The following is a 60,948-nucleotide window of genomic DNA, read 5'->3' as shown; positions in this document are numbered from 1 at the left end:
GGAATGAATTGTCAAACTCAACTATCGATAATAAACTGTATATTAATTGTTTCAGGATCAACAGTTATTTCTCTACATAATGAAGTAGAGCAGATTTTGATAGAAATGGGGATGTTCAATCTTTATATAGATTAAGATCTGTATAACTAAACAGTTAATTTCTTTTTCTTGTAATTTAAGTTTTAATATTATTTTATTGGACACATGAACATTTCTCTGCTCTATCATTTCAGTGATTTTTGTAATGTATTTAGTTAGGAGTTCATGTGGTTATGCATATTTTTTTTGAAGGATTTGACCCTTATTCAATGATAAATGCCTAGTACGTTGACAGACAGCAGATTACTTGCCATAGACTCTCTTCTCCAGACGTGCTTTAGGGTTTGAGCATGCCTAGTCCAAGTTTCCAAATAAACATTATTTCAACGAGGCGCCAGCCGAGTTGCAATATAACCTTTCATCATTTACCAAATGCAATTATTTGTACCATTACACAAATATAAAACATTCATTATTTGTTTCATATAACATCTAAATAGATTCCTGTCATTTGAATCAAATGGGTATGTCTACATTAGATTCACATTGATTAAAACAGTAACATTTGGTTTTTAATAATTAAATATTATTATTTATATGGATTTTATAAACGCACCTACTGTAGTGTTAATTATGTCAAAAAATGACCAACCAATCCTAGGCCTAACAAGGCTAAAACGCCTAGGCCTAATACTGTACTAACACTGCAACAGGGGGTGTCACGAAACCTAAGACCACGAAAGCTAAGACCCCCTAAGACCTAAGATCACGAAAGCTAAGACCCAGACCTAAGATTACAAATATTTATCTTTCGCACCTGCCTTGTATTTTAACTCCAAACATTTATTCTGAATACCACACCTTAGAATTGGCACTTTCATGAAAAAGAATCACATAAAAAGTAACAAATACATTTTTAAATTGATGATTTTACAGACGTTTTTCTCGCACACAAAATGACTAGCCTACAGTACAGTAGGCCTACCCCATGTTCAATGTTTTTGTTTCTATGGAACGTCAAAAGAGCAAAAATTATATAGAGGGCTGAAAACTCTGTGGAGTCCATCTACAGTGTGGATGGAACAATGTAAAATTAAAATTGTAATGATAATAGTATAATCATGAAAGTACGAAGAAATAAATACTGGCAAATAAATTTTAATTTAAAAATCATGATAAGTTTTTTTGTTTCGTTTTCTTTCTGTTTTTATACTTGTACTATTATTGTTGCTCTTTTGGCGCTCCATAGAAACAAAAACATTGAGCATGGGGAGCTCGAGGAGTTACATTACAGTATACAAAGAAACACATCTGTAAAATCATCAATTTAAAGGATTTATTTATTTGTTATGATGTGTTTCTCCTTCTGAAAGTACTTATAAGTCCTAATTTTAAAGTGTGGTGTTCAGGATAAAGTTAGTCAACAAATTTGGAGTCAAAATACAAGAAAGGCAGGTGCGTAAGAAAAACATCCTCTGAACCAACACAATGGAGTAAATATATACCAACAAACAACCCGTCAAGTTTGTTTGTTGTAAAGAAAAAATATACATTTACTCAACGGGCGAAAATAATGTGAGTTTATCTATGTTTTGCGGTAGTATTAAATTATATTTATGGTAATAAATTAAACCTACTGTGTTTAAAATTATGTATGGATAAACAAGTATTGTTTTTAAGCTGTAGTATATCTTAGTATTTGTAATCTTAGGTGTTGGGTCTTAGCTTTCGTGATCTTAGGTCTTAGGGGGTTTTAGCTTTCGTGGTCTTAGGTTTTGTGACACCCCTGCAACAGGCCAAGGCCCAGCCCAGGCTGCAGCAATACGAATCTTCGACAGGCAACTGGAACTCATATATAGGCTAAATATATATGTACATTGGATGATAATTATGTATTTTCCAACGATTCCACGTCATGTTCAATCAAAATCCTAAAAACGATCTACAGCTAATTTAAATGCCTTTTTGAATGAAATTAGTAGGCCTACATATTATATATCTCCAAATCGTACACACAAAATCTGCTGCTGCTGCATATCTTGGTGGCGTTTACAAACAAAACAGAGGACAACATGTGGTGCTGTTGTATTTCACAGTAATTTGTACACTAGATTTTTTTTAATGTTTTAATGTTTAAATAAACAATAAGTTACCGCACGGAAACTATTGATTCCGTTCTCTTGAATATAACAGCCTAAAGGAGCGGCGGGAAAAGCCACCAGACTTGATGTTAGGTGCTGTGTCCATCAGCACGGAAAGAGGCAAGTTCTGATGCTCCTCATTTCCACAGTTATATTGTTTGATTATTTATTTTTTAAAATGTTCAGTGAAAATGAATCACAGTTTAACCAGATAATCATCTTTTTAAAATGAATTAATGTTAAAACATTTACTTTTGATGACCATGACGTTAACAATCATGATTTCAAGCACATTAACAAAATAAATGTAAACAATTAGATCTCAGTTTGTTGTAGTTATGCTGCGGAAACAATGAAACATACTTTGATCTTGTTTTGATTTAATAGATATGCAATATTTAATCACTTGCATTACTGCAAATTTCGGTTCTTGTAAAGCTCTGTCTACCAAACAAGTTTGACAAAAACGTGTAATGTGCCCAAATATGGTAGTGATGTGATCAAATATGGTAGTGGTACGACCTAATCGTGTCCGGCTTCCATATATTTGTCACATTTTTTTGTCACATAAAGTTTGATAGTGTAGACAGACTTAACATATATACATAAGAACAATTTTGAGACAAGACTATTTTTTATAATCAATGCTGAATAATGCTTTTTTAAAGCAGTTATGTATATTTTTACAAGCAATATGGTTGATAACAAGAACAGTTTAAAGATAACATTTTACATTCATACATTGTAATGTATTATTTCGGTAAATTTCACACAGAACCTTGTATTTGTATCCATATACACAGAATTCTTAATTTACAAATATAATTTAGTAAATTAAAAGCAAGCAATTATATACTGTATGTACACAACATAAATATTCCTCCGAATTTATATACACATTTAAAAAGTCTTTATTTTTATGGATTGTCATTCTCAGCCCCATTTATGATATAAATCGTTTTCCTCTTTTTTCTTCCTTCGCATCTAAAAGCAAGCAACTCACCAATTACACGATGGATAAACTATTTCATAATTTATCGTGCTTATAAACTAAGTCTTATTTTAAACTGATTTTAAATTGATCTCGATTGTTAAATACCAGGTTTTCGTAGAGCAATTTTAATTGTAACACAATCTTTATATAAAACTAAGGTTGAAGAAAGCAGTTCTTTGTGATTTTTCATTAAAAACAGACCTGAAGTGCGGTATAAATCGTTTGTATTTGTTGATTGATTGAGAGATTGACTGACAAGACACTCAATTTTTTAACTCATAAAAATATTCTATCAATTAAGTTAGGCTGGGGATGTTGGGGCAGTAATGGGTGCACACACTGAGGCAGAGGATTTCATACTGACAAGTTAGGCTGGGGATGATGGGGCAGTAATAGGTGCACACACCGAGGCAGAGGATTTCATACTTTATACTTCTATGAACTTTCATTTCTTCCTGATGAGTGTTCATCTTTTACACTATTTCCATATATAGACATCAGATCCTCTTGACTTGAGTAGGAAATTGTAGAAGAATTTATAGCTTCTAAATTAGGATTATATTCACATATACTATACTGGTTCGGTTGAATTTCTAGATTCATATTTTCATAAGGCTCTCTAATGGAATGCACATACAATTGTTCTGTTGTTGAATAAGTAGCATCATTTACATCCTGGTCACCACAGTGTTCAATCACACCAGGGCTTGATGACACCAACAACTCACTACCGTTTGGCATGTATTGTATACCTGATCCATGCATCTCATCCTGAGATAAATAAGCATTTTGCTCAAAAGAGTTTCTATTTGACCTTTGACCTAATCCTGAGGTAACCGGACGTAAAAGTTCAGCCATGCAGCTTTTTAAATCTTCTAGTTTAATTTTTGATGAGTCTAAATGAAGTGACGGATACTCGCTAATTTCACCAAAAGACTCTGCCATTAAATTATGCCCACTCTTGAATTCACTGCCAACTTGAGGGTGTTTTATATTCCGTTGATTGGAAGAGTTTTGTATACGTAATGTGTTATCTAATCTTACTGCCAATGAATCTTCACATTCATAATCTGACACAGATTCCTTGAACTGACATTCTACTGAATCACTGTAGAAGGAGAATAAGAACTCATTATTTACGATACGATATACAATTATAGTATTTATTGTCATTTAAACAACATAGAAAAAATGAAATTTGATTGGTTGAATTTAACTTGCAATTAGACATATATATATATATATATATATATATAGAATACTGTACAATAATATAAAGCGTTGTAACAAGCGATTCTAAAGTGATCTTAAAAACTTGCTATTAAATACATGAATTGAATGATTGTCGTGAGGTAATTTCCCGATTGATCGTAATCAAAACGGTACTGGGTATGGTCTACTAGCTTTTCTGCTCCCAACCAGTACATCCATTCATAGAAGCCTTGAATATCGAAACGTGGCATACTTTCTAGGATTTTTATCAGATAATCTATATTGTTTTGACAACATTGCTGATTTTGTCATTTTTCCTCTAACTGTCGAGTGTCAGTCTAAGCTTAAATAATTTATTTAGAGGATTATCTGGTTCCTCCTAAACACCAAGCTAAACTACCAGTATAAAGTGTAAATTATACCAAATATGACAGAGCTAGAGTTCTAATTGCGTGTTCAAAAATAAAACCTCAATTTTGGCATGATATAGACATTAAAAAACGTTAAACAATCTATGAACTTTGTGTTATGAAAGGAACTGAGTTAATGCATATCTGATATATACATTGCTGTTTTTCTAATATGTAAGAACAGATGCAAAATAATCAAAATTCTTATCTGATAAATACATACCTTTGATAAATATAATCACTTTCAATACCAGAATCACGCCTGTGTCTCTGACTGCTAAACTTATAACCATCATCTTCCTTTGTCTTAAAGAAAGATGAGGCGTACGAACAAAAGGAAGAGTGTAGAAGTAGGTAGGGATTTGGGCTTGGTGTGTCACTCATGTCAACTCTATACACAGAAGCAGAGTAATAACCACTCCCAGCATCCTAGCAAACACAAGAGAAATTATGTTTTGAAAAATACATACTGTATCAATGGCTCTGTACACCTTGTACTTAATTATAGCATTAAGGCACACTAGGATGATACAATAGACGATAAATAGATATATTTTTCTTACATAAAACTAAAACTTTTCATTCTAGAACTATATTATAACCATTATTTATGCTGTCTTAATATTACAATAATATTTGTTAAAATCCAATCAAATGATGTCATCATCAACAATAAATAAGTTATATCATCACAATATTATTGCTCTTGTCGTCATTTGATTGGACATGTGTGTGAATTTTATTTTTATAAAAGACAGAATATATAGCTATCCTATAGTTCTAAAATTAGTAGTAGATTTTTCCATAGTTTCTAAGCAAACTTGAGCAAACTCCATGTTTGGCAAGAAAAATTTGTAACGTTTGCTAGTATAGACAGTTAACAACTTCTTTGCACCTTCTTAAAGGTTTGTGAACTCAGCAAATCAAGTCAGTCATTGCAGTCATGTGATCGGATGAAAATTGACAGCCTCCAATACCTAGTGTCAGACAGACACCACACACTTCTCCACATAGGACAAAGTTTGATCAAGTTGCTAGTGTAGTATAGGCTTACAGTTGACATTAAACCTTAATTAACTAATTCTTTATTTTACTAGTTCAGTACCTGATCTTTTCCATTTCTACTCATCCTTTTTATCTTTTCTTCCTGTTGCCTAGCAAACATTCCTCGTTCTCCAACATTGGCAACATCTGGTACTCTTCCTCCATTTTCCCCTGATGGACGTACTGGTCCAGACACAACACGAATCTCTCCGTTCCGATGCTTTTCTCGACTTGGAGATGCTTGTGTGTATGGAGGAGGAGGACCATTGTTTTGTTGTCTGGGTTTGTGGGTTGGAGAACTGTACGGTGGTTCATAGCCTGAGTTATGTCTAGCTTGTTGTACGGGTGTAGGTTGTTGGATTGATAATGTTATGAACTTGTCCCTAAATAGATAATAAGAAAAAAAATAATTCAATTCAATTAAAATATATTTGACAATTAAAATAGAAAAGTGCTTGTGCTGAAGAAAAAGTAAAGCTCTAATTTAATTAATTATTTTTTATTATAATATACTGTAATTTAGAATCTAAATTCATAAATAATTCTATAAATTTCTTTCTGGCTGGCTGTTTTAATTTATCATTTTGATTAAGCTTTTTGCTTATTTTATTTGTATCTCGATTGAGATCAGCCACTGATAACGTCACATAAAATAAATAAAAATTAATAATACTAATAATTAATTACTAATTAATATAAATATTAACAAAAAAAATTATCATGCAGTATAACAAAACAACATACTCATCCTCTTCATATTGTTTGTCGCCCTCAATGCTTGACTGACTAAGCCTCTTTCTGTCTCTGCTTCTGCTTCTCTTCCTAGGCTGTAAGGGTGATTTGCTCACTCTAACTGCAACTCCAGTAGTTCTACAAAAAATGGATAACATAATTTATGAACATGAATATTTGTTAGGGTTAGAATGCCTAAACAATATTAAAAAAACAAATAACTCACACAATGTTTTTATAAGGAATGTCATATGGATCTCCGTCCTGCTCAGTGTCAACAAGTTCATACTCAATATGTTTCTTCAATTCCTTGCTGGCTCGCCTGTCTCCAGAATGCCTTAAAAGGAAATACGGACATTTTTTATATATGTTTTACTTCCAGGTTCAATAAACAATTCACACCAAACACGACAATGTAATCACCAGATTGTGCTAACTTATAAATTATTGGAAATCCATGATTTATTTGGAGTTTCATGACAAGACCAGAATCATTAGATTTCTGTGTATATTAGGTGATGTCATATTATTCATTTCATTTTTAATTTTGTAGTAGTAGATGGTTAATGCTAAAACTTTCTTCTATTAACCTGTATTTTAAAGAGGAATAACTTTAATCCTAAACTAGTAATCCAGGACTAACCTTTAGTCCTGAATTAGTAATCCAGGACTAACCTTTAGTCCTGAACTAGTAATCCATGACTAACCTTTAGTCCTGAATTAGTAATCCAGGACTAACCTTTAGTCCTGAACTAGTAATCCAGGACTAACCTTTAGTCCTGAATTAGTAATCCAGGACTAACCTTTAGTCCTGAACTAGTAATCCAGGACTAACCTTTAGTCCTGAACTAGTAATCCATGACTAACCTTTAGTCCTGAACTTATAATCAAGGATTAAGTTTTAGTCCGGAACTAGTAATCCAGGACTACCTTTAGTCCTGGATTAGTTTTAGTCAAGGATTAAAATAGTCTTGAACCAGCTTTGTTTCGGTATTCTTGAAACCATGTATATTTATCAGTTAGGTGACCCATTACATATTATTCTTCTATAAGCTAGCAAAGACTAAATTTAGTCTAAGACTAAAGTTAGTCCAGCATTAATCCTCTTTCAAGAGTATGGGGATAGTTCAGATCTACATAACATTTAATACTTTTACTAATTCACATAAAGCTGACAAAAAGGTTATTTTTAAAGGAATAAAAGCAACAAAAGCATCAAAATTAATCATTTAAAAATTGAATACAAAACAAATGATAGTCAACTGATGATAGAATTGTGTTTGCATAGTACAAACTACAGTAAAAGTATACATTTATAGTTACAAAACATGAATTATCAATCAAGATTTTCTATTTTCTTATCATTTATTGTATTTTGTTGGCAAATAGCACTATAGAAAAATAGCAGATTATAAACAAGTAAACAGAAGGAAAAATATTGAAAGTTGTTCAAAGCATAAAAACATAATTAGTAAAGCATGCAGAAAAGAAAAAAAAAACCCAAAACCACAAATAAATAAAACATCTACAGCATGAAAAATAAAAAAGGATAAATCAAATATTAACAGTGACAACAAAAGCCAGATGTCAATGAAAACCTACGATCGAGCACGGCGCCACATTCGTTGTTCCGGTGTTGGAGTAATAGGAAGATTCCTGTATGTAGAGAACAAGTGGATTAATAGTATTAAACATGCACATTTGGAGGGTTTAAATCAGGGTTTGGAGAGGATGAAGGAAGAGGGTAGATGGAGGAAGAGGATAGATGGAGGAAGAGGATAGATGGAGGAAGAGGGTAGATGGAGGAAGAGGATAGATGAAGGAAGAGGATAGATGAAGGAAGAGGATAGATGGAGGAAGGGGATAGAAGAAGGAAGGGGATAGATGGAAGAAGAGGATAGATGAAGGAAGAGGATAGATGGAGGAAGAGGGTAGATGGAAGAAGTGGGTAGATGAAGGAAGAGGATAGATGGAGGAAGAGGGTAGATGGAAGAAGTGGGTAGATGAAGGAAGGAGATAGATGGAGGAAGAGGGTAGATGGAGGAAGAGGATAGATGAAGGAAGAGGATAGATGGAGGAAGAGGGTAGATGAAGGAAGAGGATAGATGGAGGAAGAGGGTAGATGGAAGAAGTGGGTAGATGAAGGAAGAGGATAGATGGAGGAAGAGGGTAGATGGAAGAAGTGGGTAGATGAAGGAAGAGGATAGATGGAGGAAGAGGGTAGATGGAAGAAGTGGGTAGATGAAGGAAGGGGATAGATGGAGGAAGAGGATAGGATAGATGAAGGTAGGGTAGATGGAGGTAGGGGATAGATGGAGGTACTGTAGGGGTAGATTTAGGGGGATTGATGGAAGAAGGGGTAGAAGGAGGAAGTGGATAGATGAAGGAAGGGACAGATGGAGGAAGTAGGTAGATGAAAGGGAGTAGATGGAGGAAGGGAGTAGATTAAGGAAGGGGATAGATGGAGGTAGTGTTAGATGGAGGGGGATGGATAGAAGAAGGGGTAGATGAAGAAAGTGGGTAGATTGGAGGAAAGGGAGGTTACTGTTTGTGACTCGCATCACACACAGACTATGTTGTACATTTCTATATTGTGAAATAATATCACTCTAAACATGACATTAAAGTGCAATTTCTATGTCCCTAAACTTGACATAAAAATTTGACACTTGTTACGATTACTTGTACTACTGTGCAGTAACTAATCTACTTTTATGTGTGAATTATATAAATATAGGTCGCATTCAGATTATTATTATTATGCATATCAAATTTACAGAGGCTTAGTAAATGTTATACTTATAATATCAATATCAAATTTGTAAAACACAAAATATATGGATTTAATCCATTATGAAAATGTAATTACTTTATACAATTATTAAATTTAATATTATTATAAAACAGAATGATTGTGTCTCATAAGTCATGCCATATTAAGGTTCTATCTGAAAGGGTCACTATGTTAACCAGAAACCTGGTATGTATTAAAGCGTATATACGCTGCAACATTATTAATGCTACAAGTTTTACAGACAATGTCAACATTATTCTACTGAATTTACTGCAGTAGCTACATTTTTTTACTTCAATACCATGTGATTTATGTTTGCTTCAATGTAGAATTGTATAAGGAAATAAATAAAAGGTAGTTACTTCAATAACTGCAGTAGAATAATAGTGACATGGCTTGTAACTCGTAGAAGGCCTGCACCTTGTAGAATGTCTATGTTACAGGAATATTCCTTTACTACAGGTTTTCATATACCTAGTCCCTTTCATGTCATCTCTAAATATTGTGGCTTTCATAATTCCTTGATCTCATTTATTATTCTGTCAAAATTCAATAACAACAAATTTAATTACCCGTTTCTAAGATTACGTATCACGACATCATCTGCTGTTCTCACTTCACCTCGGTTCTGATGCGCTTGTTGAATGTACTCCCACTGTGCTTGTGAATCGACCATGCGATCTGATGATCTATATAAAATAATAATAATTATGCTATGTATTCGTATTTCTTTTTCCAGAAAAGAAAGGTTTAGCCAACTTTTGCTAAACTAGAATGAGAAGATCTTTCCTAGTTTTTAGAATATTATTCTTAAAAAAAAAATGTCGGATTTATATATTTCTGTGAGGGAACGAATTTTACATTATTTTATTTTATTATTTTTTCAATTACTGTACTTATAAAAGTTATAATGCTTAAAAAAATGTTTGTTTTTTAACTTGATTGTCTGATCTAAACCATCACCTAAAATATTAAGATACCAATTAACCAAACATATAATATTGTCAGTAAAAATGATAAATTAGTAGTACTATTTTCCATGCACATTACCAGGCACTACACATTACTTAAGTTTTAGTATGTTTAATTTGTTAGTAAACGGTGTACCTCCTGCGTCGTCTGCTCTGATGTTTTTTGTGGCGATGTTCGGACTCACTTCCGCTACTATCGCCCCCTCTAGAAGCTGACCTGAAGTTAGGAAATTAAATTTGTTTTGATATTAGTTGGATGCATTACTGACCAATGAAAGTGCATTAATTAACTATTTAATTATATGTATTAATTAATAACTAATGCTTATTAGGTACGACATGTTATGTTTCTATTTTTGTCGTCAAACAGAATCTTGAGGTACAATCCTTGTTTTAAAGAATACCTCAGTGGAGGTTGCATACTATAAGAGCAGATCATATATTCCCATACAATAGTACCCCTCATGTGACCCCTCTTGTGACACTCACGAAAATAACAATGAACAAATTGTTTTACTTCCGCCTTTATGCCAGCCCATATTTAAGAGACACTTTGTTGAGTTTTTAAGGTGTCCCCTTAATAGAGGCTCTAGATTTAGTAAAAACTAAACTATAGCTCCATGATACAAGCTATTTTAGGTTGATGATATTCGGTTGTTTGAAACAATTTTGATAAGCATATTAAGATGACATGATACATAACTAAGAAAAGGAGAGATCAGGATGAAATAGTATGGACGTGGGATGGGGGTGATGAAACCCAGTGGTGGTTATAAAGTCCCCACAGTAAAGCAATCAAGACATGCTTATCTATGCAATGTAGACATATTTGTGGTACAATTAGTCAATATATAGTATATATACTTCTCTCAGCAGAGTAATGTGAATTAGGTTGAAGTTCAACAATTAAATAAGCATAATTATATAACACCTATATAAATTCCTGTCATTTGATTGGACGAATGTTGGTCACATGGCGTGCAATAGTACGCACTATTCAACGATCGTTAAATAGTACTTTTTGAAACATTTTTGTGTACGAAAAAAAAACGTCTAGATGTTATATAAAACAAATAATGAATGTTTTGTATTCGTGTAATGGTACAAATAATGGCACTTGGTGAATGATGAAAGGTTATATCAACTCGGCTTTGCCTCGTTGATATAACCTTTTATCATTCACCTCGTGCCATTATTTGTACCATTGCACTCATAAACATTCATTATTTGTATAGTAATGAATAATGATTATTTAACAGTCTTAAGGTTGTCCACATGAATAAATTCAAGTAATGATGAAAGTTAATTGAGTTAATGATCAAATGATTACAATCAATAGTATCAATAATATGAGTCACATGCAATATATGAATAATTGTGAATAGTAACAGTACATTTATTATTTAAACAAAACTAAATAAAAACAGAAAAGGCTAAATTAAAGAAATGAGTAGTAGCAAAAGAGAAGAGTGAATGCCTGGTAGGAATAATCAAAATTTCAACCTTCTTATTCTTATGAGGTAACATGTTATATTGCCATTGCCATTCAATATTTAGTCTATTTAATCGCGATTAGCCATAAAATAAATATGTTCACTTTGCATATAAGTAACGTTTTTAGCATACAATATGCAGTATTACACTCATTGTAATACATCTATCTGTCCAGTATCATAGGTAAATTCTGTGGTACAGTACCACTTATTACACCTGATAGGCCAAGCCTAATCTAACATAACTCTAGCATCACACAGACATAATGTTTAATTGTCTGTGATACCAGACATAAAGGACATATGTGGAAATACAGTATAATAATCAGGGGCAGATTGGGTGCATGGCTTAGCAGATTGCAGAATTACATTGGATGGTCAGTGGTCTTATAAAAAATTGTAGTTTTTTGAATGGTTGAAGGTTCACCAAACTTCTTGACTTTCTTATTTACCTTCTTCTACGGTGTCTATGATGATGTTGATTGTCACCTTCTGATTCTGAACCAGACTTGTGTTTGTGCCTACGAAGCAATAAAGAAATATAAATAATGTTATTGATATAAAATTTGCAGTACACCACATATTTTCTGAAAAGAATTGTCGAGTTTCTCAACGTTTCGATCAATATGTTTTCGATTGTCATCAGAAGTGAGAATGCAAAGACGTTAGTAACTATGAAGCTACACTATCAAACCAGTTTGACAAAAACTGTGATGTGCCCAAATATGGTAGTGATATGACATCATCACGTCTATATATGGACATATGGACACATTACATTGTTTGTCGCATAAAGTTTGATAGTGTAGACAGAGCTTTAGTGAATTATACAACATAGATAAAATGCAAATGATTCTCTCATTACCTGCGTCGTCTGCTTGATTCGCTTTCATTTCCCGAGTAATCAGACTTGTCTGTATCTTGCCTACGATATGAATTTGCACCGGGGGAACGTGAGCGAGAGCGTCGTCTATGATTAGAATTAACACTTCGCACAGACACTGGTGACGCTCCTGCTGCTGTATATAACCCACTGAAAAATTATGTTCACATGTTACAATTTTAAAACATATTAGACCTTAAATACTTGGGACAAGTAGTGTGTAAACCTCGTAAAAAAAAATTAATCTAAATATGCAGAAATAACCTACGCATTGCAGCCTACTGTGCTGAATTGTGAACAGGTGTGGACAACATATACAACAACTTTCTTCTCTTGTGTCGTACAGCTGCCACTTAATGGCACTCATTTGGTGGCAATGGCAAGGACTGAGGTGCACCAGTACATCGGGGAAACCCCTTAATCTTCAGAATGATTAACTTGGAAATTTTAGTTTGTTTTTATTGAAAATTATTAAGTTTTAAAATGACTACTTCAATAAGCCTATTCCAAACAATTGGTGATCTTGGAGTCACTCAGGCAGGCTGAACGCATTTTTGGTTGCGCTAGCAACCACACAGCGCCACCTACCGTCGTGACGTCAGTACCGTGATACTCTATTTGATTGTGTTAATCCATGCAATTTTTGGCCAATCAGAATTTGGTATTAAATACTGTAATGAAACAATCAATAGGAAATACAAAACATTGATTGTACATGGGTCAAATTTATATTACTACTTACACTCTCTCGTTTCCTTCCCAAGGAGTGGTTGATCCATTTGGGTCTTGTACATTACGACGATGCTGGTGGGGCCTACAGAAAGCCAAAAAGATAATGAGAAATATTTTAAATAAGAAGATACACATGGGAGTATTAGTTAATACAGGTACCAACAGCCTAGCAGGAGGAGTGGTTGGGATGGCAGGTACCAACAGCCTAGCAGGAGGAGTGGTTGGGATGGCAGGTACCAACAGCCTAGCAGGAGGAGTGGTTGGGATGGCAGGTACCAACAGCCTAGCAGGAGGAGTGGTTGGGATGGCAGGTACCAACAGCCTAGCAGGAGGAGTGGTTGGGATGGCAGGTACCAACAGCCTAGCAGGAGGAGTGGTTGGGATGACAGGTACCAACAGCCTAGCAGGAGGAGTGGTTGGGATGGCAGGTACCAACAGCCTAGCAGGAGGAGTGGTTGGGATGGCAGGTACCAACAGCCTAGCAGGAGGAGTGGTTGGGATGGCAGGTACCAACAGCCTAGCAGGAGGAGTGGTTGGGATGGCAGGTACCAACAGCCTAGCAGGAGGAGTGGTTGGGATGGTTATCACTGTCAATCTGGCAAACTATCTGAACATTGTTGACATGCCAACAAAATGTCAAACTTTATGTTAGTGCCCATATATGGACATGATGATGCATGAGGCATATCACTACCATATTTGGACAAATCACACTCTTTTTTAGTTTGATAGATACACAGAGACTTAGAATGGTCAAGCTTGGACAATTGAGTGGATTATGGAAGTTGACCTTTAATCATAAAGCTTAAACCTTCATACCTCCACTAAATGTCTTTCAAATATTTATCCATTACAACATTTTTTTATTAATATTTATCAATTCTGCATACAAATCAGAATACAAAAATAACACAATTATTATTATTTTAATTCATCTATGGTCCAGTCTGAATTCATCTCTAACAATGTACAAATGGTAAGTTATTCTAACTTACGTTCGTGTTGGCTCAGGGGCTTTTGACACTGTTGTACCACCAATGGTTTGACCTTTTCTACTTTCGCTGTTAGTCTCTCCGTCTGGTGGGCTACGGCTTTTTGTGTTCTGTTCTGCCGATCGAGGAGCATACCTTCTACTGCGAGCACGGTAGACTTTTGGTGGTGCTCGATTAATTTCTTGTGAAATTTCAAGTGCTTCTTTTTGTGTTCTTGCACTTAGAAGGGAACAATAAACGTATTAGAGCTATATCTTCATTCACTGTCCTTTACAGAACAAGCATCCTCAAGATGCTCTACACAAGGTCTTAGGTCTTCATGAGAAAATACAGAGTTTTAACCCCCAAAAAAGGTTTAATTTTCATTAAATTTCAGATTTAGAAGTTAGTAGTTATAGAACGTTTTCAAATGTCAATACTCACTTTTGCCTGTATTTAGGACTTCTTGCTGTCCCTGTCTGCCTCTGAATATCTGCCTGGTTGTCCATCATTTGAGGAAGTCTAAAGAAGCTATGCTGCTCCACACAGCACTTCCACAAATGCTTACATGCAGCTTTACCCTCCACCTCAAAGATGTATTCATTCTCAAGACTCTGGTGGCAAAGAAATTTTAAAATTTGTTTTCCCATTCACTGAATTGCAAATCAATTTGTTTTTCTTTTTCCCTCAATCTAATTTAATTCTATAAAACATACTCACTCAATATTTTACAAATAAAGAACATTTTATAAGTTTAAAGGTCAAAATAATATCCTGAGATGATAAGAATGACATGCTGACAGTATATTGGCCAAGAATAAGCTAAATGAACACTTCAGGTTTTTACAAAACTGAGCTGTTACAATCTGTACACATAGCTAAGCAAAACAATTTTGAATTTATTTGAATAACACTGTTCCCAGCTTATTTTTTCTATTCATTTCTTTTGATCACTTACCTCCTTGTTTTTAGTTGTAATAACAAACTCTCTTTCCCGATAGTGAACTCGAACCACTCTTTGCCTAAAGAAAAAATACAAAACTTAATTTGGTAATTATAACATTGTTGTGATAACGCCTTGTTGTGATAACGCCCTTTGGTGTTTACGTGTATCGTATGGTAATAATATGTAACAAAGCTGTTTATGCTTGTCTATAGGCGACAATGGGCCAACAAACAAACAAAGTATTATTATTATTTTTACAAAAAGTGTTTAAAATAAACACACAGGATCATAAGTTCGTCTGTACTCTATTTAATTTTCCGTTTACATAGTAAGAAAATTATAGGTATAATATCAAGAAGCTTTGGGGAGAATATATGTTCCACTGAATGGGTATTGGTCATGCATGGATAGATTTCAAATTTAGAGAATAGTGGAGCAAACAATCATTACTTACAGAGACACACAACACTGATACCATTTTAATTCTTACCAGTAATAAACAGAGACTTTATTTTTGCCTTTATACACAACAACTCCGGTTGGTGTCAGGCCAAGATAATAATCCACCTGATCCTCTCCTCGCACAGGGTGTAAATCCACTCCATACATGTCCAACCATTTTGCTCTCTCTAGAAAATTCTTCTCTGCTATGGCTGGAGTTTGACCACTGTAATGGAAAAATAAAATGATGATTGAAATGTTGTATCTTTCAGAAAATCAGAGTCAACCAAATGAAGATTGAGCTGCTCCTCATAACATTGTCTGCGGTGTATAATAAATCATTTATAAACCCAGTCTTCACAATTATTTTTCTTTATTAGTTTCTTCTTTATCGAGTTAATTTGGATTTTTGGGTACCCCTTCTAGGATTGTTAGTTGGACCATAGAGAAGGTTTGTGGCAAGATTGATGTACAATCTTCCTAAAAATAAAACAATAATACTAATGAAACACGTTTGATTGACACATACTTGTTTATATTAGACTGAATGTCATGTTATTGTAGTGTACTGTACATGATGATGTTTGACAATTCTATACTACACAATTAACTATTATTAAAAGCTTTAAAGTTAATAGCCTTGTTTCAAAGTTCAAAATACCCAATCAAGGCAAATTTGCAATTTATAATTAAGCCAATAGGTAAGAAACAATTCTAAATAAGATTAATAATTAATAATTAACTCAGAAACATTTTAGGCTCACTCGCTCCATGGTTCTGGTGGTAGAACAAGTCTTCTCGGATAAGGACTATAAACCGTAGGTCCAGTGTATGCACATTGCTCGTGTGCACTTTAAAGAACCTAGTACATCTTTCAAGACGAATAGAGTGTTACCCCGGTGTACTAGTTCACACACACACACTGTCGTGGACAGACGTGATGGGGCTGTAGTTGGCTGCTGATGACACAATGTGACCCTTAGGGGAGAAGAATGTTGTTGAAAAGGTGTAACATATAAGTCCACAGCGCTCTGATCTTCATTTATAGAGCGCTATTTCATTACATTACATTTAATATATTCATATTAATTTTGTCATTTTGTTATTTATTATCCTTTTCATGATATATGTTTTTAGTACTGTACAAACTTTTTCAAATTTAATGTCCTCTGGGTGAACTTGTTAATGATTTATTAAATTTTACTAATCTATGGAGCAAGTCACTTGGTACTGATGTCATCTTTGATGAATTGAAGACAGTCATATTCACACACTACAAGCTATTTGCCAGGCTTAAGCCCCACAGGTCAAAATAAGAAACTGCTATTAAAATCTGACAAGGCATAAATCATCTCCAGGATAAAATAAATGTGTCTGAAAACACGAATGTGGTATTTAATTATCAGTTACAACATTTTTTGTTGTCTGGGAGTGGTGAAGTAGATGTGGTAAAATCATAAGAGTATTGTATGAGGTCATAAAAAAATGTTGGGATAGGCAGGATCAATAAAAGCAGCAGATAACATGTTGTGTACAAACTATTTGGTAATTCGCAATTTGTGGCAAAGGTACCATATGATGAGTATACTGGAGACTGGGGATGGAATTATTTTCAGATTAACAATATACCATAGTCTTGTGTCTGAATTTGATTTATATAGCACCACATCCGCAACAATAGCGCTCATAGCGCTGTGGACATACTGTTACACCAGCTTTCAACAAAATTCTTCTCCCTCATGTTGGTGGTGCCAACTACGGCAATGTCTGTATGAGCTAGTACTGTACACTGTGGTAACCCCAACTTGTCTCTCAAGATGTACTAGGTTTCTTCAAGTGCACATGAGCATTATTGTACACTGGACCTATGGTTTATAGTCCTTATTCAAGAAGACTCATTCTACCGCGAACCATGGAGCGAGTGAGTCTTGAACCTTTTCTATAAAGGCTAAAGATTACGGTTACACTGTCTTAACTGCATGGCCACTCACTCACATATCCTCAGTCCGAGATTATACTGAATCTTTTTTTAGTAAAATCTACATCAAATTTAATCAATTAATTATTCCACTTTAATCAATAATTAATTTCTGCGTAGAAAATCTAAGGGATTTTTGGTTGGACTTTTGGTTATAATTAAGTTACAGTATTATGTTAACAACTTTAAAGTACAGAGAATACTTCCAGACAAATTTGAAGTTCTCTTTTAACAGAAGCAGTGCAATTAACACTAATGAGTTCTATCTACTTTATCCTTATTAAATGAATCTGAGACAGTGTTGGTCAATAACCATAGCAACTGCTGGAGACTTCTAGACTAGACAATCCATATTATACCTGACACAGTTTCTTATATAAATATTCAACTCAATCAATTTGGAAATAAATTTAAATAATTCAATATAATTTTTTTCTTATTTGCACTATCTACTGATTAATAAAACACTCATAAAAATCACTTTCTTTATATATTTTTAATTTAATTCCTCATTGACGACAGGCTTGATTATTTTAGACTCCAACCACTGGATGAGAAGATCATGTGGCGTTTTAAAAGAGATTTTGCGAAGGTTTTGATGATATAAACCCACCACTATAGAAATTTAGTGTCTCAAACCCAAAGGAAATCGTATAATGCAGAATAACATTTTTCAAGCCACGTCTTTTTAGGCAGTTATAGTCCAGTGGACGGAATCATTACAAAACAGTATCAACACGGAAGCTATTACTTACGAAGGCTGAAAATGGGAATTTGTAAACTCGTACTGGGCATGCGCACACCCCAAGAACTTGAAGAAGAGAGAATATGAAAGCTGCTAATAATATTAGGCAAAACTCATGCATATTACACAAATAGAGTATCTCAGGCTATTTTACGCACAAATTACTTAATTTATTATAGAATAACAATAAAAGCATCATTTAATGAAGTCAGAATAAATAAAACTGTCAATGAGTCAAGTGGTATTTTTAAAGAAATATTTCTTGTTTACACAATTAAAGAATAATTCACTTGAATGCCCTGTGTGAGTTTATAAATCCCTCATAAATAAGTTAAATTTTTACAGTTATTTTTTCATTTTTTCAACAAAGATATTTTACTACTTTGAAATAAATTCAAACAAATCATTAATATATTAATAATAATAAATGTCAAAATAAAGATTATAAATAATGCATACTGCAGTAGGCACTGAGACGGATGTGTAAAACATAAATAGAAATGTTAATGTCATGAATGTGTGTAATAGTCTCACATTAACAATGAAAAATACCATAAATATTTTAGATAAACGACAATAAAATGAAAAATATGATTGGTTGATCAATTCATTCTTGATTGGGTTTATGAATGTTTTTCAATTTTCATTCATGATAATATACTGTATCTTATACTGAAAATAGTATAGGTATTAAGAAATTAAAATGTGCAGTATTAAAATATGTTGTAATGTATTTCCAATTAATAATCACAGGACTAAAGAATACATACTGTAAATTATGAAAAATTAATTTATTTTCTAATATTTCATATGACACTAAAAAATAAAAATGAATGAAAAGATTTTTGTTTATTCTAAAAACTGCCAATATTTGTAAATACAGTATTTCTCACTTTTTAAGATTTTACAATTTATTATTTATTTCCATTACAACTTTTGGTAAAAATGGGTCAAAAGACATATTTAAAAGTAATAGTTTCAATTTGGATGCTGTAATCAAAACTTGACCTAATGTACTTTATATTGTTTAAATAAAAACAATAACTTTCTTAGGGCCTGTTCACACCTACGGAGTTATGCTTTCGTATTGTACGCGGCTTACAACTCCATAGGTCTGAACCAGGAAAAGATTAGTGGAAGCCACCTCGTACGACACTGATCTTTCGTCCGTTACGACAGCTCAAGGTACAAGATTGGTGGACGCCGCTTACGATACGAAAGTCATGCATCAACGATTTTGACCTCTAACCAATCAAAATTACTCCTGTATACCACATGTTCGCCCAAATCGGTGACACTTCAGTTTGAAACGAAAGCGTTTGTTAGGCAAATCTGAACATTTTTCTCAGTGTTACAACGCTAATTATAATATGACATTGCTTGCGATACGAAAGCATAACTCCATAGATCTGAACATACCCTCAGTATGTTTTACAGTATCTTTGCTTCATGTTTTAGGAATGTTTATATAACATTGTTGAATGTCTATAGGCCTGTATATTTCAACATGAGATGCAGAGTATTTATAGAACAGAGATGAATTACATTCAAGTTTAAATAGAAGGAAATGTAACAACAATACTATTTGGGGATATATTTTCTTTTACCTTAAATTCAAAATCTGAACATCATTATTTATAATATTACTAGTACAAATACAATACAAATTGGTGGTCAGATTTAGAATTGCAGGAAAAGCATTTTATGGAGAGCAATTAAGCAATTTTGGTTATAAAGCTCTGTCTACATTAACAAACTTTATGTAACAACAAATATGTGATGTGCCCATATATGAACATGATGATGTCATATCACTACCATATTTGGGCATATCACTACCATATTTGGGCACATCACACTTTTTTTGTCAAACTAGTTTGATAGTGTAGTCAGAGCTTTAGAACAGTCAGTGAGGCAGAGAAGGTAGAAAAAAACCTTGTACCCTAACGGACGGACCCCAGAGGCTCGTAAGTTACGCCTAGTGAAACTGAGTATTAGGAAACACATTCAAACGGACAAACAAGATTTGCATGCCTGCCTATGTAACCTACATATGCATGAACTTCACATACTGTACAGACCATTCTCCTAGTCTTGCCTCATTTAAAATTTTGTACTGTACTAAAAATTAAATTTTCAAATTGAAAATAGTCCTGTGCTGTTTTTCTAGGGAAGACTGTTAGACTGCATACTAATCAAAATGACACTTGGATGTCATGTGATTCGCACTCAGCAACATATAGAAAGCAATCACCATAAGAAATACCAAAGTCACAAACAAAAAAACAAATTGATAGTATAAACAGAAAAAGAAAATACTATCTCAGAACATTTATATTTGCTTCAACAAATACAATCATTTGTCTATCAGCACTTCTTCCATATCAATCAATCAATCAATAATAATTTATTTTTCAAATAAAAACAAAATACAGTTAACATTTTCTAAAATAATAAATAAAAAATGAGAAAAAGGGTAAGAAACATGATAATGAACAAAAAAGGCATTTAATTTAAAGAATGCAGTTATAATTTAACTAAGACATATAAAAAGATAGAAACTGGTAAAATTCAGTTTCAGCGAAATAAACATTTATGTAAGTTTAAGTTGGAAAATGTTCAGTGATCTATTTTTTAGATGTTATACTCTCCGTAAAACTGTATGTTTTAAAGCTCTTTTGTAGTTAAATTGCAGTCTATTGGAGTTACATTACAGTTTACCTTGCAGTGCGTTCAAATGCAATCCTATTCTATTTATACCTCCATTGTAATCCGGTAAAAAGTTTATATAGCTATGGCTATATATCGATCTATACCAAATCTATCAGTGTTCAAGTTACCGTACATCAGGGTTATATCTATGATTAATGTACAGTATATTTATTTTTTTATGCATATTGTAAATTGTTTTGTATTTTTTTTTTTTTCTGTAATGTAACTTTTTATTATATGTACTACAATAATTTCATACTTGTTCTGCTTTTTGTAATGTTTTATATACCGGAATAAATAAATAAATAAATAAATATACGATACAGATCAGTTTAACTAGTGTTATGCACGTTTAACTGTAGTACGTGTATACACAATACACATCTCAACAAATAAAACATGTACTGTACAGTATATAATTTTAGTAAATAGAAAGTAATGAAAAAAATAAATAAATAATAAATGAATTGTTACATAATGAATAATGCGCATATCAACAAAGTAATTTAGACGCGAGTAATTAGATAAACAACTACCAAAAAATAAATCATTATTAAAAAATGAGAAGCTTTCCAAAAAGGTTATTTTTAATATAAATAGCTTAACAATGTCTTTATTGATGGATTATACAGATTAGTTCGATCTTAAAAATCCTTATAGAAGCTCTGTGATTGGTAGATTAACTTTCTGATGGCAATCAACATCGATTGCAACAACCTTGTACAGAGCGTACCCTGTAGCTGATATATTGATGCGGTAAATCACTGTTGTGCGATTACTAATGAGAATGCATCATCACCGAGCAAGTCACTAGAATATATTATTATATAATACATGGTTGTTCTATGCACTATATGTACACAGGACCAACAGCTTTACATCCTATCCGAAGACCGAGGCAATGAGAGTAAAGCATCTTGCCTATTGGATGCAATAAGTATGGTACAGATAGAGTCAAACCTATGCCTATCACATGCTAGTCCGATATTATCATTACACAGTCACTCTCTTGGATCAAAACGACCGCAATTGTACACAGAATGTTTAATATGAAAACAATATTCTGCCAGATAATGTTTAAATGTCCCACTTCTCCCCACTTGATGTTTGACCAAGAGAAAGTTGCAAAAAACGTCGCACTACAATTGTTCTAATCAAACTATAAATTAGTTTACCATAAATGTCTTATTTCAATCGTACAGTCCTAGAATTTATGATAAATCTTGGTTTTCACAGTTTGAATGCAAATCATTGACATTCATTAACAATGTCATTTTGATTTCTGTAATTTATAGATAGAATAGAGGACAAGGTATTCTATGACTTTAATAATTACAAATAAATGTAAAGGTGTATAAATATTTAAAAGAAAATGCATGTTGTAAATGTAATATGGGGTCACCTAAAGTTCAAATAATATGTAAGTAAATTGCTTGCAATATCAGATTATATATTAGGTACAAGGTATGGCGATCTTAGGAGATAATTTTGAAATGGTTTTTAAATACATACAATTAGTCCTAATGTAGAAGAAAAACATGTTGATTTTGATGTTTTTACATTTTCTTTGTACTTGGTGACTGTAGGACTGTTTTTTTTTTCGTTTGAAATATATTTTGTAGTTTAAAAAGTTATGCTGCAGATATCACCAATGCAAATGACATCAACCACACATATTTCTGAATTTTGCACTCAGGGCGGGAATCATAATTGCAAAAAACACCTACCAAATAGCATAATACACTTGCTATGTGTACAGTACTTGTTTTCTATAGCTTTTTCTGCATTAAAATGCAAAAATAGACCAGTTTAATCCAATATAATAATTACTATCTGAAATTTATCCGATTACTCTGAAACCTACACAGTTATTTTATATTATTAGAGATACAGTACTGTACATCAGACAACATCATGGTTTAACAACACACAGATGTGTTCATGCATTTTACCGTGGATGTGTAAACTTAAATGATTCAGAACATTTTACTGTATTTCTATTCTATGCTGTAGGCCTATGCTTATCTCTCTGGTGCATGTAAACACAACTTTTACTTACTTAATCTATTTTAATTTCATATAAATTTTTAAAAAGTGGAGAATGTTGATAAATAACAAGTTTAAAAGTATGTTATTGTGTGTTATTTAGTAAGTAATTGAAAAACTGATTATTAAACAAAGGTTCAATATCTGAATAATTTAAGATTTTTCACATATTATTAATATTAATAAAATTATAATTTATTTTCATTCTCTGAGTCTCTTACTGTAGAGTTTAGATAATATTTCTTTCCATTAGAAAATTGATATTTCAAAGTAACTCTTCACAGATATCATCTAGTGAATTCATAGTAAGATGATGATGCATAATTTAGTCTCTGTTGCGCCGCACAAGAGCAATCAAGAACTATGCTATTCTACTGTATCATGTTGAGGGAGTTAAAGAGTTGGTGACTAGTCAGCCTTGACCATATCATGAAAACATAGGTATTTTAATAGGTCCTGTTCTGCTGCAAAAAAATAACCTGTTAATAACCGTATGAATCAATTAACCCCAAATTCTTGGGAGCAGAAACAGGAAAAAACATGTTTTATTTTTTTTCCATCCAAAAAAAAAAAATGACAAATCTGCATTACTTCAACCTTTTATAAATGAATATTTTTCCATTGAACAGCTGGGTGTCACAACATGATATTTCTTGTGATTGATTGATGTTTTGTTAAGATAAAATTCCTGAAACATTGTATGATGTTCTAAGCACTGTCTACAAAGACAATTGGTACAAGGCTAGACCATTCTCATTCTGGTTTTCTCACTTTACAGTAAACCTAAATATGGTAGTGATATGCCCAAATGGTAGTGTTATGACATCCTCATGTCACAATACACTATCATACTGTACATAATTGTGTCAAAACATGCTTAAATTGATATTAGCAATGTCAGCAATTTACATGCTAACCTATTTATGAATATGCCTAAAGCAAAAGCCCCTTGCTCCTACCCAATACCTATGAGTACTGCTTCATTTTCTGCTTGATCTTCTAGCATTCCCACAGGAATAATAACACTGGTGTTTTACCAGCTTATAGGTGTTCTGAATCACCTAGAAGCATGCATCATGAAAACTGGGCTAATTTAATCAAAATTTTATTGCTGTGTTTAAAGGTGATAGTTAAGACATTGTGTTTCTATCAATAATTTGGCAGCAAATTTGATAAAAAGGTGTGAAATAAACTGGAACAGCTTTTTCTATTTTGTATAATTTATTAATGAATTGTATAATTTATTTTAAGGTCACTGGTGAATCTAAAAATTGAAATTGATTAAGTATAATTCTATGGGACCAAGCCGAAATATATCTGAATTTTTTTGGACAATAGTGCTTTTATTATATTATTAAATTATTATCAATTGTATGTGAATGAACAATTTTGTTTGATTTTTCAACCTAGGGGTAATTTGGGGTTCACTGACTAACCCAGAATAGCCTAGAGTGGATCATGGGAATACACTAAAATTAGCCAAAACAATTTGAAAATATCTTGCCATAGTGCAAATAAACATATTTTTTTAAAAAGCTTAGGTGTTATTTAAAGTTCATTGACTAAAACTTAAGGAATAATAGAGAGTGGAATGAATAATAGAGTGGAATGAATAATAGAGTGGATGATAGGACTAATTTGGGATCAAGTTATGGAACTTGAGTCTTAATGCTTTTGAAATCATTAGTTTTGATAGGTGATAAATTTTTACTCACTACATTTAATTTAAATTGCCTTACCGCAAAGATATGTGGAAATCCTTAATCTGTTGCTCCAGTTCATCTGTTTGGTTCGGAATAAAGCGAAATTCTGACACGTAACCATTGTGATGCTTTTGATGATCATAGTCACCAAGTTCAGCTGAATAACAGAAAAATAGACATACTGATAATTTAAATGAAAACAAGAAATATTTCTTACAAAAAAAAGCCGTTCAATTCATTGACAGTTTAATTACTGTTCTTCTTTTATTGATATTCTATTGAATAAATTAAGAAACAGTGATTTATTATCAATCAGTAAACATTTTGTGTACAAGGTAAAATAGCCTGAAATGCTCTATGTCATTAGTTTGTGTATGTGCTTGGGCCATTCAATGGAAAATCTTATGTGACTGAAGTTCCTAATATATGATACTGTTTGGTAATGATTCCATCCTCTGGACTATAACTGCCTAAAGGCGCGATGCGATACCATGATTCAATGTACTGTATTACATATGGTATTGAAAGTAGGTGAATATCAGATCAACTAAAATGATGCACCACTAAAACGTTTTATTATACAGGCATAAAGGCATGGAATAACCTACCTCATTCCATTCAACAAATAGAAAACAAATTTAATTTTAAGAAAAATGTTAAATCACATTTCTCTTCTACCAAATAACTTTATAAGTCAATCATAGTCTTAACTTGTTTTTTATATTATTGTTTTTGTAATATTTACATGTTTAATGCTATACTTTGTAATGTTTATATTTTTTATTTTAGATTGTAAAAGGATCCCAATGGAAATAAGCTGATAAGCTTTTTGGGCTATCCTGGAAAGTCTTTTATAAATGTATTATTTGTAATGTCCGTAATTTATGTTATCACTTTGTATGTATTATTTATGATGATTTTCCAAATAAATTCAAATCAAATCAAATCACTGGATCAATGCAATCCAGTAGAAGTGATTCCGGTCACACTGCGAATTCACCTGTGCATATACCCACATGACCATTGACTTAACATCCCTTTGAAGGACAAAGAAAAAGACAATATTTAAACTCACTATAAAGAGTAAAAAACGTTTTTTTTTTTAAGTTTTAAACTCATCATTCTCACAAACTAGCCAAATTCATTTCCATCAAAGATGTTTCTCAATTAAATTTTTCAATTATTATTTGTTAAAAAAACAATCTGATAGCACCTGTGTTTCAACTGTGATATTTAAAATTCTCTTAGATGATTCAAAGTTAAAGGTAAATCACATTTCTTAATGACTCATGAGATAAAATTCAATCAAGTTTCCATCAACGATAACATTCACGTATGGCCAGCGACTAAATATAATTGGTTAATGCAACGGTCACAAATCAAATGCTATACTGCATCTAATATATACCTTTTTGATAGATTTTACGAGGCAAAGTCAGTCCAATTTAATTTAGAAAACCAGGATGTATTGAGAATGGGCATTTATTAATGAAAATTAACAACTGAAATAAATTATTGATGATTCAAATATATTAGACATTCGTTTAATTGAATTGATGTACAGTAGATGAGACAAGAGAGAGGAATCAGTCTTAATGGCTTTCCTAATTTCCTTCTTCACGAAAAAATAACACTTGTTAATAAAATGTTACAGTACTGTACATCTATGAATAGCACTAACACGCAGTTTGAGCAGAAGTGTCTTTTGACAATGCCATTTTTTGGCGAAAATTTTTCAGACAAATTTTTCTGTGACAAATCACAATCAGGTCACATAGAGGTCATTACGAATTCACTAATTAAATGGTGACAATCTATTGGACAGGTAAATTGCTAGTTTTTAGAATATTAACCTAATTTCAAGTCTTTCTTTTCAAAAAATAGTTTTAAAAACATACAAAATTATTTATCATGTACTGTAGTGTACAGTATACTCGTTTGCATAGTAGAAAACACAAAATGTGGAGAGCAGTATTAGAGGAATCTGGAGAAATGGAGTCTGTTGTCAGTAAGCTCTGTCTACACTATCAAACTAGTTTGACAAAAAAAGTGTGATGTACCCACAAGTACATGATGATGTCATATCACTACTATATTTAAGCATATCACTACCATATTTGAGCATACATACTTCTTTATCAAAATAGTTTAGACAGAGCTTTCATTTCATAATACTTACATTGTAATATGTACCCACATAGCTCAGCAGCAACGCTAAAGTTACATGGCAATCTGCCTCGTAACATGTCCTGCTTCAACTGAAGAAAGAACTGATAACAGGTAAGTTCTTCCTTCAGTTGACATGGATCTTCAATGTAGAATTTAACACCAAAATATAATGTGTATGGAGGGCCATCTGAAATTATAAGTAAAATATTGATTATAGCAACAGTGACAAAAGTGACATTTTTTCTTTGAGAATCTTTCAAGTCTTTGGGAGTGGAGTTATAAATTGTCATTAGAAAAAATCCTGACACTGACAGGACTTGAACCCAAGACCTTTGGATTGAAAAGTATGGTTTATTGGAAATTCTTGTTTTTATATTTGACATGGTACAACAAATTTTGCAATTTCAGACCGCGAGAAACTTTTTTGAGTTTTTAGAGTTGCAGCGCATACTGTACAGTAGTACATGTTTTTTGACTAATGTCTGTTGTGAATGACAATGTCAATTAGTTTTACATTCATCTGAATGATGGACGAAACTACTGTAAAGCCAGGAATGTTTAAAGGGCTTCTCTTGTCCAGTGCCAACCTTGACCAGAGGAAAGGCTAATACATCTGAGGCAGATAAGAGTCATAAGAGTCACCAGTGCTGATATCAAATGCCTAATGGGACCACAGTTCCATATACAGCACCCGATATTCCCAGATGGTCTCCCATCCAAGCTCTAACCAGGCCCAATGTTGCTTAACTTTGGTGATTTGAAGAGAACCAGTCATTCAACATTGTATTGCCTATATTGGTAAACAGTATCTATAGGTCTACAGTAAGTATTAAACATGATGTATCAAAATGCCTTACTTGTAATTTGTCTCGTAATTGCCTTGCCAGGTTCAAGCCAATGCTGCAGAAAATAAAAATTGTACACATTTTTTAATATTTTCTCTACCTTGGAACAATGTGAACAGCACATCACAAAACATATATTAAGTGAGTTCAATTAATTTGATATATTATTAAAGTAATATGGAAGAATGTATTTTGTTGAGAATTTGTTATAGATCATCTCTTTAATAATTCTTCTTTTCTTTTATGTAGATATGGCAGAGAAATGTGTGACACACTCAGTGTTCCAATGAATATCAATTGTACAGTGTACAGGTATGTCCTAAAGATAGACGTAACCTTTCTTTCTGACCTCATTCTAAAGATCAATTGGAGAACAAATCAAACTTGCAGTTTTTGTATGCAATTTGGAGAGATCATTCCTGAGTGGATAGGACTCTTGATATAGGGAAAACATTTCTCTACATAGCACTCTCAAATATTTGATATGTGAGCGTACAAAATCAGTTTCCACACATAGTCTCTACGCACAATTCAATTTCTACACTAGTTGCACTAACCTATATGCAAATTCGATATCTCGAACAGTTGTTAGACACACTGTGCTATCTTATCTAGTGTCGTTTCTTATTAGTACTTTTATGCACCGGCCTATATATATTTGCACATAAAAATAGTATCGATAACTAGCGGTGTAACGCAGAGGCCTTTAGTGACCGTCCAACGATGGAGGCCTTGTGTGTTTTTAGCTTTTCCCCTACACATTTAAATGTTTAGCCAATGAGTCCTCCATAGCCTGTGATACCATATCTGTAGCACCTACAGTATAACTGTGGTCAGTTTGATAGCCAGTTGGTACATACAGTACCTTGTTTTTTGATTTTTTCTATACAGCTGCACTCAACTGAATTTTAAATATTCGATAAATGAGCAAATGTAAAATCAGTGAGTAAATGTATAAAAATTTATTGAAATATAGTTATAGAATCATCCCTGATTAGGCATTGCAAGCCATATAATATTTCATTCATCATTGTTACCATGGTAATTGACAGCGAGTAGCATCCTCTTAGAATTCCACTTTATCGTTTCCATCGTTAATGACTTTTAGTGAACAAAATAATGATTACACAAGAATCTATTTGTACACACGATTGTACGTGTAGAAAGCACGCTGACTCATCGCACAGGTAAATGACACTCATCATCACGCAGTCTTCATTTCATCAATATATTCCCTTGACCTAGATATGCCATTTACAATCAATACTAACAAATTTAAATCTTATATGTTGTTATTACATTCTCAACTACCACACTACTGCTCTAGGCTTAAGTGTTCTCATAGGAATAAAAATTCTCGCAGCATACTGTACGTCTGTAAACAGTGATCACATGAGTGAGGTAGAACTCAATTCATGCAACAATTAGCTACAATATTAAATAATCGATAATGCTAAATTATATACAGTAGTGTTACATTACTTCCAGATGGAGGATACATCAAGTGGTTTTCATCAAAATCATTAACCTTATTGCGTTTTAGTGTATTGGATAATAATTTAATTAAGTTTCTTTTAGGCATAATTTAACAACACAACTGTAGGATGAATTCCTTTCCCACAATATCAGGAGAAATTATGCATTAAAATTTGAATTAAATATTGCAGATCTGCAAATATGAATATAATTTGTGTAAATTATGCATTTTGGATCTAGCTTCCGAGAATGAAGTGCGACCCTTTCTTTTACTTTATTGAAGCTATGTGTTGTAGAGTTTATGAACTCGTGTTCAATTTGCATGTTGTGACATCAATGGCTATTTTTTTTAATGGATTGTCACATATCTATCTACAGTATATCCAATATATGTGTGTATGACGTCACAGTCAGGAGTTCCCAGCATGCTTTGGAATAAAGTTACACTCTCTCTCATTGATCTCATATAGTCGTCTGTCATTTTATTTCTTGTAACTAATAATTGCAATATATACGTTTAACAACGTCACATGGATATTCATATTTCGTCATAGAGAGCTCATCTCGGAGTGTATCTACAGTAACTGTGCAAATCTTGCACAAACCCCCAAAAACTCTGCATAAACTTCCAACCGTAACAATAAAAATGTCTCATTCAATTTATACTAGTTCAATTTCTATGATCACTTACAGTCTGGTTATTAGAGTCTAGATAACGAAGTCCAAAATAATCGACTTCCAGTAGATTAAGATGTCTGTAAACAAGGTCTAGCAAAACAGATCCTCTGGTTTCCCTCTGAAAAATAAAACCAATAATTTTATAGTTAAAAGGAGAAGTATTTATGTCATTATTTTTAAACCAATTCTATAAAAATATCAACCTTTTGTATGTCTCCTAAACAATTTAGGCAGATATACTCACACTTTTGCACTGAGATACCTTCAAATTTGGAACATGTGCTCATTCATGCCACAGGTACAGTACAGTATAATAATAATTAGTATGAGCAATTAACTTTAACTGCACCAAGAGCAATCTACAGAAGATGGAATTTCTCGAATAGAGATGTTGAAAATATCGTCGGTGCAACTCAACTAAAAGACTATACACTGTACATGTTCACTACCTGCCGAAAACCAAATTAACTCATTAACAAAACGAATGCTCTTTGCAAAAGCCCCAAACCATACTATCGTGACCCCTGTATTAAATTAAGCAATCTCCTTCAGTGCGATCCTAGTCAAGCTAAGAAGCTAACCCAGTCAAGGAAGCCCTTAAACAGTCGGAACCAGCATATATTTCGATGCTAGAGAAGACTGCCTCTTGGATGCGACTGGCATCAGTGGGAGGAACGAAACTGTACTGTTTTATAAGTTTCAGACAAATGATACTGTACAACAGAGATATGCCGTGTAATTTTTTACTTAAATGCAGAACAAGTAATAAATAGTGTTTCTGTAGACCAGAGCATGTAATTGTAGGTGTGTATGAATTTGTAACCTGCATCATACTACTAGGTGGGGTAGATCTCAAAATTAAATACTTTAAATAACACAAACAAGATTGTAATGTAATACTTTCTACCTACGCAGCACCCCCAATGCACCATAATCTAAATTAGTGGTTGCCTTTTCTGAGTAAACATTTATCCCCAAATCGCCAAACTTTTCCTTTGGGATACAGTAATTGTACTCAAAATAGTGTTCTTTACTCAAGTTTGTATTGATAATGCAAGACTACCATACATATTTAAAATGTTAGTCAATAATACAGGTTGAATTGTATACTGCTATTTTGCTGATCGTTTAGTATTGACCTTAAATGACCCCATATTTTTATTACATGTACATAAATACAACAAACAGCATTCTTTCACCTGTTCAAATACATCAATACCAACAGTGAAAGAACATTATCAACTCACAGAATATAGATCTGTGTAAATTCTATGCCCATTGTAAAACAGAATGTGGAAACGTACCTTATTAACATACAATTTCTTTAATATAACAGTACTGTGAACATTTGAATGTTTGGATTAATTATTATCTATAATTAGAAGTTACACCAAAGATAATAAAAGGAGAAGATACAACAGTTCCGTTGGCGGTGTAAACCACATCCGGGTTATTATTTGCCTACGCCTGAAGGTGGCGCATTTCTTTTTCGCTAGAAGAAGTGCGCCACCTTCAGGCGTGGGTAAGGTAAAACTTTTATTGTAAATATCTATAAAAATGAAAACGATGATTATTTATCAAAATGATTATCAAAATATTAATAATATCAAAATTAGTAGAGCACAGACGCGAGAACACATCAGATCATCACGATCCATCGAAACGTGGGATTAGACGGGAACCATATCTAGAGCCCGCCGTCGTTCGGCTGCTGGATTCTTACGCGTCCATGAATAAGCGTCCGCGTTTCCTATCCTTCTATGTATAACAGCGCGTACTGTTGATTCTTTACCTATTTATATTCTTTGGTTACACTTATACTGTTTAGTATACAATATGTAGAATTTTAGCATTCAACATTAAAAAATATGTTGAATACAATTGAACACAATTATTATTAATATTTAATGTGTAATTTCTAATTACAGTATTAATCCAACTCTTGTAAATTACTGTAGCCTTTTTTAAAAATATAATTGCCATTTGTGTTTTTATAAATGTTATAAATTTATTTAATGCAATTTTTAAATTTATGTTAAACAAAAATGCTACAGTTTTTATCCTAAAGTAAGATACAGTAGGTCCCCTCCAATAGTTTAACACACCAGAAGAAGTGGATGGAACGAGGACAATAAAGACACCTCTATTCAGAAGATACCGCCCTATACTTTACTCCTTTTTAGAGAAAAACCTATTTAAGGGACACTTTGTTGGATCCTGAAGGTTTCCCATATATAGGGATTATTATACTGTACGTCTATACTTTTATTCATTTATTCTCTTTGAAATAAGCCTACAAAGTAAACCTGAATTATTTTGTGGAATTCCTATGTATGTATAAACACTACATGTACGGTGTACTGTACATTCAATAAAACTAATTACAATCTCTGTGATTATAATTCACACCTTTACAAGTCGAGGGAATTAATAAGGAATGATGAAATGCTAACAGATAAATCATCCTGCAAGATCTATCCAAGAATCACTGAAGCAAATTCCATGAAGAGCATTCGCAAGTCCGTGTAGATGAAAGGTAATCTTACTGCGGTGTGGGATTATACCCAAGGATACAACAAGCACGATTTAATGTGAACTTAACGGTTGCAAGTGTCAAAGAGATTGTAATAAACTCTATTTGTAATGCTGTGACATCAAGGAGTTGGTTAGCTTACTCATGTATTTAACATAATCTACACTAATGGCAACAGAAAAATAATGCTAATACCGTAAAGGAAGAACTTGATTCAATTCCATATCTGAATATTAACTGCCTAAAGGTCAAAGTTCGCATGAGATAAATAGATTTTGAGTATTTTAGCAAAATGTAGTTTAAAACCCATAAAAGGTTATGTTCACACTGATGTAAATTGTAGGTATAGCTACTTCAAATTATAAACAGCAAACTAAAACAAAAATGTGTGCAGACATAAATTTTGTCACATTGTACACCTCATCGTGTAAACAGAGCCTTAAACAGAGAGTTAGGTACTGGAATATAAGACCGGCCAGTGTGCTACAATAATTGGGTAAGATTTACTCTCATTGCCTCATCTTTTGGATGATGGTCTGCTGGTAGTTAATTAACGACAAGAGTCTAGTCCCGCATCTACAGTAGGCCTACATGTTGCTAAACGAGTCTAGTCCCGCATAGTCCCGCATCTACAGTACATGTTGCTAAACGAGTCTAGTCCCGCATCTACAGTACATGTTGCTAAACGAGTCTAGTCCCGCATAGTCCCGCATCTACAGTACATGTTGCTAAACTGGAACAAAAAATATACCTCCATTATTCTTGCAAACGTTGAAAACAAACAATTATTCATGTCCACACCTACTTATCATTTCCATTTATCAGTAATTCTTGCAACATTATTCTTATCCATTAACCTTACATTCTGTTACGTGCAATGAATGTTCATCATACTGTATTAGGATTGCAAGTTTTAATAATCATAATTAACTTTCAATTTGATTTTGGAAAATCATACTTGGAAAATGTCTACTCGGTAAAATACTTGGCGAATTTTTTTTCAGTAGAAATCAGTTTCAATTTCATTTTTTTTTCAATTTTGTGGCTTGGTGGTTATGATGCTTGGCTACCACTCCAAGCGTCCTGGGTTCAAATCCCGTCACATGTCAGGATTTTTTCTAAGGACAAAATTACAACTCCACTCCCAAAGACTTGTAATAAGACTTTGTTTATGTAGAGCATCTTCTTGTGTATATATGTTTGTCTTGTGAAGCTCTGAGGGTCCCTAATGATCAACAATTGCTGGATGGATCACCCTCATTAAATATGGTAGTAAAAAAAAAAAAATAAATAAATAAATTATTATCGTTAAAAATGTAAAAAAAAAGGAAAAGGAGCAAATACTTAGTATAGAAAAACAGTGTTTCAATACATGATATGTATTCATATCATACTGACACAAATAATGGAAAGACACGCACATCTTTGGAATAGAATTTTCATGAAAAATGGTTTATCCAGGTAATCTAGCCACGAAATATACGCAAAAAACGCACATAAACTTTTTTTTTCAGGTGGCAAACGAAGGGGTGTCCTACATACTAAAAATTGTCAATCCAAATTCTGAAATTTGGCACAATTTGCCCCTTAAAAATTTTTCCTTTAAATACAATAGTAACTTATTGTAAATTAGATGTCCCTTTAGAGTGAAATAAAAGCATGGAATAATGATTTTCCTCCACAATCAAACAAACTATTCCGATTCCTTTATCTAATGTGTGAGTCACCATAGTGGCTGTGTAATATTAATGATAGAGTAAAAGCTATGATTATCACTGTAAAAAGATAGTCAGGGGAATTACTGAATTCCTTAACTCTTCATGTACGATATTAGAAATTAGAAATGTGTCCCTTCGGGCATTTTACTTTGTAAGTTGTAATTAGTATACAACGATTATGACCTGACTTATAATGTTGTATTCCAACCATTGCAATCTATTTTAATATTTGAACATTTTTTTTAATGAAAATATTCAAAACTTTTTGATTATCATCACAGTGTAATGATCATTCAATTTTTCCAAACTTTTAAATAACCAATTTTCTTGCTTGTGAGTCCTCACAAATAAAAACGGTCATAAAAATTTGTTTTGTTTTGTTTTAAATACAGCTCTAAAACCAAAAATTGATTTCATTCTTGATGGTTCAAACCAGTTCGTTTTAGGCAATGTGTTATTCAGGAAGAGTCAAATTTAAATAAATTTATTTAAAGTTTACTGTAATATGGGAGACCGTTTACATACAGACTTACAGTACAGTTACAATCATCTGGCAAAGATAACTTATTATTATTAGCATTCATATTTGTTTAATTTAATTTGTTTTTAAAACAACAAATTAAATACTAATAAACAAAATACAAAGAAAATATCAAAAATAAATATAAGGTTTGCACTAAATTGTAAAAAAAACAAAAACAATGCATGCAATGGAATTATCTTGAACAGTCACGACAAAAGCAGTCATGGCAACTTTGAAATTGTATTTGATTAGAGTTTACTTCCATAAACAGCATGGTATGTTATTGTTTGACAAGTTCAACCCTCTAGCTAAATTTACCTGTATAAACTCAGACAGATTAGAACAAAGACTTAGCTTTGTGTCTAGATTTACAATTGTAAAACTCTATTCTTTCTCCTCATGCTTTATAGTTATGCACAGATGGCTCAGTTAACTAATATTCGAGCGATAACAATCTAAGAACAACTTTATCCAAGCAAAGTAATTTTTATAAACATTGCCTGAATTAGTTACTAAGTAAGTGTGACCTCTCCTTTGTTCTTATTGTAATAGTCTGCTTAAACGGAATGTCAAAATAGAAAATAAACTTCAGAAAAATGAACAATGAAGCTATTTTTGTTATTTTTTTTTTCATTGTGAAAAATGTTTCAATTATGCATGCTTTATAAAATCTATAATGACTTATTGTTAGAACTTATATAGCATGGTGTGAACACGTCTAAATGGTATCAAAAAGGAACTAATTACATTGTGTAATTTTAAGGATTATATGCACACAGATATTTGATATTAAAAAGAACGTTAATAAAAAATTGTATGATCAACAATAAAGCAGCTGGTGATACTGAGTTGGATGGAAATATGGCCAGGTGACCAGTGGCCGTATTCACTGCTGTAAAACTAAAATACCTGTACACCTAACTTGCCCAACAACGGACACTCTTGGGCTAGTAATATTTCCAGTTTACTGGAAAGTCTGTTAATATTCAGAAAGTGTTTCAATGGTAAAACTAATTTGGAACCTTTGGACCTCAAGAAAAGTCTGGTTTTGGGAGAGTTTTCTGTTTTCAGAAAGTCCTTTATAGGAAAAGTTTACTAACAATTCTCCTACAGTACAGTATCTATGAATAGTACTTCCTAACATGTTATTTTTAATCAATCAATTCTAACTACAGTATCTCAACAGAATTTTCTTTTACTCGTATTCTTTTATTCTGCATATTTATAAATGAATGTGATTCTTAAAGATTTACTTTCCCGCTGATTTTACTCATTAATTCCTACATCATTAGTTTCAGAAATTCAATACAAGATATATTTGCAATCAATAAACGAATGCAATAACTCTTAAACTACTTTCTCGAGCAAATGGATTTGACTGAAGGAAAAATAATAGCCTAAAGTAAATCCAACGGTGCTAGGTTTCAAATAATATGTTCTTTCTAATCGTATCTATAATTATAAAGGAATAATGAATACATGAATACTGTATACAATGCATGGCACTGCGGAAATTAAAAATTTATTGGAAATTATGAAAAGATACGATTTTATACAAAAACCAACTGAAAATGAACTTGTTTCTTCTTGGTGGTGTGTATTTGTATAATTTATGGGATGGTCATCAATTAATGTATACCTATCTTTTCAATTATTACTCTGAAAATATCATACATTTTGGATAACAAGCAAGAAACAAAATTTTCTACATAAAAATATTGTACCTGTAATTTGTCTTTTTATAAGAAAAAGATTAATATTATTTTATTCCTATCTAATTCATTGTATGATTGACTGAACAATTACTGATTTTTTTTTATTGGTCAAACCTCTTTAACATTGTGTCCAACAGATTAGTAAGAAAAAAGCTTAACCATACCAATAACATTTTTATCTGAAGTTTGGTGTTTCCACAAGGTGCGATGAACCATCCAAATTGTGCACTTGTAATGAATGGTTCAATTACCTTAACTGTGTTGCCTCCTGGTGGAAACCAAGCCCTAATTTATAGAAGCTAAAAAGATTGATTAATAATAATATCCATGATAGAGATGATCACTGTTTTACTGTACTTAAATTAAAACAATATAAAATACCCATTTAAATATCTTACTTAGTCATATCCTAGTTTCATTTATTTCATTCAATTTACAATAACAGAGTATATTTTAAACTTTAAGAAAAAAGCTATAAAAGAAACAAAGAAATTCTCCTTTGTTCTCTATTGATGCCACTGACACATACACAAGAGCCTTGGTCATTTAATTCTATTCTTTTTAAATATCTTTGATCTTTTATTAAACAATACCCCATAAAGCTGTAGTCTGTATAGTGAGAGAGAATTTGCAAAACAGAAATATTGAATATCAATAATGATTAGGTGTTGCACTTAATTTAAAACCAATTGTTATTTATAACTTTACAGTGAGCAAATTATTGATGTGCTGACAGTGGCATACCTTTTATACAGTAGGCATACAAACATACCTTTATCAAAGACAAAAGCAGTGAGGTGTAGAGAACTTGGTCTAGACTTATCAATTTATTCATTTTCTATCATCATTTTAAATGTATGTAAATAAAAAAACCAACGAAATTTCAGTTGTACCTCGTTGTTATTAAAATGACAATAAATAATATCGTATCATCGTTTGTCTTGGTTAACAAAATTAAGCTCATTCTATAATGAGCGATGAGAAATACAGTATAGTCCTTGTTAGCTGTCCATGTACAAATTATGGCCGGCAGCATAAAAAGTTTTTCTTATTTTGGGAGTCAATTAATTAATAAAATTTTCATTTATAAAATGACAAAATAAACCATTAATTTTAACCAAAAACCCATTGGCTGCCAGCCAACTTAACTTAATTACAGTTTTTCAGGTTTTTTTTTTATCCAATTTTTGGTAAAAGTGAATAAGTATTGTGACAGTAAAATGGGCATATTAAACAAGAATATTTCTTACAAAAAACGCTGCTCGCTTATTGTTATTGCTAAGGTCAAGTCTGGGGGTCACTTCATCACGCCTAGATACTTCAAGTATCCTATTACAAACAAAAACTTCAATGGACTGTTTTGATAATAATTCAATGATTATCTGACAGCGAATTATATCATGGGACTCATAAATACCAGAATGCTTTGGGATTTGTCGTTAGACTCTTTTCTCAGCCGTTTTTGGATTCAACAGGTGGTACCAATAAATTATAGTGGAGTTTCCATTTTAACAAAAATGTCAAAGTGTAGTACTATAAAGCTGCTTGATTTCATCTAATGAATGAGTCATCTCGTGTGACGTAGCGGGCTAGAGCAGCAGCGTGAAAAAAGTTTTAAGGGGGACAATACATCTTCAATTTATGTTAAAATTCATTTTTTTTTCCATTTAAATTGTTTAATATGGTCGACTGCAAATGGATTCCACGAACAATACTAATGATTGCATTGCAGCATTACCTGCAGGTATATGATAAATTAGCATACGTAGGTGATGATGTTACCATGGTAACAATGACTTCCATAGGTAACAGGTAACAAAGACATTTCTAGGCTAATTATGTTGAGCCATGGTGTCATTTATTTAGAAATAGTGATATCTTATTTATCGGTTACATCGTATAAACAGTGTGCACACAATAAAACATTAACGACTGTACTACAGTGCAGAGAAATTTATCTATCAATTGTGAATTACTTTTGAATATTAATAATTAGTACTGTATTATTATTAATTGATGGAGATTTGTTACAATTTTTTTAAGACACTTGAGGAGGAGGTGGGTTGACAAGTACCCTTTTGGTGCCTATGAGCATTTTAAAAATTAATTTTAAATTTGTTTATTTAAACTTTGTCAATCTTTAATTAATCAGAAGACACTCAGTTAGGCCTATAGGTTTACTAAATGGCTTTACTAAGTATACTCGTCTTTAGGCTGCTAATTGCTAATCAACATCAGAAGGACAGCAAGTTCCCACAGTGGAAGCATTTTTATTACTACCAAAACTGAGCAAATTTGGCAAAATAAAAACCATGGAACACACAGTAGTGGCGTCAATGGTGAAAAGAACTGAATCAGTAGTATTTTAACAAGGAAGAACAAACACTGACAGCAACTATAGGACATTATGGTAGTACATCACAGGGTAAAAGACTGTCCAGGGTGTACTTTGCCTGAAGAACCACTTCAAAATACCCTGGCTATATAGTCAGTAAATTTACCAGTAGTATTATCTTTCCATTTTCAAACAGATAGTTTACCAACGTTCCATGTTATGTCCAGTGAGCAAACAAACTGACCAATAGACAGTGTTGACAATGGACACTCAAGTAAAAAGAGAAACACTATACAGTTATGATACTGTACCTTGAACTTTTTTCTTGACGGAATAATGCTGACTGTTAGTTTGCGTGTGTGAACATAACCTTAATAAATTACATCATCGGAAATGGGAGCTAGGATTGATAATTAGGTATTGCCTCTGGCCACCACAATGTTTGTCATCCACAAATTGAAACCTAGGCTGGCTGGGTAATTTATCTTGGTGAGATCTACAGTTAAATTTGCTATAACCTAGGGAACTAGATAATAAAAATGAGTAGGCAGATAAACAGAATTAGGAATGTCTACAGATTTTATAGTTACTTTGAGGACTTGAACTTGTAAGTTGTAATTTATCTTGGTGAGGTCTACAGTTAGATTTGCTATAACCTAGGGAACTAGATAAAATGAGTAGGCAGATAAACAGAATTAGGAATGTCTGTAGATTTTATAGTTACTTTGACGACTCGAACTTGTAACCTTACATGCTGATTTAACAACCCTATCACCTGTGACTTGTGCTTTATCATCAGGACAATATCAGATTGTAAATTAGAGTTTCTAAATGATTAGGATATTCAGAATAATAGAAAAAGTCTGACAAGATAACAACAGGTTTACACTGTGAAAAGAACGGTGAACAAAAGCACACACAAATATTTATTAGGATTTTCTTTCCTTGTGAATACTGTTTGCTTAATTTCTAAAGGCCAGGTTGAAATGGTTTGCTATCAATGAAATAATTGGTAATAAAACACTGTATATAATTTTCCTTATTTTTTTAGCAACAGCAAGGGAAGGGGGGGGGGGATTATTAGTTCAAAATTTTGAGGTTTTAACTAATTCAGGGGGAAGTGTGAAGTTATTACTGTATCTACAGTACACCTGCATGATAGATACTGTACATGGAACAGAATTTCTATATTAATAAATCGGAAAATGATAACATAAAGTATGACTCATTTTACCATATTTTAATTTATAATTCACAATAGTACAGTATATACCGTACTGTAATAATTTGAATTAATCATAGTCATGCAGTAGCCTAGGTTTCACCTGGAACTCTTGTTGTTAATAGCCAGTTTAACAAATATATTGCATATTAGATCATACCTGTAGGTATTTCAAGTCACAATATCCTTATGTGGATGTGTTTACATATTTATTATTACTTTTCACAATTCTTGCATGTTGCAGTTTGATGTTTCACTCTTTGGCAAAAAAACTTATATTTTATTTAATATTAATAATAAATAATAATACTGTATATTAACTATGTACTCCTGTAACAAACTACTGTAAAATATAATTTAACAGACACTTAATAAGCATTTTTTATTAAAAACTAATTTAAAAATTTAAAAGAAAATTAAAAAACACATTTGGCTTTTTATTTTATTAAAATAAATGTTGTATTTTTGCATGAATTAACATTTTTTAATGAATCTCCCCTCCCCTGATGAGGCAGAGTAAGGGCAAGGCATAATTATTAATTTAGCCAATAAATTCTTCACTACCATAACCATAATAACACTAAATTTAACTTAGCCCCTCTCTCCCTCTAATCCAACAAGTGTCATCAGCCTCGTATGCCTAAATACCACACACCTCTCTATTATACCACCACGGCTCAATGTTCACTCAAGGGGAAAGAGCGCCGTTTCAAGCGTCCTTAGACTACCTTGTCAAAATATCTCAGAACAGAGGCCTACGTACCTGTATATCTTGGGTGATTTCTGTTTCGTCTAATAGCTTGATACAACAAAAATAATCTCTCTGTTTACGTCTGAAACAATCCATCCTTTTCCTGATGTTAGCACACCTTATTCAACATGATTAAATAGAAAATCTCATTGCAAATCATCCGTATAATTCCACTCCACTCGTCGAACGGTCGAATGTTTACCAACCTGCTGCCTTTGAGGAGGCGGTGATGTCATTGATTATGTAAATAATAAGAACTCATCCAAGCATGTCTTACATTTCTCTCAGAAGGTACACCAATTTTTAAAAAAGCAACTATATAATTATCACTCAAATACACTGACAGATATCTTTTAAAAAATTAAAATAAAAAAGAAAGTCCAGTCCTGAAACCACGTGTACGCTCTTTGTGTATTTAATTTGTGCATCAATTTCCATCGTTACGTACGAATACTGTACTTAAGTTTTTGGTAGTTAAAACTATCCACTAAATAGATGGCGCTATTCATGTTTTTTCGTTTTCCCCTACAAGTTTGTATGTAATTTTTTCTTTTATTTAGCATTTTTTTTTTTTTTTTAGCATTATTTAGTTTTATTATATCTTAAAACGTATATTATTTTTAAAATGAAACAATTTGTGTAAAGCACAAACAATGTTCATTCCTAGATTTCCATATAAAGCATGATGTAAATAAATTAAATTATTCACAAAATTATAATTATTGATAATAAATTGTAGAGCATTGATTTAATTGCCGGTTTTTAAGGTGGAAGGTTATTAAGAATTTTATTTTGTTTATTATTAGGCTTCTTCCTCTTCTTCTTATTTTCTACATTTTTAACGATTTGGTTTTACCGATATGTCATAATAAAAAAAAAGCATCACACGTGACATATAAAAAGACTTTATGAAATTATTTATAACAAAATTATTATTTTACAAAATAAAATAAAATACAATAAAAAATAAGTCGAATAGGTTGTTGATGTGTAGTACAATGTATATATATAGTATATATCTCAACATAATTGTTGCCTGCTGTGTGTGAGCAACGACAATGTCATTATAAAATAAAGTCTGTCTACACCATCAAACTTTATGTGACAAAAAATATATGTACTGTATATGGACATGATGATGTCATATCAATACCATATTTAGGCACATGACACAATTTTTGTCGAACTTGTTAGATAGTGTAGACAGAGCTTTATACACATAATATATATGTATAATAAAAAAATCTGTACACATCCTTTTAAAAAGACATTCGGATTTATTCATATTATGCAAAACAGAAATTTGAATATTACATGAGCTACTTGGTAGTATGTATACCCTTAATAGAGACTGGAGCAGTTTTTTGGGATGTATTGCCAGCATTTGATGAATTTACCATCATAACAAATCCTGATTTACATCTGACATTAAGTACCTGTATAAGTTAGTTCCAAGCATTTAAATTGTGCAGATCATGTTATGTGTTCCAGCCCCGTCTTTTACTTGTTTAACTATTGTTTAGTGTTCATGTTAATCATTATTATCCTTAGAAATTCAAAAAACCTAATCTTCTTCGCTGTCTGTTTCCTCTTCAGCTTCTTCTAGCCATGTGATAAAAGGTTGGACCTGCAAATAAATTATTTAAGATAGTGTTTAAAAATATCATTTTCAAGATTTGCTTGTTTATGTTTATGGTTGACAACTGTCGTGAACTACAATGTCAAATACTTTTACATTTATCTGAATGATGGATGAAACTAAGCTAGGACTGTTGAAAGCACCTTGATTGGTTCTAACATTGATCAAAGGCTTCTCTTGTCCAGTGCCCACCTTGACCAGAGGAAAGGCATGGGTCAATAGGACTGAGGTAGATACTAGATGCAGGGGTTGCCATAAGAGTCAGTCAGCAGTGCTGATTTCAAATGCATAATGGGACCCCAGTTCCATATAAAGCACTTGATATTCCCAGATGGTCTCCCATCTAACCAGGCCTAACGTTGGTTATCTTCAGTGACCTGTCACGAACGGGTGTGTCAACGTGGTAAAGCCGTGTTTGTATTGTATTTGATAACAAATATGATCAAATGTTTGCCTATGGCAAGCAAAACATGACAAAAGTATGTGTATTATGTAAGTAATATTTTTAATCAAATACAATACAAGTTTCCTCAATCAATCCTACTCCAATTAGAAACTCATGTGACCTTGATAATAATCATATACAATAGGTAGTAATTAATTAAAGACAACCATGGTACAGTCAACAAAATCCGTAATTTGCATTTATATTATTTTTTAAAAATAGTATCTCATTTATTTAGTTTTAACATGATAAGATGCCTCTATAGTTGACAACAACATTGAGCTTCAGCAACACCTATTAAGAGGACACTTTTAAGAGCCAACAAGGTGTTCGCTTAAAGATGTATTGTCCTCCTGAAACAATTTTTTTGTGTTGAATATGCTATTTTAATGTCACATAATATTTATCCACTTTGACCAAAAATTGGATTTAAAACAAATGTATTTACCTGAAAAAAAATTTAAAGCAATGAATAGCCAAATTGGCTGCCAGCCTTTGGTTGAATTTAACCATTTATTTTTGTCATTTTATAAGTGAAAACATTATTTTGTCTACAGAAGTGGTTAACTTATTAAGCTACAAAATAACCTATTCAAAGTCTGATTTAATTAATCAAAATTTTTCATGTTTTTGGGGGACAATACATCTTTAAAAGGACACTTTTAGGAGCCAACAATGTGTTCCTTTAATAGGGATGTCCTTTGAATTCCTTTCCCTCATTTAATTAATAGAGGTTCACTGTAGTATTAAAACATACTTTCGCCTCTTTCATAGTAGGCCTACTTAATAAAGGTGTAAGGCAGGGTTCTGTATTTCCATAATTATTGATCATGACATTAGTTTAGCAGGGCTGTAGCCACCAGTATGGTTGGTAAGGTTTCAACTTGACCACTTTTTCACAGATGCCTTTGACAACCCAGTGGCTTAAACAGAGATTGTTCCTTTTTCTTGCAAAAACCTGATAACTTCTTGATGCTACATCACTGTTTAGTCAAAGCATAGAGATATTATAGTTCACTATAATATCTCTATGGTCAAAGGTATTGGTTTGGAATGTCCATTAAGGATGTTTTAAATCTATTTCTGGTTGCCTCATAATAAAATCTAATCTATCACATCAACGACTAAATATATTGTAGGTTTAACAGTACTTACATTCTTCCTAAGCTGTTGTAGGATTGCAGAGTCGTTTAAAGGAATCTTTTTGAACCAATGAACTATGACCTGTTCATGTAATGTATCATTGTCATAGAGAATGTTGAGCATTTTTGGAATTGATGTACATAGAGACCCATTTGTAATACAACATTCCTAAAGAGGAAAACAAAATTGAATGAGTTTTGAGAGTAGTGATGTCATCATAAAATTTAATCAGTCCTACTATATTACACCTGATGAGCCAACTCGCAGTAGCGGGAGGCATCAGAGGGTAACACTGGCTTCAAAGAGTTTTTGAAAATCGATTAATTAAGAAAACACATTCTATATTGCAAGATTCTACTCATCTCATGCATAATATATTTGAGGCGTATTGTTTTTGTTAGTTTTTCATTTATTTGTTTTTGTATATCTCAGAGCAAACATAACATATATTTTATATGCAAATGACAATAGATGGAAGTATGAACACTGGGTTAAGCGTGGTTCCCACTAGCGACGCAACACAAGGACGTAACGCAACGCAAGTGAATTGACCAATCACAAGCGATGGCCTATTCGCTTGTGACTGCTAACTGTAACTTCGCTTGTCATTGGTTAAAACACTTGCGTTGCGTTTACGTCCTTGCGTTACGTTCTAGTGGGAACCAAGCTTTAAGATAGGTTTTAGAAATAAAGATTAAATTTAGTTCTCTTTTTGTGTTTCCTGTAACTTTGTTTGTTGTTTATGATGTTATTGGCAAAAAAGAATAAGAATCGGGCGGTATTTAGTAGAGATTGAGTGGTGTTTATTAGGTTTCAGGTGGGTTTAAGTACAACCTGATTGAGTACACTACTACCAGTACCATTTTTATTTGAAAAAGGAAGCATTGTTGCAATGGTGGTGGATTGCTAATGTCAGGTTTAATGTAAAGTGCACTACTTGTATTACGGTAAGTAATTGAAGAATGACAGAATCTGTCAATAATATTGGTATTATGAGATTACTAAATTTACCTGCAAAGAACCTAAGAAGTCCAACTGTGATTCACTTCCTTTTAAGTAGTTTTTTAACAGTGGTACAAGAGTCTTGACTAACTGTAGAAAATAAGAGAACAAAATCATTTATAACTGTTTATAAAGGCTTTGTTTGCAAAAAAACCTCCAGCAAAGTGATAAATATTTATTTCAAATAATTTGATCAATCTTGGTAACAATTCTTTACTGAAAAATGTTAATAAATGACATATTAAAAAAATATGTGTCAGGGATGCATGATAACCCCCTTTCACACTGGATTAAAGTCATACTACCAACCGGTATAACGAAAGCCGCAAACTCCTTTGTTGTCAAGATGTTTGGTGAGTGAGTATTTGGCAACTCAACAATTGCCTTAGTAACAAGCTGCACTAGTTCTTTCATGGAGACATTGTTAGCAAATTTGGAAGAGTTGATTTCTAGGATAAGATTGTCACAATTGATAGCACCAGAACTGTAGGAACTCTGAATACTGTCCAATACTTGATTATAAAAAACTGAAAAACACAACAATGAATGAACTGAAGTTCTGTGTAAACTATCAAAATAGTTTGACAAAAAGTGATATGCAAAAAATGTCCACATATGGTAACATCACATTTTTTTGTTAGTTTGATATTGCTGACAGAGCATAAGAGTTAAAGCACTATTGTATGTGTGCTGTATTATTGACATAATTTTTATATTTGTTGACCTACTTTCTGTGTCATCCATCACAACAGATGGAGGCCCTGAATCATCATCATCTGAGTCATCACTTTCCTCCTCATCCTCGTTATGTACATCACTTATTTTCATTCCTAAAAAATAAAAATGAAGTAGTATTATTTGTGCAACTTATTCTTCTATTACTGGATGTGATTAATTATGCTTTTTTTAAAGCTCTGTCTACACTATCAAACTGTATGTGACAAAAAATGTGATGTGCCCATAATAGACATGATGATGTCATACCAATACCATATTTGGGCATATCAATACCATATTTGGGCATATCACTACCACATTTGGGCACATCACACTTTTTTTGTCAAACTAGTTTGATAGTCTAGAGAGAGCTTAAGGCCTAAATATTGGGTCAAGTCAACCACCATACAAGTTGATTTATTTGATCCAGAAAGAAAAAATAGGATGATACAAGGTGTATTGATATATTTTAAAAACGTAACAGCAATTAGCTATATACTAAATTGTGTTATGGTTACTTTTGGTTTTATATAGATCTGACCTATGACACATCGATTGACCTGCTTGGTCATGGCTAATCAAAAGCTCCCTAGTATCTACAAATATATTTTGTCATTCAAGATATTTTTCTTTTAAAATCCCTTACCCCACATTTCACGTGCCAGTTCCTCATCCTCATCATCATCGTTTTCTTCTGCGTTTTTCCAGACAAATCCAATGCCACCTTCCCCAAGCGATAACTGATCTTGCTGGCTGACCGAACGTGTAAGGTCTTTAGAAGTATCTGTATCATTAAACTCTTCATCAAATTCATCTTCTTTAGGTGGTGGTATTGTGGATAGGTATGTCCCTGAAGGTAATGTTACATCAGGCCCCACTATAACCTTTAAAAAGAAAAAAAAAATTTATGAAATAATGATGACTACAATTAATGTTTAATTGTGTCCATGGACAAATAATTCTTACAATTTCTTTTGTTGAATATGCCATTTCAATGTCACAAATTAGATGAAAAAATGTATATAACTGAAAAAACTGTAATTTAAAGCAAACAATAGTCAAATTAGCTGTTAGTCAATGGGTTTTTGGTTGAATTTAACAAAAAAATATTATTTGTTTTTGTTTTTGTTTTCTTCTACTGAAGTGATTCACTTTATTAAAACTAAATAGCGGTCTATTAACCTTCATTTTTCACTGCTTTGGTGTTTATAATTTTTTTAAATTCCAAGTTTAATGATTCAATATTAAGGTGACATTTTCAAGTAAACAAAAATGTTTATGATTGCTTTTAGCTTACTAGAGACATTAAAATTATATCTTACACCAAACGATAATATGCTACCAGCTTGAACTTTAACCCCTGACATGAGTTTAACTCCATTACACAGAATTGCTGTATCAATTAGGCAATTAGATTCAATAGTGACATTGTCCCAAACAAATGCATTTTTCAAGACCACATTTTCACCTGAAATAAAATTAAAATAAAGTTTACTCGACAGACTTGCTATGACAGTGCACTCCCCAACCCCTGTCCCTAATCCCTGTTGCCAACCCTCAACAAAACATACAAGCTGACATAAGCTTGGTTCCCACTAGAACGTAACGCAAGGACGTAAACGCAACGCAAGCGTTTTAACCAATGACAAGCGAAGTTATAGACAGTTAGCAATCACAAGCGAATAAGCCATCGCTTGTGATTGGTCAATTCATTTGCGTTGCGTTACGTCCTTGCGTTGCGTCTCTAGTGGGAACCACGCTTTAGGGCCCAAATGTTCCTGGGCTGTGTGATATGATGTAATGACTTGATGCTTAACAATCTATTTATTAAGTGAGCAAGTGAGTGGCCGAGCAGTTACAACAGTTGAACCATAATACATAGCCAAAACACCGGCAAGGGTTCAAGGCTCACTTGCTTGATGGTTCTGGTGGTAGATTGAGTCTTTTAAACCATAGGTCAGGTGTACACATCTAGCTCATGTGCACTGGAACCTAGTACTCTCCCACTGGGAGTCTTTGACTGAAGAGGCTACCAAATATAAAGTAAATAATAATAATAATAAATTATTTTACAATGTTGTAGAATAATCACCTATTTCACAATTTCTCCCAAGCACTGACTGAGAAATTCTGGTGTTGCTGCCAATACTGGTGTTGCTACCAATCACAACATCCTCACCCAGGGTACATCCTCTGACAAATATAAAATAAATTTTTGTGATAATTGCTACTGTAAAACCCTGAAAAGAAGCCCTTCTCAAAAAGAAGCCTACTCTTTGGTCTGAAAAAGTAATCTCAAGATAGTATGGGCTTCTTTTCCTTTGTATAAGGTTAATTAGTGCGATTAAATGGGATGAACTTGTGATACAGATATAAGGTATGTTATATCATACATTTATTTTAAAGTTTAAAATGGTATTTTGATCATTGATAAAAAATTGGCAGGTAATGTCTCAAAAATTGTGTAACTGTAGTAGCAATTCATAAAATTTACATCAGTCATTTTGAAAAGAAGCCCCCCACCCCTCCTTTAGTTTGCAAAATTAATCTCGAAAAGAAGCCCATCTCGAAAAGAAGCCCACCAAAGGATACTAAAAAAAAAAGACCACAGGTTTTTTAGTGTTTTGAGGACCACTCTTTCAAACAAGGAACAACAAAATAATCTGGCTCAGTTGGAACTTATAAGAAAAAGGGAACCGTTTTAATTTTGGGAGGGGGAGGAGAGGAGGGTGTACTGACCTCTGTAGAGTGATGTCTTTGGCCGAGTAAACATGGTTCCTACCAAAGTTGTACGTTTCTGTGCCCAGGTACTCTGGTACTTGAGGGTAGGTCCAGCGATGGATTATATCCTTGCTAAAAATAAAAATCAATTACTTATATATTACCAATCTTGTTCTCTTGGTCAATATATTTATATCTGTCTATTTATATTATATCTAATCTTAAGATTGTTATTTATTAAGATATTAACTTAAAGTGTGAAATGATAACACAGTATCAAGTGGAGTTGTGGCTTGATGGTTATGTTGCTTGGCTACAAATCCAAGGGTCCTGGGTTCAAGTCCTGTCAGTGTCAGGACTTTTTCTAATGACAATTTATAACTCTACTCCCAAAGACTTGTAATAAGACTTTGTTTATGTAGAGCATCTTGTCTTGTGAACAGGATTGCCACCTTTAAGAAGGATAGTGAATGAATTCGCTCATATATTTGTCTAATTATATAAAAACAAACTCATCCTACCTTACTGTTTCATACATGGTTAGATTGGAAACTCTTGTAGCATATTCATTCGTTACCACATATATTTGCATCTTGTTTCCTTCAATCTATCAATAAAATAAACCAACATTTTGTATTCTATTCCATTTTAGTTAACTTGAAAATTTAGAGAAAAAAAATAAGATAAAATGCTAATACTGTACATAAACCAAAGGCTAGTGACATATACAGTATACAGTGCACAATATATTAAGACTCTGTCTACACTATCAAGTTAGTTTGACGAAAAAGGGTGATCTGCCTAAATATGGTAGTAATATGCTCAAATATGGTAATGATATGACATCATCATGTCCATATATGGGCACATATTGATAGTGTAGACAGAGCTTTAGAGAAGAGGAAATGGAAAATGCTTGAGGTGGAGTGGGGGTAGATGTTGTTGCATTTAGTAGTGGATGACATAACCTGTGATGATGATAATGATGATGGAGATGATGAGTATTTAAAAGAATTAAGAAATGACAGTGTTCCACCTGTATTTGAGTAGCTATCAATTATTAATTCAATCTACAGCATATTTTTACCTCTTCATTATATATAACTCCCCTCATAAAATCACTCATTGTTTGATAATCAAAGTTGTCAGTAAAAAGCTCCATTACACGGCATGAACAAACACATATATGACAATCTTGTAGGTCATATCGAAGGTTAACATTGCTATGGTCTTTAAAAAGTGTCTGAAAAAGATGGAAAGTATAAACAATAACATTGAAAAACTGTTAAACTTTACTTTGCTCTGAAGTGCAAAACAATTATAATCTATTTTCTACTTAATTTTTTTTTAATAAAAATCTACACTATAAAAAACAGTGTGATGTGCCCAAATATGGTAGTGATATGTCATCCTGTCCATATATGGACACATCACATATTTTTGTCACATAAAGTTTGATTGTGTAGACAGCGCTTTAAACTATTTATTTGTCAATATGGTATTGCAATGCTTATTGCTGAAAATGCCCTGACTAAACCAACTAACTAAAAAATGGCTTTTCAAAAAATGTTCTATTTCTGCATAAAGAATAGGAGACAACTCAAAGAAAATCTGGAAACTCTCTGTGGACAGTTCAAAGGTCAGAGGTGAAAACTATGACTGGAGAACCTCTCAATGGAATCAGATTAAAAACTCAACAAATATAAAAAGCACAAAAACTACAAAAAGACCAACTTATTATTCTTTCCATTGTTTTCCTACAATATTGTAATTTAAAAGAAAAAAAATGTCTCATTAAATCTTTAAATATATTTATCAATCGTACACTAATCCATTCATTACCATCTTATAATACATACCATTGGTATTTTAACCTTACGAGTGTCCTTCATCTTTTGATAGTTAAGAATAGTATGCTTGTTATCCGTCGCAATAAAGAACTCATCTTCTAAACAGCGCCCTCTGTGGCCTGGATAAGCATGTCTAAGAACTTTCGTCATTACACATGATTTATCAGTCTTAAATCTCTCTCTAGAAATGAAAAATAACAAAGGTAATTTATCAGTAATACCCAAACTATATTTCATTAAGCACGGTCTATACTATCAAACTAGTTTGACAAAAAGTGTGATGTGCCCAAATATGGTAGTGATATGTCCAAATGTGGTAGTGATATGACATCATCATGTCCATATAGGCACATCACATTTTTTTAGAAGAATACTTCCTAACCTCATAATTTTTTACATGTTCTAAAAGCACCTTTAGTTATATTTTGCGGTACATCTGGGACAGCTAGGATGAGTATCAGATGTAGTACCGTCACAAGCACTTTACATTGTGTCTAATTTCAGAATTAAGCATTATTTATATATAGATACCATATATGCACTGATACTCACTGACACAACTCAAGTCAATAAATGTACTCTTGTATAAGAGATATAATAAGGTATCTCAGTGGCAGATCTAAGATTTTGAGTTGGGGGGAAGGGGCTCCAGGGCCTAAAAATGGAGAAATGAAGGGCTGAAGCTTAATTTGATGTCCTATCTATTGCATTAAAATTTGCGAAATTTAGAGCCGGCTGGGCCCCACCCCTGTATTTATAATAATTAATGTAATGTAATCAATATTTGTAAAGTCAACCTATGCTCTTTACTAAAATACAGTATATTTCATTACCTGTGCACATTTAAGGCATCTTTGAGTTGTACACTTGACACAACATCACCGTTGACAAGGATAAAGTCGGAACGAATCAAGGCCTTCCTATCAATCTCCCTCATCGCATCTCCAAGAGAATGACATCCCTCTGACATAATGGTAGTTACCGAGCATGGTGAAGATCTTTTGTTCCATTTTGATTCACTAAAAAATGTAAGAAAACGAAGGATGTGCATTGTTTAATAGAGATTATTAGGGAGAGAATTTGTGAAATCTGTATGTGCATAATCAGACAGGCATTAAACATTATTCCCATAATAATTTAAAGCTCTCTTTTAATAATAAAAAGATGTTTATATAAAGGGGTGGATCCTGGATTTTTTAAGTGGAGCACTATATACATAATAATATTATTAGATCAAACAGTAGTTCATAATGTCATTTTTGTCACTGTCAAATGGGGAGCTTATGACCCCTGGATCCATTCAATGATACAGATAGAAAAAAACATACCTTAAATGTTTCTTAATTTTGTCAGCATGAGCACAACAGAACACAAATATCTCTTCAACACCAGAAGCTGCTAAGAATTCAAGTGTGTAGTCCAGTAATGGGTTGTTAACTATTGGCATCAGTACCTAATAAGAATAACAAACATATTGGTAGCAGTAGGCCTATTAGCTCACTGAGGAGGCCCAAGCAATGCATGATCACCAAAGACATTTTAAAATGAGGCTTAACTTATATTTATCATATTAAAGATGTATTGTCCCCCTGAAAAATAATTTTTACAACTTTTGTTGTTGAATATGCCATTTTAATGTCACATAATAGTTATTAACTTCGACCCTAAATTGGATAAAAAAAAGAAAAAACTGAAATTTAAATGGTCAAATTGGCTGCCAGCCAATGGATTTTTCGTTGAATTTAACCATTTACTATGTTATTTTTTAAGTGAAAACATTATTGTTTTTGTTTTTTTTTTCTACGGAAGTGATTAACTTTATTAAAACTACAAAATAACATTCAAAGTCTGATTTAATTAATCTTCATTGTTCAAGGGACAATACATCTTTAATACAGTCAACTCTCCCAATACCGGACTCTCCCAAAACCGGAATTCACGAAAAACCGGACTTTTTTGGAGGGCCCAATTTGTCCCTATTCTAAATGTACTGTAATTTATTATGAAAACCGGAATACCCAATTCCGGAATCCGGACAAATTATGAAGTACAAAACACGAAAATTAGCGTCTGAAAACCGGACTGACAGTTAAAAAAACAACGTAACATCGTCGTCGCTGACTCGGATTCAATACATTCACAATATACAAAAGCTTTTAACCATACCCTGACCATGAAGTGCGTGACGTTTCCCGGTACGATCAAATAATGTTGCCATGGAGCGCTACACTGTGATTGACAGGTCAGTTCATTGTTAACCCACGAGGCGGCAATTCAAAGCATTTTCAGTGACAACGTGATGACTTTAAAAATATGTTTTCAGGAAACCGGACTTTTGAAAAACCGGAAAATATATGCCCGCCCAAGGAAGGGTGTCCGGTATTGGGAGAGTTGACTGTATTACTAGACATTGCCAGATTCGGGAAAGGGTGATGGCTAGAGGAACTGAAAGTATCATTAGGCATTTATTCATAGTAACCAAGATACAGAGCATAGAACAAGCTCTAGTCTATTATGTGAGTATTTAGGCCTAATGATCAGTTCCTGTATTTACATTCGGTAGCCATATTTTTCAAGCTGCACGGGTAAAATGAGCAGAACAGTGGCCCATGCGTTGAGCGAGAGGGAGGCTAAACCAACATCTGGTTTCTGTAGGTTTATACATACTCGTGGAATTTCTTTTGTGATCGGTGCAAAACGAACGTTGAAACTATCAGCAATAACCACTGCTTGCAATACATCCTCTTGCTTTAGGAGAGGATCTGCGGGTTTTGATCCCTTTTTTTTAGCTGACATTTTGCATGTGTGAAAATGATGCAAGAAAATGAAAATTGAAAAAGTGGATCACTTCATAGAACTATTGGTGGCGCTCTACATGTCATAATAAAGGATATTCAAACTATAGAAGTGGATATAGAGTAGTAATATTGTATAAATCTGAATTGTAGTTATTACAACGTAGTCGTCTATTTAGACAGTCAAAATGGAAATGTTACGGAAAAAGAAAATAGAAATGCATTTTATGTTCCTAACTTTCATTTGTTTAGTTAATCTAAGATGCACATTGCAAGACGGTAGCTATGCGATTAAAACATTTATAGTTTTTAGGATTCATATTTTAGAGATATAAAATAATTTTCTCCAGGAATTTAGCATGTCTGTTTTATTTTCTTCTTCTTGCTTGACCTGCCCTCCCCCTGCTCACTCAGCTGGTGCTTGGTTGGCCATGCCCGACCGGCTCTAGAAGGCAAGGCAACTAGGGCTAGCTAGGCTGGGCCTAGAGATTAAACTATACTTATTAAAGTTAGGTCCAAAATTGACCACTCTTTAATTTATTCTAGGCCTAGGCCTATTTAAATTAATTTAACTAAATTTTTTAAATTTCTATATACACAGTAAGTAGGCCTATATAGATAGGAATGTGACTGTGTATATGTAAATTAGTTATCTTTTATAACACCCCTGAGTGTATCCTTGCCATTTGATTGGTGGTTAACTAGCCTATGCATCAGGTGCTGTTTGGTATATTACTATTATACAGTTAGTTCTTCCGATCTATATCAAATGTTGATATTATTAAATTATTTGTTAATGATTTTGATTGATAACTTGTTCTTTTTAGTGACATCATCTGCATCTGTTGTTGATACTACACCAATGTCTAGTAGACCAACTATGAACACAACAACTCCTCTCGACAACAGCACATTACAAAATTCCAACACAACCACAGCCACATCTACTAATACTAACGCAGCTCCACTGACCTGCCAGAAGAATGCAAATGTGAATTGTAAGGACGTAAATGTTGACTGTGTTCAATGTAAATTGAACAGAAGCTGTGTTTATGGAAGAACATATAATGTTAATTGTAGTGTATTAGATGGTGTTATTTGTGAGGTAATCAACAATTTTATATCTATTCAGTGTAATGATGAATATTTATTATTGATTCCAAATGTATTTTAAAGTAAAAGAGTTCTCGATATGTCAACAGATAATTCTTAGTCCTCTCTCCATGACGCATGTCACATAATGCTTTGTATTTCTTTGTTTTTATTGTGTATATGTTTCATATGGACAGTTTGTCTGAAATAAAGTTTAATTGAATCGAATCAGTTTTCTACTGAAAGTATTATCAATCCAAAAAATCACTTGCCATTATTTGCCAGACGCAAAGCTAGTGAGAAACAGATTATTTTTCATACAATTTTTTTTTATTGGCTATTATATCTGCCCAGATAATTTCATACAAAGTTGACTGTGCCTATAGAAAACTTTCAATTACCATACACAGTTAACCCTGCCAATAGCCTCATCCAATTTACAGCATATTAATTATGGCATGTGTTTGAAAATATTTTAACAAAATGGAAATGTAATTATCTATATAACTTTTTTTATGTCAATTTCAGTATTTATTTCTTTAAAAAACAAAAATGGATGAAATGTACAGTATGACGCTGGCCTAAATTAGGCACAGAGCCCGATAAAAACCATAAATCTATTTCCACAAACAAAAACAGTAATGCCAAATATATTCTTGCCACATCTAACAAATACAAGTGTATCTGTTTTAATCAAAAACAATTTCTATTTATAGGGATCAAGAGATTTCACAAAAGAAACAGTTTGTCGGTATTGCTATCAGACTCCCAACTGGCTTCACGAGTGTACACCAGCAAAAAATGATATTGAACCATGTAGAGTAGCTTCAAGTCCACTAGAGTATGTTATAGTGAATTGCACCGTTAATGATGATGTCATTTGTCTAGGTAAAATATGCATGTCAAACTGAATGTGTGCCGTCAATTTAATACCTAATATATTGCCAAAAATATGCCTAAATATATAAAATCATCCTTTATTTCAAATTAAATAAAAAAACATAAGAATGTAACAAGCATCCCAGATCACAGCTTGGAGGAACAAGCATATGCAGGGCAAACGAGACACCAAATATAAAACACTTAAAATAGGCAAAAAGAGAAGAAAACACATCAAGCATACAATCACATACAATCGCTTGTAGTTGAAAATAATAAAAGGTAGCCAGATTTTGTTCTATGCCAGCGACGTTGGGTTCATGTGCATAAATTTGACCTAGTGGAAAGCAGCCTTTAGGTTGCCTCACAATGAGCAGATTAACAAATTGTTATTTTTACTATTATAAATTAGTAAATTTGTATTTTTATATTGTAGGTCATCGTCAGTTTCACAAGCGAGTACCCTGTAATTGGACTAGAGGTAAAAAGTGGTCTTTGGCATTAATTTTAAGGTAAGAAATACGGTATATGTCTTGAATGTTTGATTGTCCTAAAGCTCTGTCTACACTATCAATCAAACTAGTTTGACAACAAAAAAATGTGATGTGCCCAAATATGGTATAGTAATATGACATCATCATGTCCATATATGGGCACATCACATTTTGTTGTCACATAACGTTTGATAGTGTAAACAGAGCTTATAGGCCTACATGGGTGGGAATTCACTCTGCCTTACCATACGTCTCATGATTTCTTGCCAGTTACCAAGGACCATCCTTTCTGGTCCTGCAAGTCATTCTTTCATTTGCAGTTGGTTTACCGTTTGGTAATTTATTTAATCCTCATTTAGGGGGTTAGGGTAGTAGACATTACCCATTCTGTGGATGCCTCCAAAGAGATAAACACACACATTTTATTATAAAACACTTTAATTTTACATTTGTGTTTTAGCATAACAGTCGGTGGATTTGGAGCCGATCGCTTTTACTTGGGTCATTGGCAGCAAGGGCTGGGCAAATTGTTTACGTTTGGTGGTATTGGAGTGTGGACATTGGTTGATGTGATTCTTATTGCTGTTGGATACACAGGCCCAGCGGATGGTTCGCATTACATCTAGGGATACTTGGGGAAAGCAAAAGATGGGGGCAAGTGGTATACATTGGGATTAAAGTGTTATTGGATACATATGCCAAGCTATCAGCTCTTACTAAGGCCACCCAATAGAGGTGAAGTAGTGATGAGCATTGCTGTTGGATGCACAGGCCCAGCAAATGGTTCTCATTTTAATGGTATTAGGGTTGCTGCTGTTGGATATATATGGACAGCTATCGGATGTTATTAGTTGAAAGAATATAACCGAGATAGGCCGATAAGTTGTGTGTGTTGAACCCTTATTAAATGTACTTTTAGGAAGTCTGTCATAGGATGGGTGGGTGAGCATGTAATTTGCCATTTATCAACATTTGGATATTGTAGAAATCATTATTCAAGTGCTTTTGCATTCAGGTCACGGATAGTAACAAAAACCCAAGGAAGTTAATATATAGTACAACCACAGTTTTGTGGACCCTTGTTTTTGTAGTTATAGACAGAGAGCATTGCAGACCTGTCTGTGCCATATTCCTTTAACATTGCCTCATCCTTCAGATGAGATGTAAAGCATACACTAACTAACTAAAGAACTAACTAATACATTTAACACATATTTTTAACATAGAAAATACCATCATGTATATAAAAGATTGTTTTATTATTCAAAATAATGTATATAGTGTACTGTTCATAATATATTGTTTATAATGTACAAAATTAAGTCTGAAAATAAATGCAATTTTTTACAATTTAATTGTTTTCTCTTCGTACAAGAAAAGTTATTAAATTAAAAAAATATACAGTAGTTGTAATTTGAAAAAGATATACTGTAAATCAAATGTCTTAATTGTAACTTGAAAATAGCGATGCTATTCCTGTCCCTAAACACAATAATAAACTTAAATTTGGTGTAAAAATAATACTTTCACTAGTACTTTTTTAAACCAGTTTTTCTCATTATGCTATTCGTTGTATTGTTTATCCAATGAAAATGGCACCCCCTTCCTTACTATTGATATCAATAGATTGAGGAAAAAAAAACATTTTTTAGATTTAATAAGACCTCATATTAGAGTTTTATTAGCAATGCAGCTAAGTTCTGTATTATCATCATTGTACCACATCAAATACACCAAATAAATGTGCGACAACAACATTTGGCTCTTCTGCAGAATCCTTGCCATTTGTGGAGACAATATCCCCAAGAACGAGCAAAGATACAATTGAAGGTAACAATATTTTGCTTTACTGTTGATACCCATGAAAACTTAACTTTACTGGGGCTTGAGTCGAATGCGTTTGTTGCCATGAAATCCCAGCAATTCAACAAGTACTAACAAAGGACACAGATTGTTGACAGTCTAAGTGGGAGAGCACGAAAGAAAATCATTATAAGAGATAAAGTGATAAAGGATCCTGAAAAAATATTCGCTATTTGGTGACGGGGACAACATTCCAAGACTACAGACCTTGTTACATGTTCCATTGAACTGGTCAATTTGTACGACATTATTAACATGCATATCAGATCATCCTTGTTTTGAGCCATTATGTCTTAATGTATGGTCCTCACAAACTTGCATGTTCAAAACAAAAAGGGAAGACTTGTACTGTTACAGACAATGAGCTTAACATTTATTTTCAATTGATTTAAAACATGCAAATAATTCAAAAACTTTTCTTTAAAATAATATATGTAAGTTACAATGCTTTCATAAAGTGGGTCCATGGTTTCCTTGGAAAACACAACAGATATGTGCTGCCTTGCTGTGTTTTAACATCTATTCGCAGCAAATTCAAGTCTGAAACCTATACTGTATCCATCAGTTTAGATAAACAATTTGTAATGACTTTAATTTGAAGCTGCATATTTACAGTATTCCCCAAAGAAATCAGTTTGGCGATATTAACGGAATAGCCATTGTACAAGATCCTTCTACTTTGGTTGCATTTCTGTATAAACCAAAATATTACCTGTCAAGCTTCAGGTTAACGTTTAATATAGTTTGCACAAAGTATTCATGCTACAAAACAAACATAGAAGGGGTCAATTAAGTGAGTAGAGAAAACAACTACCACCACTTCAAACAAATCCAAGAAGACTACAATTGCACATTATCTCACGTCTGACGAAATTGTAGAAAAGGTTAAAGCAAAAGATGCTGTTGAAGCAGAAAAGCTCAGAAAAAGAAAAAAAAAAACAAGAAAAGATAAACGATTGAAAAGACAAGATGCCATGGGAAAGAACAAAATGGTGGCAAAACCCACAATACAACAGACTACTGAGGATAACGACAATGATCCATCAGACTACTGTGGCCACTGTAACGGTTAATTGGGATGATACTGAGGAAGATGCTTACTGGTGGATTGTAATTTGTGGTTCCATGAATCTTGTACTGGATTATACAGAGAAAACACCTGATATTGTAATGTATGTCGAGATTAGGCAACAATATTAAATTTGCCAAGGAGTACTATACCAGCACATGCAGGTAAAGAAAAAAACTATGGATTTTAGTGTATAGTATTTGTTTCATTATTGTATAATCAACACAACATAGATCAGACAGACAGTATGGAACAAAGAAAAGTATATCACATGAACAAGTGTTACTATAATACACAAATGTTCAAAGAGAAATGCGAGTGGTGCAGCCAACCCAAAATTAAAGACACAGCAACTGGAAACTTTCTTTTGCATGCTGGCATTGTGTACATTGTGCACCATGCAAAAATGCTTTAAGAAAGAAGATATTGCGAGCTAATTACCAATTATATATAAATCGACATTGAAAAAGTCGAAAAGACAGACATTCCATTGCCACATGGTCATGGGTGGATTGTAACAGGTTCCAGTATTGCCATTAGCAGTTGTATTAATGACTTGCTGTGCATGTAAAAGTGAATATAAAACCAATAGGTGTCGGTGTTGTAAAAGCAACTTACACTGCACTGGAATATGTATGAACATGCGCATAAATTGGCTGTGCAATATCTGAAACATACTTATTGATACTCAATGCAGGAGCATTACCAAGAAACCTCGTTGTTGTTTCTCCTACGGAGATGTCGAAGGACATTACAAATAACTGGTAGTATAGGAGACCCTGTCCCCCAAAAAAGATCTTTGTTTGTAAATAATCAATTGAGAGAAGACAAGAGGGAGGAACAAAAGAATTCCCAGATTAATAAGAAAATAGTTGATCTGTCGAGAAGTTAACATCATTGCAGATTACAAACAAATTAACAAATCTGCAGCGACGGTTCACGGTCAAGGTTGGTATTCGAAGCCGTTAAGTTAAAAACCTAGAAATGATATTTACTATATTAGGGCAAAATTTCAGTGATTAAATCCTTTTCTGACACAAAAGGCCAAAAGTAGGGGAAAACGGCCTATGAATACTGGGCAAGGTTGTAGTATTGACTATTTCTGTGGAAAAGAGTCCCAGCAAGTAATGGATATTTTTGAGTACTACCACTACTCCCGGTGAATGGACATCCACATGCTGAGAAATATAAAGAAGGACCCTCATTAGACAGGACAAGCATCTTGATCAACAATTAGATGATGTGATACTCTGTGGTTCTTACGAGGCTAGTTCAACAAACCCTTTTTACCCAGTAGATGCACATTGGCAAGCAGAAAAATCATCTTTGTTTGGAATCGATGTATAAAATGTTCAAGTGAATACAAATCAAAAAGAAATGAACAAGGCAGCAGAACCCACGAAAACAGCCAGAATGTGCGGAGACGGAAACTGCTTCTTTAGAGCGCCTAGTTAAGTTCTTGTTGGTGTCCAAAGTCATCATATGATTGGGAGGGACCATATTTTAGAATTATGTCCAAAAACAGAAGTATCTTTGAAGACATCAACAGAAGATCAGATCATTGGTAGGTTTTTTGAGATATTTCAAGTGAGATCATACCTCAAAAAGAGAAACCTACCTCCTCAGGAAGATGGGGATGAGATTTTTTCTCTTATACTCGGAAAAGCCAAGTCCTTTGGTAGATTGGTCTCCGAAGCCGCTAAGTTAATAACCAGAAATGATATTCACTTTATTAAGTAATGGATACTTTCTATTACTACCACTACTTCTGGTGAATGGACATCCACAAGGAGAGAACACCATGAGATCACAGATGGAGTTGCAATGATTAATTCTGTGGAAAGGAGTTTCAACAAGTAATGGATACTTCCTATTCAGACCCAACAAAGCACGTCATATTTGTGCAGATCAGGATATAGACAGCTCTGTTACTATAATACACAAATGTTCAAAGAGAAATGCGAGTGGTGCAGCCAACCCAAAATTAAAGACACAGCAACTGGAAACTTTCTTTTGCATGCTGGCATTGTGTACATTGTGCACCATGCCAAAATGCTTTAAGAAAGAAGATATTGCGAGCTAATTACCAATCATATATAAATCGACATTGAAAAAGTCGAAAAGACAGACATTCCATTGCCACATGGTCATGGGTGGATTGTAACAGGTTCCAGTATTGCCATTAGCAGTTGTATTAATGACTTGCTGTGCATGTAAAAGTGAATAAAAAACCAATAGGTGTCGGTGTTGTAAAAGCAACTTACACTGCACTGGAATATGTATTTGA

At 33.0% G+C, this 60,948-nt stretch overlaps 3 protein-coding genes across 4 annotated transcripts; 1 reads left to right on the top strand and 2 right to left on the bottom strand.

Annotated features, from left to right (window-relative positions):
* Positions 1-2,004: 2,004 nt before the first annotated feature.
* Positions 2,005-41,172, bottom strand: LOC140062597 (band 4.1-like protein 4). 2 transcript variants are annotated; one of them, XM_072108880.1, is made up of 20 exons: positions 40,965-41,172; positions 30,169-30,273; positions 28,014-28,056; positions 27,167-27,343; positions 25,024-25,144; positions 15,853-16,029; positions 15,375-15,438; positions 14,861-15,030; positions 14,441-14,656; positions 13,456-13,527; positions 12,696-12,863; positions 12,283-12,351; positions 10,474-10,554; positions 9,939-10,055; positions 8,175-8,228; positions 6,799-6,909; positions 6,585-6,710; positions 5,902-6,223; positions 5,020-5,225; positions 2,005-4,282 (listed from the first exon to the last, which is right to left on the bottom strand). In XM_072108880.1, exons 1-20 carry the CDS (start codon positions 41,046-41,048, stop codon positions 3,610-3,612), a joined length of 3,156 nt encoding a protein of 1,051 aa, XP_071964981.1. In that variant the 5' UTR covers positions 41,049-41,172; the 3' UTR covers positions 2,005-3,609. The 2 variants fall into 2 exon arrangements, with proteins under 2 accessions (XP_071964981.1, XP_071964982.1); XM_072108881.1 differs by lacking the exon at positions 10,474-10,554.
* Positions 41,173-41,928: 756 nt separating this feature from the next.
* On the bottom strand, positions 41,929-53,303 carry LOC140062198 (translation initiation factor eIF2B subunit epsilon-like). The gene is made up of 15 exons (XM_072108288.1): positions 53,137-53,303; positions 51,798-51,922; positions 51,303-51,488; positions 50,479-50,650; positions 49,707-49,862; positions 49,141-49,226; positions 48,638-48,751; positions 47,991-48,091; positions 47,221-47,366; positions 46,545-46,782; positions 45,910-46,011; positions 45,491-45,708; positions 45,191-45,271; positions 44,192-44,347; positions 41,929-42,579 (listed from the first exon to the last, which is right to left on the bottom strand). Exons 1-15 carry the CDS (start codon positions 53,263-53,265, stop codon positions 42,517-42,519), a joined length of 2,073 nt encoding a protein of 690 aa, XP_071964389.1. The 5' UTR covers positions 53,266-53,303; the 3' UTR covers positions 41,929-42,516.
* A 144-nt stretch (positions 53,304-53,447) lies between these two features.
* On the top strand, positions 53,448-57,095 carry LOC140062695 (TM2 domain-containing protein C41D11.9-like). Its single transcript, XM_072108999.1, has 5 exons — positions 53,448-53,543; positions 54,092-54,369; positions 55,073-55,244; positions 55,672-55,747; positions 56,190-57,095. Exons 1-5 carry the CDS (start codon positions 53,453-53,455, stop codon positions 56,353-56,355), a joined length of 783 nt encoding a protein of 260 aa, XP_071965100.1. The 5' UTR covers positions 53,448-53,452; the 3' UTR covers positions 56,356-57,095.
* Positions 57,096-60,948: the final 3,853 nt, after the last annotated feature.

Source organism: Antedon mediterranea, chromosome 11 (assembly GCF_964355755.1).
Source record: "Antedon mediterranea chromosome 11, ecAntMedi1.1, whole genome shotgun sequence".
Taxonomy (NCBI): Eukaryota; Metazoa; Echinodermata; class Crinoidea; order Comatulida; family Antedonidae; genus Antedon; species Antedon mediterranea.
This window is presented reverse-complemented; position numbering and strand designations above follow the sequence as displayed.

Bases quoted from the DNA above. Each gene is read 5' to 3' on its own strand.
- LOC140062198 (XM_072108288.1), bottom strand. From the start codon at position 53,265: ATGTCAGCTAAAAAAAAGGGATCAAAACCCGCAGATCCTCTCCTAAAG. The intron at 47,367-47,990 runs GTGATTATTCTA...ATTTTATTTCAG, and splicing joins TGGGAGAAATTGTGAAATAG to GTGAAAATGTGGTCTTGAAA. The intron at 46,012-46,544 runs GTAAGGGATTTT...TTTATTTTTTAG, and splicing joins ACTGGCACGTGAAATGTGGG to GAATGAAAATAAGTGATGTA.
- LOC140062597 (XM_072108880.1), bottom strand. From the start codon at position 41,048: ATGGATTGTTTCAGACGTAAACAGAGAGATTATTTTTGTTGTATCAAG. The intron at 30,274-40,964 runs GTACGTAGGCCT...TTTATTTTTCAG, and splicing joins AAATCACCCAAGATATACAG to AGGGAAACCAGAGGATCTGT. The intron at 16,030-25,023 runs GTAAGGCAATTT...TTTCCATTACAG, and splicing joins GATTTCCACATATCTTTGCG to TGGTCAAACTCCAGCCATAG.
- LOC140062695 (XM_072108999.1), top strand. From the start codon at position 53,453: ATGGAAATGTTACGGAAAAAGAAAATAGAAATGCATTTTATGTTCCTA. The intron at 53,544-54,091 runs GTAGCTATGCGA...TGTTCTTTTTAG, and splicing joins AAGATGCACATTGCAAGACG to TGACATCATCTGCATCTGTT. The intron at 55,748-56,189 runs GTAAGAAATACG...TTTGTGTTTTAG, and splicing joins TCTTTGGCATTAATTTTAAG to CATAACAGTCGGTGGATTTG.